This window comes from Pleurodeles waltl, chromosome 10 (assembly GCF_031143425.1).
Source record: "Pleurodeles waltl isolate 20211129_DDA chromosome 10, aPleWal1.hap1.20221129, whole genome shotgun sequence".
Classification (NCBI taxonomy): Eukaryota; Metazoa; Chordata; class Amphibia; order Caudata; family Salamandridae; genus Pleurodeles; species Pleurodeles waltl.
In genome coordinates, this window is record NC_090449.1 from 50,612,712 (window position 1) to 50,684,800 (window position 72,089).

Sequence of the window (72,089 nt, forward strand, 5' to 3'; positions counted from 1 at the left end):
CGGAGAGCTGGAAACACGCTGAGATCAACGCCATCCTCAAAAAACCCATGGTGGACCCAAAGGACCTCAAGAACTTCCGGCCTATCTCCCTGCTCCCCTTCCTGGCAAAAGTCATAGAGAAGAATGTCAACAGACAACTAACCCTCTTCCTCGAGGAGAACGGCACCCTGGACCCTTCCCAATGTGAATTGCGCAGGAACTACAGCACCGAAACCGTCCTCATTGCCGCCACAGGCGACATCAGAACCATACTGGATAGCAGCAAAACCGCAGCCCTCATCCTCCTGGTCCTCTCGGCTGTGTTCGACACCGTCTGCCACCACACCATATGCTCACACCTCAGCAATGCTGGAATCCGCGACAGAGCCCTGGACAGGGTCACCTAATTCCTCACTGGCAGAACCCAGAGAGTCCGCCTCCCCCATTCCACTCGGAGTCCACCGAAATCATCTGCAGCGTACCACAGGGTTCGTCCCTCTGCCCGACACTCTTCAACGTCTTCATGGCCCTGCTCGCTAACATCGCCCGATCCCACAGCCTCAATATTATCACAAACGCCGACAAAACCCAGCTGATCCTCTCCCTCACCAAGGACTCCACCAAGACCTATTTCCATGAAGGAATGAAGGCCATTGCCGAATGGATGAAGAGCGGCGGCCTCAAACTAAATTCGGACAAGACAGAAGTCCTCATCTTCTACTCCACCCACTCTGCATTGGATGATTCCAGGTGGCCTACCACTCTCGGAACCACCACGTCTCCCACCGACCACGCACGCAACCTAGGATTCATCTTGGACTCCTTACCATCCATGACCCAGTAAGTCAACGCCATCTCTTCCTCCTGCTTCAACCTCCTCCTCATGCTCCGAAAGATCTACAAATGGATACCCACTGAAACCAGAAGAATAGTCACCAAAGCCCTTGAAAGCAGCGATCTGGACTACGGCAATGCCCTCTACGCAGGAACCATGGCCAAACTCCAGAAGAGGCTGCAATGTATCCAGAACGCCTATGCAAGCTTCATCCTGGACATCCCCGCCACTGCCACATCACAGACCACCTGAAAAACCTACACTGGCTTGGAGTCACCAAGAGAATCACCTTCAAACTCCTCACCCACGCTCACAAAGCACTGCACAACACCGGACCAGAATACCTCAACAGACGACTCTCCTTCTACACCCCAACCCGGCATCTCGCTCCGCCGACCTAACCCTCGCAACCATCCCACAGGTCCGCAGAACTACAAGTGGCAGTAGATCATCCTCGAACCTCACCACCAAAATATGGAACACTCTTCCCACCCAACTGCGCCAGACCAAAGACCTCCTTACCTTCAGGAAACTTCTCAAGGCCTGGCTGTTTGAGCAGTAGCAGCACCTCCTCCCCCCCTTCTCCTCCATCCCCTGCTCTGCACCTTGAGACCCTCACGAGTGAGTAGTGCACTTTTCAAATTCCTGATTGATTGATTGATTGATTGGTTTTCTCTATTTCTATGTCATACTTTTCTGCCTGGTCTGCTAGCTTCCGATGCACATTGCTCACTTCCCTTGTGATCTTCGGGCAATCTCAACTCTGTTTATGTGTAGGATCCTAACCTGTTCACACCCATTGTTCCCTCAATAATCTCACCGCTTCCATGCTTAGCCTAACGTAATTCAAATACTCCTCTCCCTTAGGGGCACTCTGTGGGGTATTCAGCTTGTCTAACCATTCAGTCAATTGCTGAGCAGTCAAACCTTGCAACAAGATGTTCCTAGCCTGGACAGGTGGTACCTGCTGTGCAACTACATCCGGGGTCTGCGGTGTCAGCAATTTCAAGCTCTGGCTAACGTTTGACCCTATTGTAGTATCTGGGAGTGCTCCAAATGGACTAAGGTCTAGCAATGATCTCGATCCGTCAAAAGTCTGGCCCACAGTTGAGACTACTCTAGTGTTTTCTTTATGTCACCCCCATTACATTATGTGTCCTGACACTCTGTTCACATACACTGGGCTTCTTCTGTGCAAATAATGGTACGGCCGGCCCAAAAGTAATAGGTAAATATATAGCATCTGGGGTTGGTCTGGTACTTATGTTCTGTGGAGAGTAATTCCCATGTTCCGATTCATCATCGAAGATATATCTGACTGTGTCCCTGTTACCGGAGTGAATCTCAGCATGACTTGTGGCTGTACTTGGGGCAACAAAAGTGGAGTTTGTTCTGTCTGAACCAACATTGGTCTCGGGACATCGGTTCTGTAGGCACCATTAAGTTTGTAACTGTTTCCATAATAGGCACATCAGGATAAATTCTCTGGACTTGTGGCGTTTACACCTGATTTTGTACCACTGGAGTATTAGGTGTGTTAAGATTAACCTGCATCGTAGTCTGTGTCAGGCTAAAATTAACCTGCACCAGACTCACTGTCTCATTAACCTGTGTCGGAGCTGAAGGATCAGCACTGGTGCTCAGACCACTCTCATGTGCTGCATATGGTAGTGGATAATTTCTCAATAACTGTAAAATAAATTCATCATCATCTGATTCTTCTTCCATAGTTGAAGTCTTTCTGGCCTCCCTACTTTTGAATAGGCTTCGATTTATCTTTCTAGTAGCTTTCTTTCCTTCCTTCTCATTGTTCTGCATAATTGACGGAAACAACTTAATTACGTGCAAAGTCTAATTTCTCCAAATTCTCTGAACAATGTCCCACCTAGCCTCTGTTAATGTCTTTTCTGCCTTTCTCATTCTCCTCTCGAATTTCTGTTTCTGTTGCTGTCTGGCTACTAGCTCCCAGCTTTCTAATGCCTCAAACTGTGCTTGTCTCAGAGGGGGTTTCAGATCATACAGTACCCTCCTCAAATGCTCTAAAACCATCAAGTTAAATGTTCCATTTGCAGGAAACGCTAAGCTTCCATCCTTCTCTGTCACTTTGCACCATTTCTTTAGCCAAAGACATGGCGCAACACCCTTCTCTTCCATCACAATGTAAGCTAGTGTACCTTCTTGCGGTCTAGCCTCGCCTATACTCGTTGTAATGTACGTATCTCCCCTTAAAGCACTCCTTAAAGCCTTGAAAAACGTCATAATTTCGACCCTTTTTGTTATTCAAAATCAAATCAGGAAGTGACTTTTAATCCCAGAATTCTCTTCACTCTCCTTCTCAACCAATTGTGCTTCACCGACGGCAGCCAATCCGTGCGCGACCCTTCTCACTAACTGACCTATCCCAGCGCAGCTCTAATGACATAACACTCACACGTATTGCGGCTGACAATGTCTTGGGGCTTGTCCACCCAAACTCTGATTCACACAATACTAATGCAAAAATTGCAAGCACTTTCCCCAAAATCAAAAAACAAATCTTCTGGTTTACTACAGGAAAGGTAACACAATCTCTTCAGAAACGTTACGGATTTTTCATTGATGGCCCTTCCCGCACTTACAGCTACTCCTTCTTTCCCAGTCTCCCAGATTCTTTCGCCTGCAAATTTTACTCTCAACTGATCTGTGGGGTTGTCCTGGTGCACATAGGACTTGCCAGACCTCAGTCAAAATTCTCTTTCATTCACTTTTGACTCACTCTCTGACTTGTGGACTAGGCCCAATCGACCTACTAAACCAGACAAATTACAACATAAAACCAAGTGTCTCATACACCTTTCAATATACTCCAGAGTCTTAAACCACGCAGGGTCCGGTTATCAACAACTACATGGACAATTTTTTAGCACAAATCCCCGCACACATGTGAAGTTCGACGACTTCCCTACTCTCACACTGCGGTGCACACACACTCCTTCTACAACTTCATTTGGAGAACGCAAACTCCCTAAACCCTCACAAACCTCACAATTCACTTGCGATTTGCATAAGCTGTGTAAGCGCAAAACCCTACTTCATTCACTCTATCACTAAAACTCTGAGAACATCCTCAAACATCCATTGGTAGGCTCCAAGATTCTGGGAAAGTACTTTTAGGACTTAGGGAAACATTTTCTCTCCAATTTGTATCATTGAAAAATAAATCCAAACCTCAGTAATAATGAACTCCCAAAAGACCAAATCATCAAGCTACTACCATCTCCGTTAATCTTTATGTCTTCCTGCTACCGGCTGTGTGAGCATTTATGGTGATTTATTAAGGAGACAGACCATCAAGCTGTTACTATCTCTGTGAATCTCTTAAGGAGACAAACCTTCAATCCTACTACTATCTCTGTCAATACTACCTATACTGAACATCTATGGTGGACTCCTAAGGAGACAAACCTGTACCAGACATCTATGATGGGCTCTTAAAGAGACGAACCATCAGTCTCTGCTACCATCTCTGTCAGCACGTCTGACCTTAATAAGTAAACTTGCGAGGGGACGCAAATAGGTTGATGAACCTTTTGACGCAATAAAGATGTTCCCACCATAACTCCAGGACATGCAGATCAATATTTAATAATTAATCAATAACACCAATGATCAATGATAATCAGTAGCATTAGTAATCAATGGAGTCAATAATTATCACACACCATGATATTTCAGTTATGAATAACTACACCTTCAGTAAAAGTTAGAATATTTATTTCCCTATATTAACAATGCTGACGTCATGTAAAATAATCTGAATTCAAAGGATAAGCATTCGGAAAAATCACTGGTTGTCCAATGCAGCGAAAGAAGCTTAATCTAATCAAGATTGAGCCACTTCACACTCTAAAGTTACAGTGCACTTTGATTAACAGGAACTTTTGCACAAACAATATCACATACATTTATATTTCAGCAAAGAAAAGACATCAAACGTTTCTCCATATAGTGAACTACATTAGTGAGTAATCCTTCTCTTACACCAGATTAGCATCAGCATGTTGGGCTTCATGCAAAATAATTTAGGAAACACAAATTTGGAAAACATCTAACTATGGCTCTATGAAAATAGTGCGGTTGGATCAGCAAGCTAAGATAATCTTTGTCATCAGGACATCATTTCGGTCATCAAGGCATCACGATTCAGCATCAAAGTTCAGAAAATGCAAAGTCTTTGAGCAGTAAATTTAAGCATGTCTCTTGTCAAGATGTTCAAGAAAGTAACAACCTTTCGGACAAACAGAAAATGAGCAAATGGTCTATCTTTCATCAGTGCAGTCAGGCTAAGTTAGATTTTCTAAAACTACTTCCCAAGTGCCTATTGGCCAAGGGATCTCATGTTCACACTTTGTCCAATAAAACTAAAAGATCAAACCTATACGTTCTGCTAGGACTCGGTTCACATTTCGCTGATTGGCTCCTGTTGTAATGTCCTCATTATCCGGCTCGTCAGGTAACAATATTGCTACAGCTTATACTCCAGTCAGTGTCTCCATTGTTCTTTTCCTGAGAAAGTCAGTCTTACACTCATTACACCCATAATATTTCATTAAGCAAGAACAGCATCTTCTAGCAATCGGTTCTCATGAGAACAGACTTTTAGCTACGAGCACACTTTATCAGCACAGTGAAAACTCACAATTTAATTCTCTAAGCAAACATTTTATTAATCGGTTTAGAAATACAGCTTGACATGAGGCCATGCAACTAGGCCAAGACCTCCGCTAAGTTAAGGCCTACAATCAATAAAGCTAATACATAATACATGACCCTAAATATGATGTACATAAGTCAAACATAAGCTCCATATTTCATATTAATAAGCCATTAATAAGTGTATTTCATGAACACTGGCAGCCACTCACAAGGACACATTGTCAAATGCATGCAATATTTTTCTCTATATTATTACATTTTCTACGCAAATCCATTACTCTGAATACCTGAATACTCATTATAATTTTTATTAAAACACCAGCTTCAGCAATTTTCACCCACGCTCTAGTCTCACCCTCCAATCATTAAGAACAACGCAATAACATTTCTGCATGCTGCAATGCAGCACACATAGAAATTGAAAATAATAAGGAGAAACAAAGATATTTCTTCTTGTTATGCCTAGGTCAGGGAGGCAAAGCATTTTGGCACAATTCCAGGTTTATTGACCTTAGTAAATTTGGGATTGTGTCAAATTCCATAGGTGGATGTATGAGAACACCCATGTTCCACACATCAAACGCCTAGTTTAAGGAAATGTAATGCAATGCAGGGCAAGCGGCAGCATTGCTTTACAGTTCTTTACAAAGGCAAGAAATTCCACTCAAATCAGGCCTTGCATGACTTAGTAAATCTCAAATAAGCCTTTGTGTTGCCCTGCATCACCATGTGTGACACAAGACCGACACACAAACTTAGTAAATCTGGGCCTTCATGTCAGATAGAGATACCTATTTAGTGACTGAACTTGATTCCTTGCTGACCAAATTGTGTCATCCTAAACACACAGTTTGTGGCATGTTCACATGTTATTATTTTGTAGAATATTTATGTTGTAATTTTATATGAGCCAATCTGCTGGCTAAGTCCTGAATAGAAGTGGTAGAAAATAGCTGTTCATTGTCTAGGCCCTTTACCTATTTTACTAAATAAACAGAGATATTTCATTGTGTTAATTGACCCTATTTCACAGTAGGTAGAAGTATAGTGTGTTTGAACCTACAACTAACAGTGTCATAGAATTTTCAAAGATGATTTTTTGCAGAAAAAGGTGTCCTGTGGGAAGTTTTCACAGACAATGATGTACAATTTAAATCTGAGGTCACAACATATTTTCTTGATAAGAGTAGGAATAAAAACTTTTACACACCATTCTAATTTTTTGCAATTTTATATAGCACAAACTCAGTCCAAAGGCATTGGAGCACTTTACACGAGCACCACTTACATTTCATAAGGACACATTCTTTTCTTAGGTATGGGTAAATTAATTGATTTGCCCAGAATCACAGGATGGTGAGCCGATGCTGAGACTCAAATCTGGTTCTCCAGTTGAAGTACTGGGTTTTTCAGAACCCAGTGGTGCCAGGGAACACACCCTAAGACTTCGAGTCTTTCCTGTTTCAGACTACAGAAACACAGAGTCTTCTTGGTGAAGTCAAAGATCTTGTTTATTCGCTGCAGCCAGTAACAGGTTTCCTAGAAGTACAACACAGTGTATATTCTCAGGAGACTGCTCCTCTTGCAAAGCTAACCTCCTCTTTTATACAAAATATTATGCTTTGGGCAAACATTCCTTATTTTACAGTTGACCATTCACATATTTTCACTACAAAGAAATAGCAGGGTTATGATGACAAGCCCATATTTCAGTTTGTCCAGCCCTCAATCAATTACCCGGCAAGGCTCAGTACTTTCATCAGATATCAACGGCCCCCCAATATAAACAGGCACCTCCTCCTTGTAAAGCAAGTCATAAAGAAAGAAACAGGGACAGGTGTGTGTAAGATTAGGCATGGTTTGTGTGTGATGAAAGGTTTTATGATGTGTTGACCCTTGATACTAATCTCATTCGGCCACTGGGAAAGAAACTGGCCGAACAGGTGTGGCTTCAGGCAGTGGAGTCAGCTTGCCCAGGTCACAGAGGAGTCAGCAAAGATGTACGTGTCCTTCAGACTTGTTTTCAGCATTAGACATTGGCCTATGTGAGGGCAATCACAAAATGGCCGTCGTTTAAATGGAACACGAGGGTTCAGGACGGAAACTCTGATATTCGGGTGATTTTGTTACCCGAATATGAATACAATGCTTGTGCATACTATTCTAATCATTCTCGGTCTGCTGATACCAAAATCGTTGTGATACGACGATGTTTATAACACGGGTCCAGAATTTTCAGTACCACAGACCCTCCTTTTGCCCTTACATAGGCAATAACCTATACTCACGCTAATCTGAGTCTATGTCTATATTCATAAAGTCGTTGAGATGGTGCTGTAGCATCATCCTATTACCTAGCTCGTCCCTTGATACAGGTTTCCTTACACACGATGTAGCACAGAGGGCACATATTGCAGGAGCACACTGTACACACAGACAGAACAGGAAAAGAATGGCTAAGATCATCCCAATGACTACCAGAGTCTTCCATCCCCAGGCGGATATCAGCTCCCAGAACCACCCCATCAATGACCAATCTCCTTTATCCACGTGAATAGACTCAGAGATCTTATGCAGTTTGGAAATGGCCTGGTAGACTGTCAGAGCGTTATCTGGGATGAAAACACAGCAACTTGATTGGATCACTTTACATACCCCACCCCGGTCTGCAAGTATGACGTCTAATGCGACCCTGTTCTGAAGAGTCATAAGGCGATCCGACTGGAGCTCAGCAGTCAAATTACCAAGGGCACCGGCGGTTTCAACTACCGTGGATTCAACCACCTTTGTCAATTGCCTTATGTTCCTGCTGTTAACCATAGGACCCCAAAACGGCAGAAAACCCTTTACGAAATCTCCAAATTCTTGACCTGTAGTGTCTTCTTTACTTATGACACCTCTAACTATCCTTGTCTTATGGTAATCTGCCGCGGCCGTGTAGGTGGGAGGTAACAGGAACGAAACAAAACATGTGCCTGAGAAGTCAGGGGGCAACCATGTATAGGCTCTATTATGGCAGATGAAATAGGTACCCTTAGCTGCTAAGAACGAAGGAGAAGTCTGAGACGCAAAAACATATGTTTCAGTGCAGATACTTTTCCCTAACTGAGCTCTGGGATTCTTGCCATTACCTTGCAGACATAGGTGACCCTGATGGGGTACAATCCAAATCGGGGAGGATCTCTTTGCTTGCTGGTTTCCACTCAGAGTAACTCCATATCCTGTTATGTTCCATCCAATATATGCTAGTGTCTCATCTCTCGGGATAGTCTCATAGGAAATATCTTCCCTAATCATATCTACTATACCCTTAGCTAGAGCACTATTCTTAGGATTATCTTTCACAGAACGTAGGGGGTTGGCTTCATACGTGCATATGAACACCGTTCTATATGCCCACACAGAACCATTATGGCTGAAAGGCAGGACCAGATAAGGGATACCTTTATCAGTAGTATGAGGCATAAGACCACACACCCAACAGTTAGTTGTGTTCACTACTAATTGGTGTTGGTGTAGAAGCTGAATGAATGAATTGTTGACAAATTCTAATCTTCTGGCAGACTCGTGTTCAGGCAGGGGGTGAAAAGAATGCGAGGAAACAGAAGAAGGAGGTATGGGCTGTATAATGGGTGCAAATGTCACTTGAAAAGAGAATAAAACATATCCTATTAAAAACGTCATTACACTAAGCAACATGAAAATACATAGAATCAAAAATTGTTTCTTTGTCATTATTATACACAATCTGGCTTTAAAGTCCATCTGTCTGGCAGGTCTCTCATTCTTGAAAAACTCCATCCTCTCTAATTGCTGCTCGTGGTGGTAGGGTGTTCTATGCTAGGGAATGCTTCTGTCAGTCCAGGGCAACTCCCTTAGACCGACCAGAACTGTCGACCTAACGTCTTCAGCTGCACTCCAAAGACTTGGGCAACCACGACCCTACAGCTGAACCCGGATGGCGGTTCGAAAAGGAAAAAAAACAAAAATAAGAAAGTTTTTTAGATGAGAGAGCCGCACTTTAAAAAAAAATAGCAAATGAACGGGAAAAAAATTATTTGTCCCTAGTTCTTGGTCTCAAATTATAACGGCTTTTTCCAGGTACTGTCTGGTTCTGGAACAAGAGTTCAGGCTCTGTAGTGTTCAATCGAATTGACGGTGGCACAGCTTCTTGCAAATTATTGTCACTTTCTCATTCGGAAATTGTTCCTTTTACACGTGCATCGCTGAATGGCAAAAAACGAGGCACAGTCTCAGTCTCAGAGTCAGCGATCCCCTCCTGGTCCCACCGGTCGAACGGTAGAGGAAAAGGGACCCTCTTGCAGTGTACGCCGTGGATCCAGTTCTTTTTCCCTTCCACTCGAACAGCTGATCTTGTTGAGAGAAGAACGAGGTGGGGGCCGGTCCAACGGGGCTGGTCATTCTTTGTCCGCTGGAAGTTCTTGACCAGCACCCCTGATCCAGGATCGATAAGATGTCCTGGAGCTTCACAGACCTGAGGCAGAGTATTGTGAACATGTTGGTGTAGAACACGCAATTTAGCCGTCAATTCATACAAATAATCAAGCAGTACAGGGTGTTCGATCTCACTGAATTTTGTTGGTCTTGGCACTCCCCATATGTTGGCCGGGCGGCCGAACACAATTTCATAGGGACTAAGTCCCACTCGCGAATGCACAGTCATTCTTGTTGATAGGAGTGCTAAAGGCAGAGCGTCAGGCCATTTAAAACCAGAGCTCGCTTGTATCTTTGCCAAATTCAGTTTTAGCGTGCCATTATAGCACTCTACTAGTCCAGCTGATTGGGGGTGATTTGCAGCATGGAATTTTTGCTGGATACCTAGCCCCTCACATACTTTTTTCATCACTCGACCCACAAATTCTCTCCCATTATCACTCCAGACCATTCTCGTCATTCCAAACCTAGGGAAGAATTCTTTGGCAAGGGCTTTAGCTGTGGATAAGGCAGTGTTGTCTTTTAAGGGATATGCTTCTACCCATCTTGAAAAGGCACAAACAACAACGAGTACGTATTTCAGATTGTTGCACCTTTCCATGTGGATGAAATCTAGTTGCAAAACCTCGAACGGATACGTTGGAGGCGCAAAATGACCAGCTGGAGTTGGAGTTCCCCTACCAGGATTGTATTTCAGACACACCATGCAATTCTTGACCACATTCTCTGCACATTTAGGAATTCCAGCATTTTGCCATAGTGGAGCCAACAACTTACAAATCCCTTTCACACTGATATGGGCCATTCCATGAGCCATAGTCACCACTGCAAGCACATACGCATCGGGTAACAACCATCGCTGATGTTCTGACAAGTCAACCCAACAACCATTTTCATCCAATTTACCCGTACTTTCTTTCCACACACTCAACTCTTTCTCTGAAGCTTCAGCTTGAAGAGACTTCACACCCTCTATCGTATCTTCACATATTCCAACGTCACCAACCCATCTTGCGGGGCCTGCAACATACATTCGATTCATCACATCTTTTGCTGTTTCTTTTGCGATTTCGTCAGCAAATGCATTGCCACGACCAACATCATCAGTAACCTTCTTGTGTGCACTGCATTTCACAATCGCAACTTGTAATGGCAAGGTCAGTGACTCAAGAAGCTCATTCACCAACTGACCATGCTGAATTTTAGCTCCATGCGAAGTCAGGAACCCACGTTCTTTCCACAATCGTCCAAAACTATGGGCCACACCAAACGCATACTGGCTGTCGGTATATATGGTCACTTTCATTCCTTTCGATAACACACACGCTCTCGTAGGTGCAATCAGCTCTGCTGCTTGAGCTGAATTATGTGGTATACGTGCAGCTTCAACAATCGTATGCAAAGTTGTGACAGCATATGCTGCAGTCGTATCATCATTCGGAAGCTTGAAGCATGAACCATCCACCCATAAGGTACCATCACACTTTACAAGAGGAGTATCTTTAAGATCTACTCTCCCTTTCGTTTCTTCTTCTGTCCTAAGAAAACAATCATGTTGTTCAACATCATCTGTCTCTACTGAAATCGGCAATAACGTGTCTTGATTCAACGTATTGCACCTCTTTATGTGCACATGACTCGCTAACAGTGTCAACTCGTAACCTGACAATCGAGCACTAGTTAAATGCTGTGTCTTGGTCCTGTTTAACAACGTGTCCACTGCATGTGGAACCATCACAATCAACATATTATTCATCACTAACCCAGCAGACTGTCGAATAGAAACAGCTGCGGCCGCTGTGGCTCCCAAGCAACTCGGCAATGCTTTAGCTACCGGATCCAAAGTTGACGAAAAATATGCGCATGGGCGCTGCTTGTCTCCAAAAGACTGTGTCAGCACTGACAATGCACAACCCTCTTTCTCATGGACATACAGTGTAAAGGGCTTACTGTAGTCGGGGGTACCCAATACAGGAGCCGAACACAATGCATTACGCAATTCGGAAAAACTTTTCTGACAATCTTCAGACCACGGAACGGGGTTCGGTGTATCTTTATAGGTCAATGATACCAAAGGTTTGGCCAGCAAAGAAAAATTTGGTATCCATTGTCTGCAGTATGATGTAATGCCCAAGAAAGCACGTACTTCTCTCTGTGTCCTTGGCACACTCAATTTTGCAATTGCCTGAATTCTTTCTGAGGTCAGTTTCCTTCCCTCCTTCGATAAGAGATGACCTAAGTAGGTCACTTCTTGTCGACAATATTGCAGTTTTGAAAGGGACACTTTGTGATGTAAATCAGATAAATGACGCAACAACGACAAGGTGGCTTCTTTACAAATCTCATCAGTATCTGTAGCGACTAGCAAATCATCGACGTACTGAATAAGGGTAGCGCCGTCAGGTAAAACAATAGCATCAAGCTGTGTTTTTAAAGCCTGACTATGGGGGTCATTCTGACCCTTGGCGGCCGGTGACCGCCAGGGTCACCGACCACGGGAGCACCGCCAACAGGCTGGCGGTGCTCCCAAGGGCATTCTGACCGCAGCGGTTCAGCCGCTGCCAGAAAGGGTAAACCGGCGGTCTTCCGCCGGTTTACCACTGCCCTACAGAATCCTCCATGGCGGCGGTATTCTGACACCCCCTACCGCCATCCTGTTCCTGGCGGGTCTCCTGCCAGGAACAAGATGGCGGTAGGTGGTGCCGCAGGGGCCCCCGTAAGAGGGCCCCACAAAGTATTTCAGTGTCTGCAAAGCAGACACTGAAATACGCTACGGGTGCAACTGCACCCGTCGCACCTTCCCACTACGCCGGCTCAATTCTGAGCCGGCGTCCTCGTGGGAAAGTAGATTTGCCCTGGGCTGGCGGGCGGCCTTTTGGCGGCCGCCCGCCAGCCCAGGGCAAATCTCAAAATACCCTCAGCGGTCTTGCGACCGCGGAGCAGTATTTTGACGGGGGAACATTGGCGGGCGGCCTCCGCCGCCCGCCAATGTTAGAATCACCCCCTATATATTGATGAACTTTCACAGTAGCCTTGTGGAGCGCGTTTGAAACGGAAACTTCGGCCTCCTAAACTGAAGCCAAAAATATCCCTGCTCTCCTCTGCAATCGGGATGCTGAAGAAAGCATTCTTTAAGTCAATCACCGAGAACCAGGTGGCGGAAGCTGGAATCATAGTCAATAGGGCAGTGATATTAGGAACAACTGAAAACTGTGGCACAACTATTTTATTTACCTCTCTAAGATCAATCACGAGCCTGTAAACAGGTGGCTTAGAGGGGTCAGTACGTTTCAAAACAGGCAAAACACGACTATTACAAACGTTGCCTCTTGTCTCTTCAATTACATCTTTTTCAATTAAGTCATAAATGATCGCTAGCAACGCCTTTTCACCTTCACTAGAGATCTTGTATTGTTGAATGCGTGGTAATTTAAAGTTGGCTTTCAATGTCACAACATAAGGCGGTATTTCCAAAAGACCCACGTCATTAGGACCAGTAGCCCAAATGGTATCAGGAAGAAACGACAATTCGGTCGGAAGTTTATCCTTCGACAAATACATTGGAGAGACCAATTTCCTACCCAGTGTAGGTTGTACTCCCGAAGGAGAACAATATAATGTTGCATACAATCTTTTCAACAAATCCAATCCTAACAAGTTTTCACCACAACCTGTCGTCAGAATAATGGGTGCTTCCAATTCACAAGGTCCAACAGAAAGGTACATAGGACTAGAAATCGGGTTCCTAACCGGGGCGCCCGAAAAACCTACTGAAACATTCATCTCGCCAGACAAAGGTGCGCCAGGGAGTTTTGAGTGCATAATAGAACTCTTTGTAGCACCAGTATCCAACAGAAAAGGCTCCGACACACCTGATGTAATCACCTTAACATAAGGTCCATTCTGATCCACTGGAACTAAAAAAACTCCCTCTCTTCGTCTATGGCTGTCCTAGCAATTATTACCTTCCAAATTCTCATCTTCTGCATAGTAGTCGTCAGCATAGTACTGAGCCGTCCTACCAGACGTGTTATGTTGCTGGTCAAAACTATTCATTGAGTTTTGAGACGGAAAGGAACGCGTGTTCTGGGGAAAACTTCCACGTCCTCTACCTCTAGGAGCTTGTTGAACACCTCGACCTCTTGCGCCAGAAGCACCATTCGTACGCTGTAACAAAATAGGGCAACTATACTTGAAATGACCCTCTTCTTTACAATATGAACACTGATTGGGACCTACAGGAACACGTGGTTGAGAAAACTCGAACCTTTGCGAGTTTCTCTGGAACTGTTGAGGTTGCTGATAGTTACTCTGACCACCACGTGGCAGATACGCCTGTTGTAAAAGAACCTTCGTCTTTAATTCTTTAGTTTTCTTGTCTGCTCTATCCTTCTCATCTTTATCCCTATTTTCGTAGTACTGTGCAGTAGCCAATATTTGTGCTGAAGAGGAAACGGCCCAAGAACTCTCTGAATCCTTCAATTTCTTACACAGCTCGGCAAGCAAATTGTGCACAAATTTGTCGACGAACAACCGTTGACCACCTTTTGTACTCATATCTTGACCACTGTGGTCGATAAATGTTTCCCCAAACCTGGTGAAGAAATCAGACACTGTTTCATCTTTCTTCTGCTTACACGCAGACAATTTATCCCAATTCACACGCATCGCAGGCATTAAAGTCTTCATGCAAGTAATGATCCTAGCAGGCAGTTCTGCTACCAAAGGCTCAGGCTTGGCACCTCCAACTTGTCTATCATTTGCAGCACTAATATTAGCCCATGAGTCACCTAACTCTTGCGCATGATCTGTATGGCGAATCAATCCCCACAAAGGCTGTGGAACAACATTCCCAAATAACATGTCTATGTCGGCTAAATTCATAATGCATGAGTCTGCAGTCTGTGATAATTCCTTATAATACCCTGCAGGGTTTTTACGGGGATCAGGCAAAGTCTGCTTAAGGCCTAAAACTTCAGCTCGCTTCCACAGAACATGTACCCAAACACGCTGAAAATGAGCTGGGACAGCATCAATTTGATTAGCAACATCAGCCACAACGGCGTCCTTCCATACCGAAGGGACTTCTCTCATTGGGTACTGTCGCACTTTTTTTTTAACAGAGGAGTCATGTTGAAACAATGACTGAGAAGGATCCTTATTCCTAAAAGACAACAACGTCGCAACTGCTTTCTCAACATCGGGACCCACAATCGTGCCTTTTTCAAACTCAAACCATACACGGCACAAATCAGGCGGATTGTTTCCAAATCATTATCCTCCAATTCCTCACAAAGGAAAGCACACATTTTCTCAAAAACGTATCTTTGTTTCGGTGCTTCCCATTGATGGAAGACATCCATAACAGACTCTACATCGTATCTTAAAGGGTAAACAACCCATTTACACGCCATACGGTCAAACATTTCTCTCTCTCGAGAATTAGGCAGTTGACTACGCGACTGCTTACGCTCCGAATCTGGGGTCACACCAGACGACCCAAAGAGAGGAAATATAAGGCTGGCAACAGTATCTGTCATTCTCTGTCGGACAGAAGGAGAAGTTGATGAAAGAACAGGAGGAAAAACAGAGGGAGGCAAGGCAGACGCAGAGGCAGACACAGAGGCAGTATCAGGAAGAACACCAGAAGAGGCAGTCGATGTAGTACATAAAGTCGCAGGAGGTACAGATGAAGCAGGTAGCGAAGTCGGCGGCCCTTGAAGGGGCTGCTCCATAGTAGTAGGAGCCAACTGAAGAGGAGCTGGCGGCTGTGGAAGAACCTGAGGCACAATAACCGGAGGTTGCACAGCTAAAGGTTGCGGAGGTGCTGTAGCATTCTGCGCTTAAGGGGGTGGCAAACTCAACAAGTTTGATATTAAAGGATCTTTCTCAAGTTCTTTTGCTGCATCTTGCTGAAGAAGCGGAAAAACTGGATAACATTTATCGGTCACAAATTTACGTTGCCTGTGCAACTGCTCATTCATCTGTTCTTCTTCATCATCTTTAAACTGCATGGCAGCTTGCATTATCGAGATACCCTCTTCCCTCTTATTTCTCTTTGCTAATTTAATTTCCTTCTGTTTGGCTTCCTTACGCCATAGGCGGAAAGAGTCAAACATCGCCGGCCGGGCTTTCTTCTTGAAAAGTTTAACCTCCAGATTATTCAGAATCTCTGTGTCAAAACTACCATATTGGGGCCATTTTAAAACACCATCTTTCCTGGTGTATCGGATCCATACTTCATTATATGTGAGGGGGCCTATGCCATGTTTCACATATAGTTCATAGGTTGGAGTTCCAATCAGAGGAACTGGACACAAGTCCTCCAATCGGGAATCCCTATTATAACCAAGACAAAACAAATTTCCATGTCTGCTAAGACCAGGCATCTTCGCTCTCTAGTCTAGCTTCAAACTTCAAAGGATTATCGAATACGATAGTCTCGTGAATACACGAATCCCTCAGCTTTGGTACTTGCAAGTTCCAAATCAAAGATCCCAAGGGGATACCAAACTAAGAACCAAACTAAGGACTGGGAGACGCTCCACTTATACTTAACTGAGGTATCGATGACATCACCAGAAGACTCGTTTATCGTTTCGCTCTACCAAATCATCAAGGGTCCAAAACAGGGCGATAGTCAGGGCAGCAGTCCTTCGTAGCCGTCGGGAAGCGGGGAACCTAGCAGCAAAGACTTTCGGACCACGTCGACATACAGGGGTCGATGAAGTGGCGGCCTCCCTCCAGAATTTTCACACGAAGCTCCTCACGAACCTCTGGCTTGGACTGGTACCGCTGAAATCGCCCCACGTTGGGCGCCAACTGAAGTACTGGGTTTTTCAGAACCCAGTGGTGCCAGGGAACACACCCTAAGACTTCCAGTCCTTCCTGTTTCAGACTACAGAAACACAGAGTCTTCTTGGTGAAGTCAAAGATCTTGTTTATTGGCTGCAGCCAGTAACAGGTATCCTAGAAGTACAACACAGTGTATATTCTCAGGAGACTGCTCCTCTTGCAAAGCTAACCTTCTCTTTTATACAAAATATTATGCTTTGGGCAAACATTCCTTATTTTACAGTTGACCATTCACATATTTTCACTACAAAGAAATAGCAGGGTTATGATGACAAGCCCATATTTCAGTTTGTCCAGCCCTCAATCAATTACCCGGCAAGGCTCAGTACTTTCATCAGATATCAACGGCCCCCCAATATAAACAGGCACCTCCTCCTTGTAAAGCAAGTCATAAAGAAAGAAACAGGGACAGGTGTGTGTAAGATTAGGCATGGTTTGTGTGTGATGAAAGGTTTTATGATGTGTTGACCCTTGATATTAATCTCATTCGGCCACTGGGAAAGAAACTGGCTGAACAGGTTTGGCTTCAGGCAGTGGAGTCAGCTTGCCCAGGTCACAGAGGAGTCAGCAAAGATGTACGTGTCCTTCAGACTCGTTTTCAGCATTAGACATTGGCCTATGTGACGGCAATCACAAAATGGCTGTCATTTAAATGGAACACGAGGGTTCAGGACGGAAACTCTGATATTCAGGTGATTTTGTTACCCGAATATGAATACAATGCTTGTGCATACTATTCTAATCATTCTCGGTCTGCTGATGCCAAAATCGTTGTGATACGACGATGTTTATAACACGGGTTCAGAATTTTCAGTACCACACAGTTCCACCGTCAGCAGCTCTGACCACTACGCTTATTCGTCTCCCCTGTCTATTGCCAACAATTCAATGGCAAAGTGGAAGGATACAATCAAGAATTAGTGGAATTTACCCTGAGTGCTCCTAAGTCAAGAACAGATTGCACTGAGGCTGTTAAGGAATTGTTGTAGGCGTACAGAACAACTCCACATTCAACCATGGGACAAATTCCTTTTGAATTGTTGAGAGGAAGAAAGGTGGTTTCTAATCTTTCACCACTTTGGATGGTGGATGTTAGAGATCACAAGTATGATGTTCAGGAGTCTAGCAGCAGCATTAAACTAGCCAGTGAAACTGCAAATGTAGCACATTTGTCCTTGTTGCGACCCTGGCGGTCGGAGATAAAGTGGCGGTAATACCGCCAACAGGCCTGCGGTAAAAAAAATGGAATTAGGACCATGGCGGAAACAACCAACACAGACATCCACTTTAACACACCTACCGCCATGGCGGTAGCAATAAGCACTGCGGCGGTAACTGCCAACAGCCAGGTGGAAGACAAGGTTCCACCCACTGCAATATGAGACATCAATCCGCCACCTTTTCCGGGGCGGTACCAACGTCATCAAAAGCACTGCAGAAACAGTACACAGAAGGCAAAGGACTCACCTCTGAGACTCAGGGAAGAAGCATGACGCCATGGAGCCCGAACTGCAGGTGTTCCCCATGCTGGTCTACCTCCTCGTACACCAGGAATACCAACACCGGCGACGACGACCACGGTGAGTACTGCCGCCTAGCACACAGTGGAGGGGGGAGGAAAAAGAGAGTGACACACACACACAACATGCAACACCCCTCCCCAACAACATACACACAAGCAGATGCAATAATATCACATATTCACCCCCACCCCTCAGGAATAATGCAAGGACAAAATGATTTGAAGAAAGTGAGTGTAATAATATAAAATACTAGAAATAAGTCCACAAAAATCACAAGAGTATTTACAGATATACAAATGAAGGGACACTGCCCAGTCCATAACGTCCGTGGGGCACAGGGCCATATCACATAGGCCAAGGCCCCAGTTGGCTCCTGCCTCAATACAGAGAGAACACTGCTGGGGCATCAGGTCAAAAATACACAGGCACCTCAGGGGGAAGGGAAAGGTGAGGCACCTCAGCTGGAAGATGGTACAACGCTACTGCTCCTGGAGGGGGCTGTATGCCCTCTGCTTGGTCCTGGGGAGTGCAAAGCCACAGTCTCTCAAGTGGGTGGTTTGCCCACTGCGTGGTCCTGGGGAGTGCAAGGCCACAGTCTCTCAAGTGGGTGGTATGCCCACTGCTTGGTCCTGGGGAGTGCAAGGCCACAGTCTAACTAGTGGGTGGTTTGCCCACTGCTTGGTCCTGGGGAATGCAAGGCCACAGTCTCTCTAGTGGGTGGTTTGCCCACTGCTTGGTCCTGGGGAGTGCAAGGCCACAGTCTGTCTAGTGGGTGGTTTGCCCACTTCTTGGTCCTGGGGAGTGCAAGGCCACAGTCTCTCTAGTGGGTGGCTTCTTCCACTGGTTCTGGAGGGGGCCTCGTGCCCAGTGTGCTTCATCCTGGCAAGGATGGGGTGAGTGGATGCCTTCTTCCACTGGTTCCGGAGGGGGTTTTGTGCCCAGTATGCTTCATCCTGGAAAGGAGGGGGGTGAGTGGATGCCTTCTTCCACTGGTTCTGGAGGGGGTCTTGTCCCCAGTGTGCTTCATCCTGGCAAGGAGGGGGTGAGTGGATGCCTTCTTCTGCTGGTTCTGGAGGGGGCTTTGTGCCCAGTGTGATTCATCCTGGCAAAGAGGGGATGAGTAGATGCCTTCTTCCACTGGTTCTGGAGGGGTCCTTGTGCCCAGTGTGATTCATCCTGACAAGGAGGGGGTGAGTGGATGCCTTCTTCCACTTGTTCTGGAGGGGGCCTTGTGTCCAGTGTGCTTCATCCTGGCAAGGAGGGGGTGAGTGGATGCCTTCTTCCACTGGTTCTGGAGGGGGCTTTGTCCCCAGTGTGCTTCATCCTGGCAAGGAGGGGGTGAGTGGATGCCTTCTTCCACTGGTTCTGGAGGGGTCCTTGTGCCCAGTGTGATTCATCCTGGCAAGGAGGGGGTGAGTGGATACCTTCTTCCACTGGTTCTGGAGGGGGCCTCGTGCCCAGTGTGCTTCATCCTGGCAAGGATGGGGTGAGTGGATGCCTTCTTCCACTGGTTCCGGAGGGGGTTTTGTGCCCAGTATGCTTCATCCTGGAAAGGAGGGGGGTGAGTGGATGCCTTCTTCCACTGGTTCTGGATGGGGTCTTGTCCCCAGTGTGCTTCATCCTGGCAAGGAGGGGGTGAGTGGATGCCTTCTTCTATTGGTTCTGGAGGGGGCTTTGTGCCCAGTGTGATTCATCCTGGCAAAGAGGGGATGAGTAGATGCCTTCTTCCACTGGTTCTGGAGGGGTCCTTGTGCCCAGTGTGATTCATCCTGGCAAGGAGGGGGTGAGTGGATGCCTTCTTCCACTGGTTCTGGAGGGGGCCTTGTGTCCAGTGTGCTTCATCCTGGCAAGGAGGGGGTGAGTGGATGCCTTCTTCCACTGGTTCTGGAGGGGGCTTTGTGCCCAGTGTGCTTCATCCTGGCAAGGAGGGGGGTGAGTGGATGCCCCCTTCCACTGGTCTTGGAGGGGGCCTTGTGCCCCGTGATACAGCACATGGGGAGTGCAAGCTCACAGTCTCTCACCTAGGTGTCAGATCCATGAGATTTGTGTGGGCAGGATGCAATACACACCATGGAGGCAGGCGGAGACGGCTGTACAGTAGTGACAGTGCTGGTGTTGGTGTCAGTGCTGCCAGTGGTGGGGTGAGGCTCCAGCCCTTCCCCTGCAGCCTCGGATGGCTGCCCACTGGGGCTGCTGCCAGTGGTGCTGGTGGCGGTGCCGGTGGGGGTGCTGATGGCGGTGCTGGCGGTGGTGCTGGTGGCGGTGCTGCCAGTGTCGGGGAAGGCTCCAGCCCTTCCCCCTCAGCCTCGGACGGCTGCCCACTGGGGCTGCTGCTGCTGCCAGTAGTGCTGGTGGCTGTGGCGGTACTGCTGGCGGTGCTGGTGGTGATGCTGCCAGTGGTGGGGAGAGGCTCCAGCCCTTCCCCTGCAGCCTCGGACAGCTGATGCCAGTGATGCTAGTGGCGGTGTTGGTGGCGGTGCTGCTGGCGGAGCTGGCGGTGGTGCTGGTGGCGGTGCTGGCAGTGGTGGGGGGAGGCTCCAGCCCTTCCCCTGCAGCCTTGGGCGGCTGAAGCGGCATGGTTGGTGGTGGGGGCTCAGAACCTGTCACAGCGCCAGGCCTCCTGTCCCTCCTGCCTGCAGGGGCAGGCCCTTTGCCCTTGTCCTTGGCAGCTAGTGGTTCCTCCTTGCCCTTGGCAGCTGGTGGTGCATCCTTGGCAGCTGGTGGTCCCTTCTTACCCTTGGCAGCTGGTGGTTGTTCCTTGGCAGCTAGTGGTCCATTCTTGCCCTTGGCAGCTGGTGGTTGTTCCTTGGCCTTGCCCTTGGCAGCTGGTGAAGGCACACTGCCAGTGCTGATGGGTATCTCCTTGGAGCCACTCACACCTGCAGTAGCTGCTGAAACTACAGTGGCCGTAGACTGGGTGGCTGAGGTGCTGTCCTGGGTTCTACCCACCCTGGCCCGAAGTGAAGGACGGGGGGAGGGGAGGGAAGAGGTCAAGGGTGGAGAGGAAAAGCTTCTTAGGGACACTGGTGCAGGAAGAGGGTGAAGGTGTGGGAGTGGAGGAAGAGGGAGTGGTTGTAGGGGGTGTCTGTTTGCTGTGTTTGGGTGCAGCTGCATGGGCTGGATGCTGTTGTGATATGGATGGCTGTTGGTGTATGAGTGCTTGCCTTTGTGTACTTTGGGAGGGGGGACAGACAGTGGGAGGGGACACAGGGGACGTGTGCATGGATGTGGGGTGGTGACTGTCAGTGAGGAGTGTGTAGTGATAGGCGTGCTGGTGATGGAGGTAGTGGATGAGGATGTAGTGCATGCAGGTGTGAGTGGAGATGCTACTGGGAGAGAGGTGGACGAGGAGGAGGCAGGGGACACAGCTGAGGCAGTGGATGTTGGTGTGTTTTCTTCTGGATGGTGTTTGTGTGAGTGCCTGTGGGATGATGTGTGGTGCTTGTGTTTGCCTGAGTCACTTCTGTGTGTTGTCTTGGGTGCATGCTGGTCTGATTGTGTGCTTGGGATAGGTTGGGGTAGAGGGGCATGGGACTGGGTAGAGGAAGTTGGAGGGGGGAGGCTAGAGACAGGGGCAATGGATGCTCTCAGGGAGGAGGCCAGAGCCTGTAATGATCTATGTTGGGCCACCACTCCAGTGTGAATGCCCTCCAGGAATGCATTTGTATGTTGCAATTGCCCTGCCTGCCCCTGGATGGCATTCACTATGGTTGACTGCCCAACAGAGATGGATCGCAGGAGATAAATAGCCTCCTCACTCAGGGCAGCAAGGCTAACTGGGGCAGGGCCTGAGGTGCCTGGGGCAAAGGAGATGCCCTCCCTCCTGGGTGAGCGGTCATGGGAAACTCACTGAGGGGCTGCTGGAAGGGCAGTGCTGGTCCGGGGGAGGTTTTTTATGTCCATAGACGTCAGATCAGGAGAACAGTCAGCTGGCAATGAGTTCACTCAGGGTTCTGGCATGGAGAGATGCAGGTCCAGTCCTTCTCAATACCCCATACGAGGGCAGCAGGCCAGAACAACAAAGCAGGAGTCCAGCACAGTAGCAATTCAGCAGAATGCAGAACAGCAGCTCTTCTTCCTGGCAGAATATCCACAGGTCCAGAGGTGTACTAAATTGGTGGGATCTGAGGTCAAGTTCTTATACCACGTTGTGCCTTTGAAGTGGGAGACATCAAAAATTAGATTTGACGTGCACAGAGGTCCACCCTTCCTGGCCTGTGTCCAGAGTCACTACAGTGGGATATGCAACCTTTTGTGTGGGGACAGGACACAGCCTATTCAGGTGTAATTGCTAGGCTGTGTCCAGCTCCTCCCTCCCACCCTGCCAGGATGGCCCATTAAGGTCCTTCAAGTAGCACCTAAGCTTCCATTGTGTTTGGCTGTTTAGGGGGAATACACAAACCTCAGCTGTCGCCCACCCCAGACATGTGACCAGAGACAGGCAGCAGGCACCAAATGACTGAAGCAAGTAAATACCAACTTTCTAAAAGTGACATTTTCAGAATTGCAATTTAAAATCCGACTTCACCATAAACTGTGATTTTAAATTGTGATTTCAGAGACACCACAGTCAAAAAGTTTATCTCTTCCAGATTTTGAATTAAACTTATAAAATGTATCAAGGTGACTCCAATGTTAATCTTTGGGAGAGATAGGCCTTGCAGTAGTGAACAACAAATTTAAGATGTTTTTACTACCAGGACATTTAAAATGTAAAACTACATGTCCAACTTTTTAAATACACTAAACAATGCCCACAGAGCTGTCTAGGACCTACCTTAGGGGGTGATATATGTTTTAAAAAGGAAGTTTTGTACTATGTCAACCTTTTTTTGCCAGGTTGACATAGTCGTTTACACTGCACTCACAGACTCTGCAATGGCAGGCCTGAGACATGTTTTAAGGGCTTCTTAAGTGGGTGGCACAATCAATGCTGCAGGCCCACTAACAGCAGTTAATTTATTGGTCCTGGGTACATGTAGATCACCTTACTAGGACCCTATATGTACATTAATAATGCCAACTCAGTTTGTGCAAAACAACCCATGTTTTAGGCAGAGAGCACAAGCACTTTAGCACTGGCTAGCAGTGGTAAAGTACATGAGTCCTAAGTCCAACATAGCCAAATTTAGCATAATCGGAGGCAAGAAGGCAAAATGTCTCGGGAAGACCAACCTAAGGCTGACAGGTCCAATAAGAGGGATGACTTCTAACACTTGCTTCAGCAAACTATGAGGTAAAAGGTCCCAGGGCCAACCCTATCCAAATTTTAACTACATGTCAGCGGAAATGCGTGATGGCAAAAGTCTTTAGCCACTTGGGCTCTGAGGTTAAAGGTGTGATTGAGGAGTGTTCTATGGTAAACCTAGTGACTTCTTGCATCTAACACCAAAATACAGTTTGAAGCAGGCACTGTGCCCACAGCAATCAGAGAGACAGAAGTCTGGAAGGACAAAGGCAGAGTCCTTTAGCAACCAAACAGAGGATCCACAATAATTATCTTGGCATCCTGTACACTTCCCTTCAAATACATCCCTAGTGTTGCATGTGACACAGCAGACCTGTCAAGTAGGATTTGAGACCATGCTGTGAAAAGGATGCCCACAGCCCCAACAGTGCATATTTTGTTGAACTTAGAGGAGTCATCTCTGTCAATTCTGGCAAGTCTATGGTATGCTAATGGGGGTCCTTTTACACCTATTCAGTGCTAATCACTGGGTAGGAGAAGCTGGATAAATAAAAACGAGTCCACAGAAACTTCAGGTAAGAAAAAGGAGAAGTTTTGAAAGTTACTTTTCCCTAATATTTATTGAAATCCAACTTCACCATTGATTTGGATTTGTAATAACTATTATAAATAGTTGTTTAATTATTTTTCTAGCTGATCTCATTCCAGAGATACAGTATTAATATTTAATATCACTTCCCAGTGTTTTTTTATGCGCCAACCAGCTTTTCTATGGTAAAGACATCTTTTGGGTGCTAGTCCTGCTTTTTAAATACTATCCTCCATACCTTGTTGGCTATTAGTCTAACATAGGATGACAATAATAATTAAAAGGGAGGGTTTTACCTGTCAAATGGGTTATGTGAGCAGGTTGCACTGCACGTTTAAATTGTAGCAGTCAGGCTACACAGGGTAGAACTGAATCTATGTTTGTACTGCCACTACAGTAGATGGCATAATTGGTTCTTCAGTCCTCTCGTGGCATTTAAATTTAAGAACTTGGGAGCACCTTCAACATCACATTCTAGAGACTTACAGTCAAGTTAAATATGTCAATCAGGAGTTACCCAATTTAACCTTGTATCAAGGGGTAGCATAGGCACTTGGCAACGGTTACCACAGATGCACAGAGTTCTAAAGTAAGCAAAAATGTAGGCTCCAGCTAAAGGTGAAACATCCAAAGTGACTACACAAAAAACGTGAATTTCCTAGAGTAATGTACATCATTTTTATTAAATCAAAAGGTTTTGGCTAACACCAGACCTAAAATGTGTGCAGTATTGAAGTAAAAGTTTTGCAAATATCAGAAATGTTGCAATAGGAAATTTGCAAGATTTTGTTTGCATTCTCCCTGGGGCATTACTATATAGGCCACCTAGCACTTCCTGTCTCAATTTCAAATTTCCATACACTTTTTCTTTCCATTGTCCTCCCTTTGTTACTGTTTTTTTCCATCCTTTTCGTCTTCCTCCATTATTGCTTTTGTGCCTATTTTTCTCTTGCTCTGGGTCGATATCTGATGATGAAAATGAAGTCCCCGAAAATAATTACCAGTGTACACTGCCTACAACCACCAATACAAACTAAACACTGGTTCACACGACTAGTTGGACACAGGTGTTAATTGCGAGGAAAGAAACAAATTGCTGCTTCTAATTTGCTGCTGGTCTGCAGGTATTGTTTGTCTCCATGTTATATCTATGCATAAAAATTTGTTTAAAGTTCATAAGTGGTACTTGTGCTCATTATATTCTCTTCAATATCTCATGTTAGTACCTTTTTATAAGCAAGTGGATTATCGATTGAGAGGGGTGGAAGCCTTACTCAGGCAACAATCACAATCCATGTCAGAGAAAACCCGAAAGGTCACTAAAGGAACCTATGCTTAGCTTTCTGTTAAATTACCACAAAAACAGTCAGGTGTGACTTAGAGGCACTGTGTTAAGTATATATGCAGCATACAAATGGTAATAAGGTAAAAACACAACACAAAAAGAACTCCACACAAATTTAGAATAAAGTAAAGTAAAAATTAATAAATAAAATCACACAAAAACTAATTAAATCAAACAGTAGAATCAGAGTTATGTATGTATAACGTTTGAGAGAAAATAGGACCTAAAACATCAAAGCCCCAACCGTGGGCATCTAGAGCATTAGGAAGGATCATAGTTAAACATCATGGCCAACCGCAATAGAGTTACCACAAAATCAGGCAGCCCAGTGATGCACTTCTGGTGGGTTCGCGAGCAGGTGGATACCGATCTCCTGCAAGTTGGTGGAGTCACTCCTGTAGTCTTGGGAGAAATCAGTAGGGCAGTCCTCTTGAGAACAAGGCAGTTCTTCTCTGGGACCTCTGCAGATTCCTAGGGTACTGAAGAGTTGGTCTAAGGATCCAATATTTATACCTGGTCCCAGCCTTCGAATTGCGGGAAACATCAAGGCCACCCACACATCTGGTTCTTGAAATTGAATTCCTTCCAGCCCAGGATTCATGTGGTCTAGGCTTACCATTTGCTGGTGTCAAGTTCCTTTCTGAGTGTCCTGGAGGCAGTGCTTTGAAATGTAAGTGGGGAAGGGAATAGGTCTGCCCCACATATTCTGGCAGGATGGCCCATCCTGCCAACTAGTAGTTCCCATTTATTTAATTGTTTAAGAGGAATACACAAAGGCCAACAGCCAACTATTCACAGTCATGTGACACAGAACAAAGACTGCTGACTCCAAATGATTAAGACAAGAAAATGCCAACTTCCTGTGTTGCTTCACTGTTTAGAATACCAGAACTATACACTTCATGATAGTTTAGGACACAATGTGAAACAATCACTCTCATACACCTTAGTAATTAGAATAATCTGTTTATTTTTGGGGCAAGTTCTTACATAACAAAACTTACCACACTAGCATATCATGAAAAATAACATGAAAATAACTGCAAGAATATAAACACTCTGATATCATGAAAAATAACATGAAAATAACTGCAAGAATATAAACACTCTGTGATATCATGAAAAATAACTATGTGCATATTACACACACACACACACACAATATGCTTAAATGCTTATAAATTGAAAGGCTTCACCGAAAAGAGATTCTGCATCCCTCCGGCGCACACTAAGCCGGGGAACCCAAATCGACTGGCACAGGGAGTCTCGTTCGGGACAATTAGTCCTCCTGGCCTTGCATCCAACCCAGAAGAGAGTTCCTAAACCAGTCCATCAGGCCTCCTGACCTTTATAGTATTTACTAACGCCCAGGAGTCTTTTCTAGAAAAAGACCCCCTCCTTTACAAATTGTGCAATCGGCGGTACCTTGTTCACTCTTCGAGACGTCTCCTCGAACCGGGCCAGGTTCCCAGAAGAGGGCTCCAAGGTGAAGCTTGCATTCCTCCTTGAGTACAGGCGCATCCTCCTGTTGTTCTTACTGATAGCTTGTGGAATGTAAATAGCGCCCTCCGTACCAGGCAGATGGAGCGACATTGAGCAGAAAAACACCCCACCCTGCAACACAGATCAGTGCTTTACGCACAGAACCAGACTCGACAAAATGGAGTCGTGAGCCAATGTAAAATGGAAGCAGAGGCCAATGGTCCATAGTATATTTCATTGCCCTTACCCTGCACCATTTTTCACTTTGCACGTAGTGCATGTAGCAATGCACTTCCTAAAACTGACTTTTACAGAACTGCACATAAAATTCAACTATACTATTATGGAGCATTTCAAATAACAATTCTTTTAAAGACCAAATTTGGCATGTTCACCCATTTTCATTTAAAAGCATGCAGTTATTAAACGTAGCAATGTAACCCAATATTATCGTATGGAGGAGAAAGGCATAAGGAGCTGTCAAAAGTTTACTTAGAAGATATTCACTATCAGTGTATGTAAAACCTAAAAAGGATTGTTTAGCTCTCTCAAAGGGTTTATTTTGCCAGACCGAATTGACAGTTGTACACAGCATGCAATGGCCGGCTTGAAACGTGTTTTAAAGTGCACCTTTTTTAAAATTATTATTATTATTTTTTTTTATTTACTGTTGCACAGCAGTACACAAAATGTCACCATAATAAATGGGCGTCATAGTTCATACAAGAATCACCACAATCAGATATTGCCATCTATAGCATACACAGAAAAAGTGCAAAAATTCATTTTTTAACTAGACCGTTCTCTGAGCCATGAAGCCATAGGGTCAGAGCTTCCCAAGTTTTAAAACCTTTTTTTCTCGCTGCGGTGCCTTTTAATTCATATAAACTGCATTCCAGATGGTATATTGATGGGAGATGCGAAACCCATTGACTGTGCAGTGGTGGATCTGATTCCCGCCAATCAGATGCTACACATCCGCGTAATACAGACATTGCAACAAACAAAAAGTATCTGCCTCGATTATTACAAACTGAGTGGTCAACCCCCAGCAAAACCAATTGAGTTAAGTTGACGACCTGTCTCATAATTTTCTTCAAAAATTCAGATGTTTCATGGATCAGTCTTGATAATTTCACACAATCAAAAAACATATGGCAAAGGTCTGCCTTTGAGCTTCCGTATCACGGGCAGGTAGTACCAACAGTCTTGCCCCAGCTAGCAATCTTAGCCGGTGTGTAGTATAAATTACACAAAACCATGTAATGCTGAGCTTGTGGTCCGGCCGACAATAAAGGATTCTGAGCCATTTCTATAGAATCACAAACTTCAAGCTCTTTAGCACCTACCCGCACTTCCCATTTCTTGAGGAGTAGTGCCATGTCATCCTGTACTGAATTTAGAAGAAGCGGGTACAAGTTCTTAATAGCACAGCCGGCGGGTTGACCCACAACCTCAATCAACTTAATTTTGCCAACACAAGAGCCTTGTTTAAAAAAGGTTGATAAAAAATTCCTAATCTGTAAGAATTTGAAGAAGTCTCTTTTATCTAGGGCAAATTCTGCACTTAAATCTTCAAATTACTTAAGATAACCACCCGAAAGGAAAAGGTCCCCAACTTTCTGAATACCGTGGCTGGCCCATCTCATACAATAATAATCTTTAAATATTGATGGAAACATTAGTGTATAATAACAAACCCGCCCCATCCTTATCTTGCCCTTAACCTGCGTCCAAACCTTAAAGGCGGAACTTAACCTTCTTGTAATAGCTTGGTTCCAAGATCCGTAAAAAGACTGCATCTGCCTCTTTACCCAAAAGTAATGTGTAGGTTGAGGGGAGGGTGTCTTGTGTAGATCTATCAATAACATAAAGTGTCTGTGCATAGTGCAATGCGGCCGCTAGATAATATAGTTTGAAGTTGGGGAGTGCCCACCCCCCTTTCTCTCTTGGAAGCGTCAAGAAACGAAAGGCCCGACATGGTTTTGTGTAGGACTATATAACTACTAGTCAGCTCTTCCATTAATTTAAACCATTCCTTTCCAATTTCTAATGGTATAGTTCTAAAAAAATAGAGCATCTTAGGTAAAAAAAGTCATTTTAATCACATTGCACCGTCTCATGAGCGATTAATGCAGATTATTAATACGGTAGAGGTCTTTTCTAGTCTTAGTTACGACCGGGGCCAGATTTATTTCTACTAACTCATTGAGTTTTGCTGTCAACTTAACTCCTAGATACTGAACCTGGGTCTTTATACGCTCATATTCAAAAACTGCCCAGTCATTAACTAATATTTGACACTTAGTTTTATTCAGTAGATAGCCAGACATTTTTCCAAACTGCGCAGCCTCCTGCTCTATTTCAGGCACAGTAGTCATAGGATCTGTTGTAAGAACAGCTATATCGTCTGCATATGCTAGAATCTTTGTGCTGCTCCTCCCAATATTACTGGGCTAATCTGGTTATTGTTGAGCAGTTTTCTTATCAAAGGATCAATATATAGGGCAAACAACAGTGGTGAACATGGACAGCCCTGCCGTGTACCTCTCTGAATAATAATTGGAGCTGATTTTAGCCCAGCTATTTGCATAGTGGCAACAGGCTTATGATAGAGCTGCTGAATCTCCTTATCAAATCCAGGGCCAATATTATTCTTACGCAAGACTGTCCATAAAAAGGGCCAATGGACCTGATCAAACGCTTTTTCTGTATCGAGCAGTATGACTGCCATTGGAGGCTTAAACATGGCCCTAGCATCCAGCAAAGTGATGACCCGCCTTATCTGATCAGGAGTACTTTTCCCTGGAATAAAGCCATGCTGCCACGTAGATACCAAACTAGAAATCACTGAGCTTAATCGACTGGCCAATATTTTAGCATAGATTTTGGCATCACTATTGATCAGAGAGATTGAGCGATAGGAGCCAGGAAGATGTGGTTCCTTATCCTTTTTTAAGAAAACTATAATCTTGGCCTCTTCCCAAGAAGTCGGTTGGGGAGACCCTGACTGTATTTCACTAAATAAGCTAAATAGCTCCTTACGTACTTCCAGGAAAAAAACCTTTTAGAACTCAAGTGGAATCTGATCGCCCCCAGTTGCCTTAGCACTTGCCAAAGCACGGATTGCTATACCAAGTTCGTTAAGTGTCAAAGGAGTTTCCAATTCCTCCTGATCTTCCTCCTGTAATTGACACAGTGACACATCACCCATATTACAGAACACTTCCTCCTCCTGAGATTGCCCTTCGTGTGTGTATAATTTTTGATAAAATCATCTGAATACTTCTATAATTTCTGGACCACTATGGACTGTCTGCCCCTTCTCATTCCCCAGGCTGTTAATACTACCATATGCCTGCTTCTGTCTTATTTTTACTGTTGCGCGGCAGAGGTGAGGGAGCCGCCGTGACCGCTGTGCTCGCACGGGCTATGTTGGAGGGCTGAGCCGAATCAGCCGGAACAGCTGGCCGCCATCTTAGATTCCCAACAACAAAGAGTTCTCCTGTCCAAGTGCTTCTTTAGTAAGTGGCATAATATGTGTTGAAGGCTCAAGAGTAGCATTTCAATTACAGACCCTGGGTACATGTAGCACCACTTTACTAGGGATTATGAGTAAATTAAATGTACCAGTTGGGTGTACACCAAGTTTACCATGCTTAAAGGAGAGAGCACTTTAGATAAACTGGTGTAAAGAGGACAAAGAAATCCAAAGGGAGGGCAATTTGTGTTCATTTCTTGAAATGTGATCCTGGCAATGTGGTTGTGAATACCCTTTGTGCTTGCTATATTATGTTATGTTATTATTATATTATGATATTTTTAACTTACAACGTTCTATGTCAAAGTGATGGTGGCATAGTGAGACGACAGCTGAAAATGTTAGCTATATACTTCTATGCTTGGGTGAATAACCAATTTTTCAACAATTTTCCAAATTTAAGATAGCAAATGGTAGATCTTCTTTCTGGGGGGAAATAATTCCACAGTCTAGGGGCAAGAACTGAGAATCTAGCTCCTCCAGTCCTCTTCTTGTTGAATTTGGGGACCGACAGGAGATTAGCATGAAAGGAACACAAGATGCAAGTGGTGGTATATTTCAGAATATTTGACAAAATAAATGCTGGGTATTTACTCCATATGGTTTTATAGGTAATGTAGCATCTCTTATAAATTGTTCTTTGTGCTTCTGGTATCCAGTGAAGTTCCCTCCTCAAAGAGGTGATGTGGCACCGATAGGGAAGTCTGTGTATCAGACGGGCTGCCTGGTTCTGGACCAGTTGTAGCCCCTCATGAGGCCTCTTGATATGCCAACATATAAGGAGTTGGCATAATCTATCCTGGAAATTACCAGGGCCAACACATCCTAAATAAGGGCTCAGATGTTAAATATTTGTCTATTTTTCTGATATGCCAAAGCATATAACAGAACTTGCCACCACTGTTCCAATATGAGTTTTCATTGAAAGACTATCGTGAATGGTTACACAGAGGCATTTAACTGACTTTTTGCAGGAAGGAGGAGATCCCATCTCAGTAGGCCAAAATGTTGCAGTCTAATAATCAACCTTTCCTTTGGTGATAACAATTTCAGTCTCATCTGAGTTCAATTTGAGGTGGTTGTAATTCATCCATTCCCAAAAAAATATCATGATAGATTATAAAAAAATCTTTAGACTCTGAGGAGTTATCAATTTTGAATAAAAGCTGCATGTCATCCGCATAATTTTAAATCATGCACTTCCTTTCATTAAGAAGATGAATAAGAGGATGAATATATAGATTCAAATGATGTGGGGACAAAGATGATCCCTGAGGGACACCACAATACAACTGGACCTCAGCCAATCTATAAGGTGAAAACGGACAGATTGAGTCTCATTAGTGAGAAAGGAGGAAATCCACTCCAATGCTGAACCTTGTAGTCCTGCGGCTTCGACATGATCCAGTAGAAGCTTGAGATCAACTGTGTCAAAGGCTGAAGAGAGATCTAAAAGAACCAAGGCCAAGGAGAAATCTTTATTACTTTCTTCATGAAGACCATCTACCACTGATAAGATGACCATTTCAGTGGAATGAGGTAGACGAAAGCCTGCTTGATGAGGATCTCGATATCCAGTATCCTCTAAGAAGGTGCATAAACTTTTAGCTATGTGAGCTTTTAAAATGTTAGCCAAAAATTGCAACAAAGATATAGAACGGTAATTTTTCAACATTAACTGGTCTTCCATAAGGGTACCATGATTTCTTATTTAAAAGTGCTTGGTACTGACCAGGTATGGATAGAGTGATTGAGTAGGGATCGGGCCGTGTCTGAGAACACTCATCACTGGGAGAGTCTGATTTTGCTTTGGATAGAAGTTCCTCAAACAATCCTTGCTAATGAGGGGAAGCGAGGATAAAGTATTAGGGTTTCTGTCTGTAGACAATTAACTGAGTTCATGAGGGCAGTTCGGGATGCTATCTTTAATTATTTTTATTTTTTCAATGAAATATTTGTTCAAGGAGTCACATAAAGTTTGGGAAGGTGTGACTGGAAGGGTGCCTCTGTCGGCATTAGACAGATCAGAGACTACTTCAAAAATGTCTTTAGATTTATTTTTAACCATAAAAATGTTGTCAGTGAAATAAGTGGCCTTTGCCTGAATAATGAGTATTTCATATTCTTTCAAGCATTTAGAAAATAATTCCTTGGCTTCTGGATTGTATTCTCTTCACCCTTTTTGTTCAGAGCGTCTTAGTTCAAGCTTTGCTCTTTCCAGTTCATCAGTAAACCATTTTGAAGCATCATGGCATCTAACCTGTTTGGAAAGGAGGGGAGCATGAGTATCACTATCTATGATGAGCCAGTCACAAATCGCTTTAGTCCGTATGTTGATGTTATTACTCGACATTGACAAAGTAGTGGCTAAATCATCACAAAACTGGTTCATGTCGACCTTTGACCAGCACCTGATTAGTGTGTTCAAGAGGGATAGATCTTTTTTGGCAACCTGACTGTTAATGAGAAACAAATAAAGCTGTGATCAGACCAAAGACAGGGGGCTACTGTTAATTGAATATCAGGTGTTGATTCTTCAGTTAGCCATGTTTCTGTGAGTAATAGTGGATCTGGGGATTCAGAAACAGACAAATTGTAGAATTCTAATTAATGTTCCACCCTGGATCGAGTATTCAGATGAATAACTGCTAAATGATTAGATTTGAGGCTATGGGTGCAGGAGCTTACATCAGATGCTGTATTTCCTGAACTCGAGGCAAGATGATTACTTACTATGAGAATGGAGGTCAGGGCCTTGTGTTTTCTATGCCTTGATGGTCGATTTCCTGTAAAAGGGAGGGAGCTAATTCATAATCAGTCGAATATAGTTTTCTTGTCTCCGATGAGGAGTGGGTTAAAGATTGAGATTCCCGAACATAATGTCTGGCCCCTGTCCTCCGCCTGGTGCGGACGGATGCAGACTGGCTTGCATTGGCGCACCTTCGGTCTGCTGTTGGTGGGCCCGCTGTGCGCGTCTGCTGCACATCCATGCTACTTCAAACATTTATTGCTGAAGCTGTTATATATATGCTTAGTTTTACAATATGCTTTCTGTGCTGCATAACTCCTTAACCGCTTGTGGTATTGACGAATATGTGATTATGAGCTGTTAACCACTAAACGGTGACTGTTTTTTCTAACCCCAGGTTCATCTCCATGCAGTCAACACCTGATACACACCAAGTGCTGCATTTTGGTATGCTTCTGACACACCTGATGATGCTGCCACTTTTGTGGCCAGACACTTTAACTGCTGGAGGCAAACATTCGCAACCTCACTGCTGGATGTCCACACAAAGCACAGATATGCATTCTAAGGAGGGAGATGTGATATTCGGGATTCTAGCTGCTGTTCACCAGGTTACTATCTATCCTCTGACCAAATTCAATGAGCCCCCTCCTCCGAGAAGCTGTGAAAGGTAACTACACACCTATGTAGGGTCTTCTTCATTCCTAAGAACGTGAATGTTATGTCCAACATTAAAGAACACTACTACCATCCAAAGCTCTATTGGCACAACAGTCATGGGATAGGAGAAGAGTGGGAAATAGAAAGAAAAAAGGTGACTAGTGTGGTACGTAGGTAATAAAGTTTTATAGACACTTGTGCAGAAAACCTATACAGAGTTACAAAATTCATTGGCATAGCAATATTCAATTCAGGTTTTAAATATAAAATTTCTCAGAGATCATAAATATGTCCCAATCTAAATTTAACATCTTGATTTTGCATATTAATAAAATACCACTAGCAATATATTGCATAATGACCCCATATTTTTAACAACAAACAGTAAAAAATGTATTATGCCTGTTTAAAAAAAGAGGGCAGTCAATTAAAATATGGACAGTGGTACACTTCATCTTTAAAGGGCATATAAAAAAGCCTCCCCTCTCTTTAATTCTTCTAGCCAGACATGGGACCTCCATTAAAAGGAGGTTATCTCCTAATTTATATTTTCTATCGGTCAGTAAAAATGCTTCATTTGATCATTTAAAAACAATCATAAAATCTTTACATACTTCACTGTCACTAACAATTAAGAAACTTAAAGTAATTTAAAAATCAGAACCGTAAAAAGGGAAATATCAGACAGTCAAAGAATTTTGTTTATGTACAGCTGAATTCAGAAAATTCCAGAATTAAAACAAATCATAGGGGTTTGAGAGCATACAAAGGAAATAAAAAGCAGGCTTATATTGGCAAAAAATAAAGTTTAAGAACTGGTTTTAAAAACGTTTTAGTTTGTAATTCAAAATATTTACAAAAGAAAACAAAATGATCTGGGGTTTGTTCATCTCATCACACAAACTGAAATGTAGTTTTTTTTTCTCCATATTGGCCCAAGGGAAAGCAGAGCAGAGATCTAATAGTTCACAGATACTATTTGGTTAATAGTGCACTTTCCCAAGGAATCAAGACCCAAGTCAAATATGTACTGCATGATCACTAGTAGCATTCATTTACAGGTCCTGGGTGCATGTAGCACCACTTTACTAGGGGCTTGTCAGTAAATTGAATGTACCAATTGGGTATACACTAAATTTACCATGTTTAAAGGAGAGAGCACTTTAGCACTTGTTACCAGTGGTAAAGTGCACAGAGTCCTAATGCCAACAAAAGCAAAACTCTGAAACCAGGAGAGGTGAAGGCGAAACCATTGGGGATGACGCAACAGAGAGAGACAAGTCCAATGCTCTTGAACAGAGGTATGCAGAGGTTACTCCCATTACAGAGAAACTGATGTAAAGTGGCAGTGTGATGTTTGTACAATGACAAAAACATGCACTAAAGATATCCTCAGTTCCTCTTGCTCCCTAGATGTCACCTTATGTCACTTAAGGTCACCCTTTAGCTTGTAAAGTGCTTCTGAACTTTGTGCTTATCCGTTTTGGTCAAAGAACTGGGAGATGTAAACAGTTCATTCCAGTCTATGGCTCTAGATGAAAATTGCATAACATTTAGCCAGGGGACAGAAATGTCCTTCTCAAAGTTCAAGCAGTCTAAGATAATCTCCTGATTGAGAGTTATATGTTTATTAGACCAAACGGAGACCCAAAGCAATAATGGTGCAACCTTAATTGAATCAGATGCATAGTCCAAGCCTAATTTCTTGTGAAAGAAAAAGTGCGATGTCGGTGGAAGGAGGCCAGTCAGACACCGGCAAAACCAATTCACCTCTGCCTGTACCTTGGTAGCATCCAGATAGTCCTGTATTCCTGCATAATGTGTTAAAACGGTTAAACACTTCTGCATATAAACTTCCATGAGAGGCTTGATTGGCTTGTTGCCTACTCTATTAGCAAAATCAGACAGAGCCCCCACAAAGTGGTTAAAGCACACTCAGCACTTCACTACACAAGATAACCACAAACATTTAGACTCAAACATAATTCCAGGATAGGGAAAGCTGGTGACCTGCACAATACGCTTACCCGTGATCCAGAAAGAACCCTCTTTAACCGCTCTACATATCATATATTTAGCTTTGGAGATGCTAGTTTCCAAATCTAAATTTCCCATGAAGGCGACAAAGCTGTTTATTAAGGTCCTCAGGCCATTTAGGGTATGAGACATTAGAACAGCATCATCTGAACAAAGCAAAGATGGTACTGAAGTGGAGCCGATCTTGGGCAGGTCCTTCCCTAGGGCTTGCAAGCTGTCATTTAATCCGTTTATGGATAGTAATAACAAAATGGGTGCCTGGACACAGCCTAGACAAACCCTATGTTGTAAATAAAAAAAAATCTGTACATTCTCCTACAGGCCGTACTTTACCATAGCATTCACCACACTATGCAGAGTCCACAGAAAGGCGACCAAATCATCATCAAGCCCAAGTTCAGAGAGAATCATTCATACTGCAATTGACTCTGTCAAAGGAGCTGCTTAGCTCTATGAAGGAGAGAAGCAGCATCTCCCTTTAGCAGTCATATATGCACTGATGGTCAAGTAAAGGATGAGGCATTGTTCAACTGTATCAAGTCCCTCTCTAAATCTGTATTGCATGGGAGCTATCACATGGTTTAGGCCAGCCCAGTTCTCGATCCTGTTAAGGACAACACACCCAATGATTTTTACTATAGAATTTAACTAGGAAATGAGTCTATAACACAGGGGATCTTGCCTACAGCCTTTTTCTGTAATCAGGAATTATCACGGTGGTATGTAAAAAACTGGGGAGCCCACTTGTACCAGCATTGTTAACCACATTAGTAAAAACAGGTACCCAAAATTTGATGTTCCCCTTGTCGAGATCCATCGGAATTCCATCAGGCATGAGTGCCTTCCTCGCTGGACTAGAACTTATTGCCTCATACATCTCTGTAAAATCAAATCTGACATTCCAGGGAAAAGAGGTAGGTGGCTCTACATGAGAACAAGCTATGTTGTCCAGGTAAGAATAGATATCTTTAAAATACTTAATCCAACATTCAGCACTGAATTTGGTCTCCGATCCATCAGTCAAAGATCCTGAGATGTTAGGCTGATTAATAAGTTTCAAGAAAACGCAGGCAATGACTGAGACAAGCTTGTTCCACATTTGACCCCTCACTTTCTAGCATGAATGGCTTTTTACATGCAAATCAGCAAGCAGCAAATGGAGCCTATCCCTAGGGGTAGCTGGACATTATAAGGTATATTTATGCTAACATTGAGAGAACAGACTGCTGAAAATATGCAATTGCTGGGCTTAACAGTGGCAAGAGATAATCCCATAAAAGAGAGAAATGTGATTTAATCACAGTGTTATAGAGTTTGGAGAAACCAGAATCTTCCCACCTAATCCTTAACCCATGATCGTGTGGAGTAATGACGGTAGCTCTGGTTTATAGAAGAGAGTGAGCAGTCAGTGGGAGAGTAAGGGAAAACTCAATAGGGTTATGGTCGTTGTAAGCATTAACAGGAATAGCAATTCAGTGACCTAACCTACCCATAGAAGGGAAGACAAATATGAAATCAATAACAGTACACCAGCCTCTAGTGGTGAAGGTGGGAGTAACAAGATCAATGGCTCCCAACAGTTCTATTGAGTTCACCAACCCCAGTTCAAGAATATACTCATAGAACCTTTCACCCCTACGATCGGTAACCTCGGACACAGCATCCTTCTGATAGACTTGGAATGGGTGGAGCACAGTTTGATTTGACCCCAATTCAGCAGTAAAGCCCCACCCAATTTTTATATTTAATTATTAAACAATAGAAAGGACCTTCTTCAAATGCAACTGTACAATAAAAAACAAATCATCAATATTACAAGTAGTGGGAGAAAAGCCTACAGCATTGTAAAAATTACCAACACAGAAATTGAAATTATTACAGTGTATTAACCAAATAATTTGACTCCCTGCATGTTTTACTGGCACAGGGAGGATCATGAAACAACATGTAGTACTCTTCCACTATTGGCTATATGGGTGGGGAATCAAAAACACTGATAACTGTCCCATGTAAAATGTACCGTACACCAGGTTTCATGAAACATAATCATTTTAACATAATTAAGCCAGTCCTCATTGCCCAACTTGGACATCAACCATGACACGTTTAAACAAATCAATTCTGTCAAAGTGTCTAGGGAACCTTGTCCAAAACAACGCTATCAGATTCAGGTTGTCTATATACATGAGCACAAATCAGATCACCAGGATGCTGGTGGCCTCAATCCATTTTATTGAGGTCTGACAAAGGTGAAAAGTGGTTACTACATGGGATGCAAACACCTTCAGGTTGAATAAAACTTTGAACCCCAGGTGCGGACATCGGATACTGGTGTTTTTACAGGTCTCTGTAAAAAACAAACAAATGGCAAAACATTCAAATTTCAATCCATAGCCATGGCCTGCCAGTGTAGATATAAAACACACCTTGCAAGGGTCGAATATCTAAAATTTATGATAACAGTCACCCTGGAATAGCTTTGCGGTAGGCCCCACCAATTCCACTCGTCGGACCATCAAGAAATTTATGTAGTCCCAAACCTTACAGCAAGAATTACTAGCAACCCAATGACACACTTTGTTTCTGAGCTGGACAGTAAACTCTGCATTGGGATCCACCAATTGCAGAACATTGGCCAAAACTACAAAATAGGGACAGCTTCAAGGGGATGAAGGTTGATTCGAGGCAGAGCATTTTATAGGGTATGGATAGGGGCCAAATCTTATACATAAGAGGGGAGGTTTAGGTGCACAGAATCCAGAGTTGCTGGCAGGGTGTGGAGGGAGAGACTACTGAAGGGTAATTGAGCAATACTATTGACAGGGTTAGGTTTGACCCCAGACCAGGAGGACTTGGAGTTGGGCGTGGCACAGCAGCTGGGACAAAATAACGTTGACATAGCCTAGAAACTCTGTCAACTTTGGCATCAAGTTTATCCAATTTTTCCTTTCGAGAGGCGAGACAATCATTAAAAATAGCTATAAATTTGTTGAAAAAGAGAGCTCATGCAGTGTCATCGTAATCACACGGGTGGTTCAAGGCTGGGGCAGAAGAAATACCAGTGGTATTTTTATGTGTGGCAGCGACTCCAGAGCTTACATGCTTGTACTTCCACTTCTGCTTTGCAGATGGTGTACAGTTATGCGCCAACTGCTGAGTTAGCACATTTCTGAGGGAGGTCAGGGTCTATAGCATCAAACAATATGTCCTCATTATCCAAAATGATCACTGGTTCCCTCAGTGCATCAGTGCGAGAATCAGTAGGCATAAAAGTGCTCTCTGATCCTGCAAGGTTCAAGGACAAACGTCTTTCAGTCAGGTCAATTTCCTTGGTGATAACACTGGCAGCTCTGGCCAATCAAAATGCCTGTTGGGGCCCAAAGTAGATTTGGTGTTGCGAGCCTTCCTTTTCCCCATGTCTTAAATACAAGATATCCACAGTGGAAGGCCACAGTCCAAAATGAAAGAAAAAAAGGAGGAAAAAAAATCCAAACACCGTACTTCCTTAGGATTGTAGACAAGCAGTATACCAAGTACACCCCCTGTAGAGACACCAAGTGGGTAAGCCCAGCTGAGCCTCTAAGGCTTTAGGTGGGCACAGACAGACCAGCTCATGGCTCGGTCTTCATCCTGGCACATGCTGCATGCTTCAGCACCACTTGGCATGGCAATTACCATATAGGCTGAAAAGAATGAGGGACAAAACATACAGTTGCTGCAGTCCATTACCTCTATATATATCTTTTCAGTAAGATGACCAAAATTGTGAGTTTAAACTTGGAATCCGATTCGACATATGCAGTGCTTGGATTACAGTCAGTAATCCCCTTGGCTTTTAGTAGCCCACACACAACTATTTAATTCTCTAAAACATCTTTTTACTAAAGAGTCTGCAAAAAAAGTTAAAAAGAAGTGCAACGCAAGGTGGTTCAATGCTGCATGCAGGGAAGCACAGCACAAACTATTGAGAGCTTTAAGAGGAGGTCCGTCAGACCATATAAGGGAAGCCAGGAAAGACTACAAACAGGAACTAAGTAGAGCCCGTAGGAGATGGGATGAATCTAGATGGGTTTCCCTCTTGGAGTCTGCTAAAATAAATGACACCTCAAAATTTTGGAAACTGGTGGCTGATGCCAGTGAAGAACCTAATCGTTCGCCTGGTGCCTCAATACTCCCCGTAGAGCGGACAGATCACTTTTCCCGACTATATTCTGGGATCACTGGTGTTACTACCAGGGAATTGAATCATATCATGATCTCTGAGACCCCCAAAATTGAATTTACCCTGGCAGAAACCAAGGCTGCGATCGCTTCACTGAAATGGGGAAAGGCCCCTGGCCTTGATAAAATCCCAGGCGATTTATACAAGACAAGCCCAGATATATGGGCCCCATATCTGAACCTGATTTCCAATGCGGTAGCTGCAGGAGCACCTGTCTCGAGCTCCTGGGTGGGAGCGGAGATAGTTCCCATCTTTAAGAAAGGCAGCCCCTCTAACCCTGTCAACTACCGCCCAATCTCCTTACTCGACAACTTCCAAAAACTTTTTGCAAAGCAAATTTTGTCCCGTCTAGAAGAATGGATTCTGGAAACCAATGCCATTTCCGACCTGCAAGCAGGGTTTAGGCCAGCAGTTAGTACCATAGATCAGGTGCTAAGATTTTTAACAATCAAATGGAAGACTGTAGAAGTAGGAGGGGGCAACCTCTTTGTAGTTTTTATTGATCTTAGAGCCGCGTTTGATCTGGTCCCCAGAAACCAGCTATGGCTGACATTAGCCAACATGGGTATCCACATGGTCTCTTGAAACTTATCACCCGATTACACGAGAATACCTATGCACAAATCAGGAGCGGTAAGGATGGTGACTTAACAGAACCAGTGGCTATTGAGAGAGGAGTCAGACAGGGGTGTGTTTTGGCCCCTACCCTTTTTCTTCTATACATAAATAATTGTATTAAGTATTTAGCAAATTGCACTAATGACTCCCCAAAGTTGGCCGGGATTAAAGTTCCATGTCTACTCTATGCAGATGACACTATCCTGTCTAAATCATCCATGGGAATCCAGAATCTGGTCAACCAGTTCTGTGCATTCTGCAGAGATTACGGGTTAGATATAAATGTTAAGAAAACCAAACTCATGATATACAGCGCCCCGAACAAGAAGCTCAGAGCAAATATAAAGATGGATTCAATTCACCTGGAGAGGGTAATGGAATACGATTACCTGGGCATTAGACTATCTGATAAGGGCAGCTGGGACGCAGCTATAAGGAAAGGGGCACTTACCATCAGCCAAAGATGTGGAGTGATAGGACGTAAGGCTAGCACTGCAACAAGCCCCCCTCTGACTCTTATTTCTGAAATTTACAAAGCCCAAATCCGTGCCGCTGCCCTATATGGAGCGGAACTTTGGGGATCTCATAGACAACTGGACACTCTTCAAACCAAAGAAAATAATTTCCTTAGAAACATATCCAGACTAGGGAAGGGTACGCCGATGCTCCCCCTAAGACTGGACCTGGGTTTAAACAGTATTAAAGATACAGCATACTTAAGGCCACTTCTGTACTGGGTTAGACTATGGAAAACGGAAGAACTTGAACCCTTTAGGACAGCAGTTAAAGAACTATTGTCACCTTGCTATGGATGGGAAAAAGTACGTTGGTTAAGGGAGATGAAAGCAGCTTGGGTCAAATTGGATTTATCCCATTATTGGGAGAATCCGAGATGATTCCTGGTAACGCTAGACTCCTGATCAAAGACCGATATTGGGGAAAAATCCATGAGAAATCTCTCGGCTCAAATGGGTTAGGTCGGCTGACAGCAGAGTTTCTACTGGTCAAGCATGAACCTTTGCCTGAAAGCTTCCTGGATCTCCCTATACCAGCCCGTGCCCGTTCTTTACCACTTCAGTTAAGATACGGAACACTGGCAGTCAACAGCTTCACGGCTCGCTGATCGTCCAATAGTCCTTTGTCTGACAAATGTATAAACTGTCATCTATGCAAGGAAACTTCTGAGCATGTCCTATTTTTCTGTCCTTTGTACAAATGCCCTTGAGGGAAGTGGATTATCCCTCTGTGCAAAACACTGTTAACACAAAACCGAAACAGTGTATATAGAATATGTAAATTTGACACTTCCATGCTGATAGTGAGCTATGTTTCTAAATATTTGGCAGCAGCATGGACAATCCGCAGCAGGATCATTACAGATCTTAATCCACTGGTTGAAGAACGGTCTAGAAGCTAGCGGATTAGCACCCTGTTACAATAGTCTAGGATTTTAAATATAATTATTAGTGTGATCTATTGAGGATATTAGACTGTATCTCTGAGCATGTTGTCTAGTGGGTTACCCCAATTGAAGTGATTTATAGTTCCCTAGCATATATTATTTTATAAATGGCAAGATGCAATTTATTTGATCAATTTACTTAAGAGAACTGACCAACTTAGGGCACCCTTTTCCACTGGTTGACTCCTAACTTTTGCAAATAGGAGCTATTGTATGTAGTTTTTATGACTTATTTTATGTATAAATCTGTTTTAGAGTAGTTTATATGTTTTTAACAAATTAATTCGCATTATCTTAGCATTTAGCGTCTTGCATAGGGTAAGATTTAGACACTATTTTAAAAGTCTTGTCTTAATTATTTATGAAACTTTTTTATGTAGCACTATGAACCATTTTGATAAGCAGTGCACTAACTGCTAATGTTTCTTTTCTATGCGATGGTTTATGATTTTTATCTTTCTGTATGTATGATTATTTTTAATTTTTCAAATGGTCTAAACTTGGACCGAATAAACTATTGATTGATTGACCCCTTGGTATCTTCCAGGATAACAGTTTATTCCATACACTCCCACAATCTACCTTGTCAAATGTAGTGCAAAAGTCCACAAAACTACAGCACCATCTCTGATTCATTTTAATGGAGTTTTTATAATTGCCCACGGGGCAAAGCAGTGATCGATAGTGATATGTTAGAATAGCTCTGTGTTCTTGGGGCAAAAGATTATTTTCTATAGCCCATTCCTCATGTTGGAGAGCAGAATTTTAGAAAATATCTTTGCCGTAACATCTAAACGGCTGATTAGCCTATAGTTTACAAGTGTTCTTCCATCACCTTTCTTCTATAATAGATTATTTGCAGAAACCCTCCAGGATTCAGGGATATTACCCGTTTCTGCTAGCCACTGAAATAAAAAATTAAGGTTCACTGCAATCCAATCAATAATATTTGTTATAGTAGTTACTGGAACATTGTTGGGTCCAGAGCCCCTGCTCAGTTTAAAAGCTGTCATTATTGCATTTATTTATTTTATTGACAATAAAGCAATTATATATTTTAGAGTATGCCTAATTTTGTACATGTAATGTTGGAAAATCAATTGTGTACACATGAAATCCAGTATTCTTCTGCTGTCATGTGGGATGGTACTGCTGCATGTACATCAAATATGTGCTTTAGCCATCCCAAAACATTTTTTTCTGGAGCAACAACGGTGTTACTTTGCTGGACTTAGCCCTCTGCAGGGTCACCCCTAAACTTTTTGCCTTCACCACTCCTATTTTCTGAATTAGGTTTTCTTGGTTTCTGGCCTCTGTGCACTTTATCACTGCTAACCAGTGCTAAATTGTTTGTGGTGGCCTACAGTTATGTGGCACATTTCATTTAATTGGAAGTCCTTAGTATAAGGTACTACATGTTACCAGTGTCACGTCAAGAGAACCTCTGGAAGAGTACCTTCCAAAGCCCACCTTCCATCAGCTTGGAGTCTACTTGTAATTTCTACAGAGTATCAGAGTGGCTAGACCATGGGAAGGGAAATTAGGAAGGGCACTGCAGGGAATGAGACATCCAAAAAAGGAGTTACACAAATTACATCACCAGTGCAATAACTGGCCTCTTTCTGAAAACATTCATGTCAGTGGAACACACATATGGTACTGCTAATAATACGATTCATTCACTGAACCATTGCCCTGAACAGTTATCAATACAAGCAATACACAACACACTAATTTCTCAACAAGACTATTGACAAATGCCAAAGAATAACTAACATGATACAGTTTTGAAATCGAACCACACTATTTGTGTTACATCACAAAAGATGTTCTCTTACTGTTCAATAAAGTTCCTCCAGATTTTCCAAATTGAGTAAAAGTTTCCAGTATTTGTGGGCTCCAGGTTCTCAAGTCAGTGGATTACTTCACCCCTTTAGAACAGTTACTGAGAAAATATTCAACTGCAAATGAGTCCGTTTTTCAAACTAACAAGGTATCCTAATACAAGCTCCCTGAAAGGGGTGTTCAAAATGTCCCACCAGCAGAGGAAAATATTAGATCCTACTAGCTCTAGCACATTCTTCTGAAGAGGTGGTGTCATTGCTCAGCTGATTGATGTCCTGATTCTCCTGTTTTCAGCAAGCCCTCCACTAGCAAAACTCTCTGTGGATTCACTCGCCTTGCCACAATCAGCGAAAGGTGCCGTCAATTAGAGTTCAAAGATGGCAGCCTTCTTTGACTAGTCTTCCGAATGGTGGCTGTCCTTGACTAGCCATTAGGATGGCATGCCTAGTCAATTGAATGGTCATTCAGTGCGCGGACATCCTTGATGGCCTTGATTTTATACTCTAGGGATCCATTCACCAAGACCAGAGGAAGGCATTGATGAGCACTGTCTGAAGCTGGTTAAAGAAGGGATGTATGAAATAAATGGTCCTACAAACCTTGGGTGGATCTAATTCTGTTGCTTAAATTGAAAGTTCTTTGTAGACAACTACATCTTATCTCATACTTTATATTCGGGTCCCTGATGTCGGTGTTTATCCATGAACATCTTACACTTTTGCTTTTGTGAAGCACATATTTCCTGGTTTGATATATGACATGTGTCAGCTTTTGTGGCCATAGTAAAGGTAGGTGCTGGTAGGTGGGTGAATGGCGACATCTGGGTTGAAGCAGGTGGTTACACATTGTACACAAATTCTGCAAGCCACATTAGGGTTTTTCAGGACTTGGCAGGGACTTGCCGCACTGCATCATTTCAGAAATGCAGGGATGCACCATATTTACTACAATACAGCGCACCCCTGTGTTTTCCCAGCGCTAGCACTAAAACAGATCAAGCTTGGTGTAAACTTTGGCCAAGCACACTTGCTCCAATAGAAGTGAGAGGAACGGGAGAGGGTATAGATTCTCACTATTGACCTGGGGGTTTAAAAAATAAAGTTGAAGTTGCTTGCGAGTTAAATGGCCTGGCAAAACCATTTTTTATGTATTTATCTAGATATTCTAGCAAATTGAGAATTTCTTCTTCCGTAAGGGCATAGATAAAACTGCATGGAATTTTGGCACCGGAGACCAAATAAATTTGACAGTCGTAGGATGGAGGAGTTTCAGCTTTTGGCTCACTGAACACATCAGCAAATTTTTTATAATATGATGGTAACTCATTATCTTTCTCAGCAGTGGTTGCCACTGTATGATGTAAAATGAGAGCCGAATGAAAAAAATTCAATCAGTAGAACCAGAGCTATGGATTTTAAAAAGTTTAAAGTGAAAAATATTGCCAAAAAGAAAAAAAGCACCAACTGAGGGTCCATTATTTGTTCCTGGTACCAGCCTTTGAAGTGGGAAAAACATATAGGTCATCCTGCTATTTGGTTATAGAAATGTCATTTGAATTTGTTTTAAATTTGGTGTACCAGCTAAGAAAGTGGCCTCAAAATCCCAAGGGCTCATTGAGAGTGTGTCTATTCCCACTATGGTCAACCATATCAAAAGCCACCAGAAAGTTGAAGATGACAAGAATCATGGAGCATGTCTGTTGGTGATGGTCCTTCTTAGTGGATTTCCCTGACAATTTTTGTTTTTTCCTCCCATTCTGCTGCTGACTCTCCTTGCGTAGCCTTAGGACTCTGGGCACTTTCTCACTGTACTGCAATGGGAAAGTGCTTATGTGCTGCCTACACATGTTAGGAGAGGGTGCTAGTGTGATTGGTTCAGGTGCTGTACCCTGGAGGGCCCTGTAAAAACAGTACACCACACACCTGGGGTGGGTACACTGCTGGCTACTAGTGGGACATTGCACTGAGTGCCACCCACTAGAATAGCCTGTGAAGCATGTATCAGACCTGACAATACAGGCCTGTGGAGGCTTAGGTTGGAACCACTAACATTGCAGTCAATCATGAGGGGACCCTCTGCTACCTCCTAGAACACCCCTTGAAGGGAAAGGCAGGTGGTAGACAGGAGGCTGGGCATGTACACATGGGTGTCCTATGCCCAGAGGGAAGAACCCCCACATGGTTACTCCCTAACTAGGGGGTCAGCTCTTCCCATAGGTTTTTGCTGATTTCCTGCCTGGTGGCCTTAGGGCCCTGGGCCTTTCCCCCTGTCAATACAGGGTGGAAGTGGGTGCAATTTCCTACATATACGGGGAAATGGCGCTGGCCAGTGTAGACACATGCTCACTGCCACTCACAACATGTGCTGGGCCTGTCACGGCAGGCCTGGGTGCGTGCTTGCCGCTATGACATTTAAAAAAATTTACCCAGCCTGTCCTAAAAGGCCTGGGTGTGTGCACTAGCACCTAGAGTGCTTTAACCTGTATCCAGCCTGTCACAGCAAACCTGTGAATGCCCACTAGCACCTAGAGGTTCTTAAGTATATATCCAGCCTGTGATAGCAGGCCTGGATGTGCGCACTAGCACCTATGGTGTTTTAAACATGTAACTCACATGACTTAGCAGGCCTATGTATGCACTTGCACTTTTGGTGCTTTTAAATATGTGTCCAGCCTGACAATGTAGGCATGTATGTGCGCAGGGGCATTTATGCCCAAAGAGGGAAGAATGCCCATATGTGTTTTCACTGCATATGAGAACTGCTCTGCCCATAGGTTAACATGGGAGGAGTGTTACAATTATTACAAGCTGTAACAGTGTATTGCAGCAGAGTAGCCCCATGTTGTTCACTATCATTGTATGCGTCTGGACAAACCCAGTTCTATGGTAAAGGTGGTTTTGCCAATAACTATGGAGAATGCTGCTTCTAGAAAGTGGAACATTTGCTGCCCTATAACACTTTGTGTGCTTTAATTTGACTCTGGTCCATACTGGGAAATGGAAAACACATCTGTGCATTCTCCAGTGACGGCTATAATACTTGGGCACACAACTGGAGAGAAGACCTCTGCCATTTGTGGGCCTGGCTGGATAGATTGGATGGAGAGGTTCCAACACTTGGCCTCTCGGAGCCAGATCCTGGTCCCACTAAAGATCTTCGTTCCGCAGCTCCATGGCAGACAGGGCTTAAATGTAGGGGTGACATCTGTGATTCAAAGAGAAAACCCTGTGAACTTCCCCTAACTTCAAAGGCACACTACAGTCTAACTCCCGGTGCCCCACTGTAGCAAATTAGAGTTATACTAGCATGAACGTGGTGTACACTGGCAGAAGAACCTGTTGTGCACAAAGAGTAATTACTGCCCTACGAAGGGACCGCACACTCTTCCTGCATCGTGGCTGGCCTATGCAAACTGGTTGCTGCTGTTTAACACTCTGAAGTGTGGTCTCCAAGGGCTTGTTGGCTTGCCCCCTGTTCTGTGTGGAGGTCTGTCAGAGTACCTTGATTTGATTCCCTCAGGAGCAGAAGATAAATCCTTAGTCCCAACCCAGACTACTTGCAATGAAATAAAATCTCCATATTGAAAAGGGGAAAGGGGAATGGGAGACTGCCTCAGAAATGATGTTTCATCAAATACCTAGTCTGCCACCTCATGTCTCGTTTGACTGGATATCGGCACCTGAAAAATCACATTCACAATTACTAGGGACACCCTACTATATGTTACTATACTTTCATATTAACTAACAATTCATTTTCTCCGACATCCAATGTTATATTTACTCACCCTGAGCTCCCTGAGGATTTGTCTCTCTCTGTTTGAGTAAATGTTTATTATTGATATGATAATGAACTTCTTGAAATAGTTCTCAAATTAACACGAAGAGTTGTCTGATTCTTGACTCTTGGGATGAGATTTTCAATTCTGAATACGTTTCTTTACACGTTCTTAATTATTCAGCAGGGTTGCTATATGTATGTATATATATATATATATATTTATATATATATATATATATATACATACATATATATATAGTTAATAATTATTTATGGTTTCATTAGATGTATTAAAGATTTCCTCTTCACTGTCTTTTACTTACTTTTTCTATCAAGAAAAACTTGTGTGCCTATTTAAAAAAATGCGCATTGAACTTCCTGTTGTGGTTTTTTACATTTTGTTGTTTGAATATTGTTGACTAGATTATTTGGTTTGTTGTTAGAATATCTTAATATTCTTTGAATGTTCTTAATAGTCAATTCTAGCCGAAAACTCTTTAGAGCACTCAAAAAAACTTTCTGTATCCATAAGACTTTTACTCCAAAAATTATTATTATCTGCAGTTAACTCTTTATCTGTAAAAATACATGCAGAGTCTAGTTTTCCTAACAAAACATGTTTAGCTCAAAAGACGCGCTCTCTCTGTACATCTGTACATCTGGATTCCTGTCAGATCACAGTCGAAGTGCGAAGCTCTCAAGCGGCTCGCCTGTATCCTAGCAACTAAACTGAAAGCAACACTAGAACTACAATCTTACCTTCCGGCTTCTCGACGGCCATCTTGGATTCCTTTCTTTGGCATTTTCTTTGTAACAAACGCAGCATGACTCGGCAAACCTTCTTCCAACTAGGACATCGCTGTCTCCACTGTGGATACTTCTTGGCCTGCATACTGACTGCTTTTCTTGGACTTTTCACCATTACTGCATGGCAGGTTTGAAGGGTCTTGACAGTACTCCCCCTCAAGGAACAGTTCTCCAATTTAGGTTTGTTTGGATAGGTTCTGTGGAAGTTATTTAGTAATCTTGAGGCATGTACGTAGTTATGAGGTTCCCAAGATCATTCTTCTGGACCATAACCTTCCCAATCAATAAGATAGTATAACTTGCCTGTTCTTATTTTCTAATCTAAAATTTGATTGACCTCATACTCTTCTGCAGAGCTAATCTGAATAGGACTCGGAGGAGTGTTTAGACACAAATTTGGAGGACTGTTGTTTAGCAAGGAAACATAAAAAGCTGGATGTATTTTTAGATGTGATGGCAACTGTAATTTAACTGTCACTGGATTGATTATCTTGTCTACTTTAAATGGACCTATGAATTGAGGCTGACATTTTCGGTTTCCTTTGAGATATAAATGACGAGTAGATAACCAAACTCTGTCGCCTCTTGTAAAAGTTGGACTTTCTCTTCTTTTCTTATGAGTCTTTTGCTCAAGTGATGTTTTTTTCTAGCGCTAACTAAGGTGGTCTGTAATCTCTTTATCATTTCTTCTACTGCAGGCACTGTGTCATCTTCTTAACCTAAAATTATATTAGGATGCCTACCTTGATTTAGATAAAAGGGGGTGAACCCAATGGTGGAATGCACAGGATTATTATAAGCAAATTCAGCTGCCTAAATCAACTCTGGCCATTAATTCTCTTGCTCAAACAGATAGAGTCTTAGATATTGTTCTAATTCCTGTTTCTCTCTCTCTATTTGCCCATCTGTTTCTGGATGATAACTGGTAGAGAAACTTAGCTCAATTCCCAATCGCTTAGTAAAAGCCTTCTAAAAGTGAGAAACGAATTGGGACCCCCTGTCAGAAACAAGAGTTTTTGGAATCCCATTAGCACGTTGTAGGAAAGTACCATCTTGCCTGGCATGTTACCCCCATATTTCACTGTATATATGTTGTTTTAGTTGTATGTGTCACTGGGACCCTGCCAGCCAGGGCCCCAGTGCTCATAAATGTGCCCTGTATGTGTTACCTGTGTTATGACTAACTGTCTCACTGAGGCTCTGCTATCCAGAACCTCAGTGGTTATGCTCTCTCATTCTCTTTCCAAATTGTCACTAACAGGCTAGTGACCAATTTCACCAATTTACATTGGCATACTGGAACACCCTTATAATTCCCTAGTATATGGTACTGAGGTACCCAGGGTATTGGGGGTCCAGGAGATCCCTATGGGCTGCAGCATTTCTTCTGCCACCCATAGGGAGATCTGACAATTCTTACACAGGCCTGCCAGTGCAGCCTGAGTGAAATAACGTCCACGTTATTTCACAGCCATTTACCACTGCACTTAAGTAACTTATAAGTCACCTATATGTCTAACCTTTACCTGGTAAAGGTTGGGTGCTAAGTTACTTAGTGTGTGGGCACCCTGGCACTAGCCAAGGTGCTCCCACATTGTTCAGGGCAAATTTCCCGGACTTTGTGAGTGCGGGGACACCATTACACGCGTGCACTATACATATGTCACAACATATGTATAGCGTCACAATGGTAACTCCGAACATGGCCATGTAACATGTCTAGGATCATGGAATTGTCACCCCAATGCCATTCTGGCATTGGGGAGACAATTCCATGATCCCCCGAGTCTCTAGCTCAGACCCGGGTACTGCCAAACTACCTTTCCTAGGGTTTCACTGCAGCTGCTGCTGCTGACAACCCCTCAGACAGGTTTCTGCCCTCCTGGGGTCCAGCCAGGCTTGGCCCAGGAAGGCAGAACAAAAGACTTCCTCAGAGAGAAGGTGTTACACCCTCTCCCTTTGGAAAAAGGTGTCAGGGCTGGGGAGGAGCAGCCTCCCCCAGCCTCTGGAAATGCATTGATGGGCACAGATGGTGCCCATCTCTGCATAAGCCAGTCTGCACCGGTTCAGGGATCCCTCAGCCCTGCTCTGGCGCGAAACTGGACAAAGGAAAGGGGAGTGACCACTCCCCTGACCTGCACCTCCCCTGGGAGGTGCCCAGAGCTCCTCCAGTGTGCTCCAGACCTCTGCCATCTTGGAAACAGAGGTGCTGCTGGCACACTGGACTGCTCTGAGTGGCCAGTGCCAGCAGGTGACGTCAGAGACTCCTTCTGATAGGCTCCTTCAGGTGTTGCTAGCCTATCCTCTCTCCTAAGTAGCCAATCCCTCTTTTCTGGCTATTTAGGGTCTCTGCTTTGGGGAATTCCTTAGATAACGAATGCAAGAGCTCATCAGAGTTCCTCTGCATCTCTCTCTTCACCTTCTGCCAAGGAATTGACTGCTGACTGCGCTGGAAGCCTGCAATACTGCAATAAAGTAGCAAAGACGACTACTGCGACCTTGTAACGCTGATCCTGCCGCCTTCTCGACTGTTTTCCTGGTGGTGCATGATGTGGGGGTAGTCTGCCTCCTCTCTGCACTAGAAGCTCCGAAGAAATCTCCCGTGGGTCGACGGAATCTTCCCCCTGCAACCGCAGGCACCAAAGAACTGCATCACCAGTCCTCTGGGTCTCCTCTCAGCACGACGAGCGAGGTCCCTTGAACTCAGCAACTCTGTCCAAGTGACTCCCACAGTCCAGTGACTCTTCAGTCCAAGTTTGGTGGAGGTAAGTCCTTGCCTCCCCACGCCAGACTGCATTGCTGAGAACCACGTCTTTTGCAGCTACTCCGGCTCCTGTGCACTTTTCCAGGATTTCCTTTGTGCACAGCCAAGCCTGGGTCCACGGCACTCTATCCTGCATTGCACGACCTCCTGAGTTGTCCTCCGGCGGCGTGGGACTCTCTTGTGCAACTTCGGGTGAGCACCATTTCACTCCACTTTGTAGTGCCTGTTCTGGCACTTCTGCGGGTGCTGCTTGCTTCTGAGAGGGCTCCTTGTCTTGCTGGGCGCCCCTTCTGTCCCCTCACGCAATTGGCGACATCCTGGTCCCTCCTGGGCCACTCCCGACTTGATCGTGACTTTTGGACTTGGTCCCCTTGTTCCACAGGTACTCTCGTCTGGAAATCCATTGTTGGTGCATTGCTGGTGTTGGTCTTTCCTGCAGAATTCCCCTATCACGACTTCTGTGCTCTTTGGGGAACTTCAGTGCACTTTGCACTCACTTTTCAGGGTCTTGGGGTGGGCTATTTTTCTAACCCTCACTGTTTTCTTACAGTCCCAGCGACCCTCTACAGGTTCACATAGGTTTGGGGTCCATTTGTGGTTCGCATTCCACTTCTAGAGTATATGGTTTGTGTTGCCCCTATCCCTATGTGCCCCCATTGCATTCTATTGTGACTATACATTGTTTGTACTGTTTTCTATTGCTATTACTGCATATTTTGGTATTGTGTACATATATCTTGTGTATATCTGCTATCCTCGTACTGAGGGTACTCACTGAGATACTTTGGCATATTGTCATAAAAATAAAGTACCTTTATTTTTAGTATATCTGTGTATTGTGTTTTCTTATAATATTGTGCATATGACACTAGTGGTACTGTAGGAGCTTCACTCGTCTCCTAGTTCAGCCTAAGCTGCTCTGCTAAGCTACCTTTTCTATCAGCCTAAGCTGCTAGACACCCCTCTACACTAATAAGGGATACCTGGGTCTTGTGCAAGGTGTAAGTACCCCTTGGTACTCACTACAAGCCAGTCCAGCCTCCTACACACGTACTATATGTTATGTAAACAACTGGGCAACTTGTGGGGCTCGAGGAATTTCTTTTAAAGGAATGAAATGTGCCATTTTAGTGAAAGTGTCCACAAAAACTAAGATAGTGTTAAAACCTTGACTACTAGGAAGGACTAAAGTGAGGTCCATTGTAACAGTATGCCAGGGATGGGGTGCTGTGGGTATTGATCTTAAAAGACCTTTTGGAGCTGTTCTGTTGGATTTCCCTCTTTGACATTTTTCACAAGTTGACACATAGAGGGTAATTTTGACCCTGGCGGGCGGCGGGAGCCGCCCGCCTGGCGGGAACCGCCAAATGGCCGCTCCGCGGTCAGAAGACTGCGGATGCCATTCTGGCTTTCCCGCTGGGCCGGCGGGCGACGGCCAAAAGAGCGCCCGCCGGCCCAGCGGGAAAGGCCCTGCAACAAGGAAGCCGGCTCCGAATGGAGCCGGCGGAGTTGCAGGGGTGCGACGGGTGCAGTTGCACCCGTCGCGATTTTCACTGTCTGCTAAGCAGACAGTGAACATCCTTATGGGGCCCTGTTACGGGGCCCCTGCACTGCCCATGCCAGTGGCATGGGTAGTGCAGGGGCCCCCAGGGGCCCCACGACACCCGTTCCCGCCATCCTGTTTCTGGCGGTGAAAACCGCCAGAAACAGGCTGGCGGGAAGGGGGTCGGAATCCCCATGGCGGCGCTGCAAGCAGCGCCACCATGGAGGATTCCCCCAGCCGGGGGAAATCCGGCGGAAAACCGACGGACCCGGCTGGGCGACCGCGGCTTCACAGCCGCAGTCGGAATTCAAAATGAAGCACCGCCAGCCTGTTGGCGGTGCTTCAGCCGGCCTCCACCCTGGCGGTCATAGACCGCCAGGGTCAGAATGAGGCCCATATTGTCTTATCTGAGTTTTCATTTGTGGCCACCAAAAATTTTGCTGTATCAAATTTTGAGTCATTTGAATTCCTTTATGTCCAGCCAACTGATGATCATGACACGCCTGAAGAACCTTTTCTTGTAATTTTAAAGTCGGTATATACAATGCATCTTTATAATATGGCAAGCCGTCCTTCATCACTCTTTTGTGGGCTTCTTTGGACCACTTCAGCATCTTTTCAAGTGTTACATTTTCTTGGATTTCTGTGGCCAAATCTGCATAATGAATGGTTAATATAAACTTATCTTGTGGAATGATCGGATCTTTTTCTGGAAGTTCTTTAGATGTACCAATATCAATTTGAGACAGAGCATCTGCCTTGTCATTAGCTTTTCCAGGTCGAAAGGTGATGACAAAATCGAAGTCTGCAAAATAAAGAGACAAACGCAGTTGTCTTGCTGTTAATGTACGTGCTGATTTTAAAAACTGTAGATTTCGGTGGTCAGTGTAGACAGTTAATTTATGTTTAGCTCCAAATATATAATGTCTCTACTCATGAAAGATTTCTTTGACCGCCAAAAGCTCCTTATCAGCAATTGAATAGTTTATCTCTTGGGGATTAAAATTTTGTGAGGAAAAAGGCAACAGGATGCAATTGACCTGTATCTTTATGACGCTGGGAAAGAATACCTCCTATAGTGACGTCTGATGCATCTGCTTCCACATAATAAGGCTCATCTGGATTGGGGTGTAGCAATGTTGGAGCTGTGGTGAAGGAGTTTTTCCAAAAATTAAAAGCTTCATCTGCTTCTTTTGTCCACTCAAACTTCACTCCTTTTTTTAACAAACGAGTGATGGGAGTGACTATTCGAGAAAAATTGCATATGAATCTTCGATAAAAATTGGCGAATCACAAGAAACTCTGAATTTCTCTGATATTACAAGCAGAAGGTCAATTTTGAACTGTCTTTATCTAAGCTGGGTCCATGCTAACTCTTTCTGGTGACAACATGAATCCTAGGAACTCTACCCGTTCTACATGGAAAGCACACTTTTCCAGTGTCACATAAAGATTGTGCTCTTTCAGTCTTGTGAGGATGGATCGAACATGTGTAACATGTGCCTGCAGATTGTCGGAAAAAATAAAAATATCATCTATATATACCACAGCAAATCTGTCAAGAAAGTCTCGTAATATATCATTGAAAAATTCTGAAAAGTTGTAGGAGCGCTGCATAATCCATATGGCATCATTTGATAATCAAATAATCCATATTGAGTTTGAAAGGCTGTTTTCCATTCATCTCCAGATGCCACTCGTATTAAATGATATGCCCTTCGCAGATCTAATTTGGTGTACATTTTAAATTTTTTTACTTGATCTAGAAGAACTGACACCAAAGGCAGCGAGTATCGATTCTTGATGGGGACCTGATCAAGGGCTCACTAATCTATGCAAGCCCGAAGTCTTCAATCATTCTTGGGTATGAAAAACAGCAAGGAGGAAACAGGCGATTGAGAGGGGCGAATAAACCTATTAGCGAGATATTGATCTAAAGACTCCTTCAAATGTTGGTTCTCCACTTCGGTCAATGCATATATTCGACTACATGGCAATATTGCTCCCGGCTCCTGTTCAATTTTGCAGTCATATGGTCGATGTGCCAATTTCTCATCCTCCTTCTTGTCAAAGACTGTAACAAAATCTTCATATCCCCTTGGAATTTTTGTTGTTTCAAGTGCACAAATCATTGGAGAATGTGATGATAAACAGGCCGCCTGGGACTTTGTGAACATTCCTACTTCACCATGAAAGCAATTCTCTTCACAATAGGAGGAGCTCATTTCTTTTGTTCTTTTACTCCAATCAATTTGAGGATTATGCTCAGTAAGCCAGGGCAGACCCAAAATTAATTGAAATTGCGGAGCATCTATTAAATTAAATTTATCTGTTTCTGATATCCACCGAGCCTTGTAATTGAATCGGTTCGGTCTCATGAGTAATTGGACCTGAAGAGAGACTGGTAACATCTACTGCTCTTACTACTTCCAGAGTTGATTTCTTGAACAAATTATGCTAAAGTGGCATTAGAATGCCGCTAGGGGCTCTTAAATATGCCCCTATATTTTATGTGGCTTGCTGAGTGGATTAGTAAATCCAGCCTTTACAAGTGCAAATTTGCCGGGTTGTAGTGAGGGAAACCGAGGAGGTCATGGGATGGGGGTGCCACAATAAACTGTCATACAGGGTGCCACTAGTCCTAAAGCCAGCCCTGGTTGGAGTGCTTGATGTTTCTTTAGGATCATCAATTAGGGAACTCCACTCATCTATTAGATTAATTTCTGATAACTACTTTTCAAATATATTTGTGTGTCATCAATGCATTCTTTGATTTTGGTCCTTTGTTTGAAATGAAAATTCAAGGAGAGGGTAAATTCTGAGGTGCTCCAAAAGACACAAGTATTCTGAGTCAGACGAATAGCAGTCATCTGTCTGAAATGATGCTAATTGAAGCTATAAAGTGGACAGTGAAGTACAAAATACAACATTTACTAAAAGGATAGTTTCTAGGGCTTGATGGTCAACCAGTTGGAGCTCTTTAAAGAGGTTGAGCAAGGCCAATGGAATGTATTGCTGTAGTTTTTCATTTCCTTTAACATCGCTGTTTTTTGCTCAGCATTACTTTATTGAATTTTAACAGAGCATACAAATGCTGGCCCAGTAATACAAAGAGCAGGTCGCAGCGTGATAGTGGTTCAGTTGAAAAGCTTTGCATCTACAAAATACCTTTAACCACAGTGTGAGCATCGAAAACCACAGGTTAACTGGTAGTACAACAGTGGAGCAGTAACAAAGTTATGACTATGACAACAAGCAATGACTCCCACAAACCAAAAAGAAAAGAAGGGGGGCAGTACTGCTGCAAGTGGTAGGTTAGGGGCAGGAAGCGAGGGAATGGCTAAAGTGTCAGGGGTGGCCCCATTAGTATGAAAGCTCTAAAAGGGAAAAGGGAAAAGGTGGCAATATGGAAAAGCTCATCAAACAAGTGAAGGGGACATAGTCTGGGCGTCTGGAAACAGAGGTGTTGCATCTTTGACATGTAATCCAGAAGAGGCTGCTAGAGCCAATTGAATTTCTTGGCCAAACAGGAAAATTTGTGGACAGGTTTTCCATGGCTACGGTATGCCACAACCTTGTAAAGCAAGATGTGACAGGGGATGGGGGTCAGCTGTGGAATTCCAGGCCAGGAATATGAGATGTTTGTCGCATCTGTCATATGCCAGACTAGGTACCAGTATTCATGCATCAGTGCCTTGAGCATGGCTGGACGATTGCCCAGAATGATTGTGCAATAGACTCCCTGGATCAGGAATCCCCAAAGTGTTTTTGATATATCCCAAAAGACAGTGGGGTGAGGGCAAGACCACCGGATGTGCTGGAAATCTTGAAACATTACTTTAGCCACTGTTCAAATTAGAATGAAGGCTTGTTAATAATATGACATCCATGACATTTCAAAAGTAAAAATTGTGTATATGCTGTGAATTACTATTGAATTCACTCATAATATTTTATAATTTATTTCTATGTCCAGGATCCATGCATTATTCTACCAAAGCATCCTTGCCATGAAGTTTGCCATCAGTGAAATCAATAGCAGTCCTACACTTCTGCCTAACACCACCTTGGGATTTCAGATTCATGATTCTTGTCACTCTGAAGTGGGCGCTGTTGATGGGACCTTGCAGCAGCTCTCTAAAGGAAAGGAGACAATCCCCAACTATAGTTGTCTTTCTTACCCAAAACTGGCTGGCTTCATCGGAGATGGCCCATCTGCAGGAACTCTCTCTATGGCCAATATACTGGGAGTGAGCTGGTTTCCCCAGGTACAAAATATTCAGAGGAAGTACAAAACTATATTTAAAGATGATGGGGTTAGAAATAACCTGGACAAATGCTGAATAAACTAGATGAAATCAGACACATATTTTAATTTAACTTTGTTATTTGTCATTTAATGAGAGATCTGATGATTGGTGGACTTCCTGGAGCTGTGGACATCCAATGGTAATGATTTGGATTGGACAAGGGAACATTTTATACCACTGCCAACTACGAATTACGTTGATCACAGTGATCAGACTTGCTTTGAATGAAGGAAAATGTTGTTTTTTTCCAGTTACAATTCTTCAGTTTGAATGAACCAAGTCTACTTGTGAAATATGTTTAGCAGGAAAAATTGGGGTGGAATGAGGGAGCTGGGCGGTGTTGAAAAGTCCCTTATGTGCAGTAACTAGACTGTATTCCACAGTACAAATAGGTAGCTGTGTTATATACTCTTTAGTTTAAATTCAAGTAACATCAGACACAATTACAGGTTACATGTATGTAGCTACAGAATACCCGGTAGGAGTGTGGTACTTCCTACTTCCCTGCTCTGCCTCTGGCCATAACCGGTGTAATTGTTAGAAGCCCACTCCGTGTGACCTAGCAATATTCCATGGAGCATCGTACTCTTTGGGCCTCATTTACAGCAAACTGGTGCATCAACCACGATGCACCAGTTAGCTTGCGCTGACCTTCGCCCCTAACAACACCATGGTAGCCCTGTATTTACAATACAGCTCACCATGGCGCTTGTTAACACAGCTGCATCAGTATTTCTGATGCAGATGTGGCGCTTTGCTGGACCAGCGTCAAAAATGTGCTGCTAGTCCAGCAAAGCTCAGGGAGGCCCATTTAAAACAGCTTAGCTTCACTTTAATGCCTGCTGTTTGAACAGGCATTCAAAAATGACGCTAGAAAGTTGTAGATTTCACTGGGCCATTCCCGTGGGCCTCCTGGTGGGGGAATGCCTCCCTCGCATACATTATCCCTGGAGCATGTATAATGTGGCGCAAGAGTTTAGAAACTGGTGCAATGATCCCATTGAGCCAGTTTGTTAATACAGTGCTGTGTGGGGGACTGTTTGCGCCACCATAGCATAAACAAAATGATGCTACACCCCTCAGGGGCTTGTAAATTAGCCCCTTAGTGTAGTTGATACATGTACAACACAGGAATAGCAAAACGCTACTCTTCATACTCCATTAGAAGCACAACAAACAAGTGACAAGTGTCTAGAGAAAGTAAGATTATGCAAACACGTTTACATGACTTTTTGGACCAAACCAGAGCAGATAAAAGCATACTATTAAGTTGAGAACTAAGAGGGAGGCACAGAATTATGCCAACAGAACAACACCTTTATCAAGTACACTTTCACACACAACCAATCACTCAACCAGGCTAACAGCCAGCCAGTCAACAGAAACAGGGATACGAGTATCAGTCAAACGTCACTCAGACCAGAGGAGGTCACCTTGTTAATAATTAAATGGGGCCAAGTTTTACTAAGAATTTGTAACTTTTTAGACGTATGCTGACACAAAATGTGTTCTGGGATTTACTAAGCCAGCAAAGCCTCATATGTGGCTTTGTAAAACGAAAACTAACACAAAGCAGCGCATAACTCTGCCTAGGTTCACTTTGCATAAGGGATGTGTTCCATTGGTTGAGCATCAATGATCCATCGATTTTTACAGAAACCCAAATTTACTAAAGTCAGTAAACCTGGGTTTGCGCCAAAATAGTGCACCTAACCGACAGAGGTGTTATGAGGAGAAATATCTTTATTTTTCATCATTACTTCATGGGTGCTACATTCGGCAGCACAAACTGAAAGAGGAATATGGGCTTAATCTAGGGTTTGGTGGATGTGATACTCCACCACAAAAGTGACGGATATCCCATTCGCCATATTGCGATTTCAATAGGATAAACTGAAATCGTAATATGGCAAGCGGGATATCTGTCACGTTTGTGATGGAGTAATCCCATCCCCAAAACCTTAAATCAGGCCCAAAGCTTCTAAGGGGTGTTATTGTGCAGGAAAGCATCTCTATCTGTACAAAACAATCATGCCCATGGTGCAGACACTCTTGCACCAAGGCACAAGGGTGTCCGTGTTGACGTTAGTCTGCCTGAAGTGCACCAACACTATGAGAGAGTTGAAGTGTGCCATATCCCAGTAGACATAGCACATTTTGTGCTGTCTACCTTTCACATAACGCAGTGCAGCAAGTTGCCTAGATATACTGCACTGCACAAAAGGTTATTACATTTGCTGATAGGTGTCTACGAACACTCACTCATCCCAGCATGCACAAGAGTTGTTATAAATGGAGTTGTTGTTTTAGTGGGGTGTCAGGCATAGCTTAAGTTAACCTTTGTTCAGCTACTGGTAGCTCAGCATTGAGCAGTCAGGCTTACCTTAGAGGCACTGTGTAAAGTATTTGTGCAGCACTTCAAACAGTAAAACAATGAAAACACTACACAAAATTAATCCACCCCAGTTTAGAAAGTAGAGTACGATTTATTAAAAAACGCAACAAAAATTAAATAAGTAGAACTTGAGTTGTGAATTTTCAAAGGATAAACTGTAAAATAGTGCTTAGAAGCAATAAGCGCCAACTGGAGTCTCACCGACTTGGACAAAGTCAATGCGAGGACTGGTGTCAAGGGTGTGTTGTGCAGCTGAGGTGATGCATTGGTTCTGATGATGGTATAGGCTGTGATGTGGAGGTCTGATGTAATTGTTCACGCTTCCATCAATTGGGATGCAAGGACCTTGCACAAGGTAAAGCGCCACAGTGGCGATTCTTAAAGCAATGCATCAGTTTTGTTCCACGCAACAGCAGCAATACATCGATTTGGCACCCACAGCGTGGGATACATCATTCCATTGGAGCAAACACCTTAGGTCCACTTCCAAGGGGCCAGGAAAGGGGTGGCACCACTTGGCAGAGCAGACTCACAGATGAAAGAGTCCAGGCGCAGAACCAGGGTGGAAGTCTTTTATGTCTCTGAGACTTCAGATCAAGAGGCCAACCAGCTTGCTCTTGGTCTGGGTTAGCGAGATGCAGGTCCAGTCCATCTCACCCAGGCAGGGGAATAGTAGGCTGCTGGGCAGCACAGCAATGCAGGAGTCCATCAAAGCAAAGCAGCATTCCAGCAGAGTGGCAGTCCTTCAGCAGCATAGCATTCCTTCTTCTTGGCAGAGGAGTCACAAGCTCAGTAGTGTACTGAGCTGGTGGGGTCAGAGATCCAGTGCCAGCCCTTCCTAGCCTGGCTCCAGACTAACTAGAGGGGGTCATCAATTCCTTTGTGTGGGGACAGAACACATCATAATCGTTGTGAGTAGGGCTGTGCCCAGCTCCTTCCTCCTACCCTCTCAGCATGACCCATCAAGTCACACCTAAGCCCCCATTGTGTATGGCTGTCTAGGGGGCCTACACAAAGCTCTGGTGTCACCCACAAGTGACCAGAGAAAGGCAGCAGACAACAAATGGCTAAAGTAAGAAAATACCAACTGTGGCATTTTCAGGATTGCAATTTAAAATCTGACTTCAACATAAATTATGATTTTAAATTGTAACTCCAGAAACACCAATCTCAGAAAGGTTATCTCTTCCATATTGTAAATTACACTTATAAGATGTAATAAGGAAATCCCAATGTTGTCTTATGGGAGGGATGGGCCTTGCTGTAATGAAAACTAATGCTGGGATTTTTTCACTACCAGGAGAAGTAAAACTTAACAGTACATGTCCTTCCTTTTAAATACATTGCACCTTCCCAGTTGTCCAGGGCCTATATTAGGGGTGACATCTTTATATAAAGAGAAGGTTTGGGCCAAGTAAAAAGGTTATTTTGCTAGGTCAACATGGCAAAGTAAAGTTGCATGCACAGGCTCTGCGATTGGTAGGCCTGAGACATGACTAATGTGCTCCTTAAGTGGATGGCACAAGCATTTTTGCAGGCCTACATGTAGCATTTAATTTACAGGTCCTGGGGACATGTATTGCCCTTTACTAGGGACTTATAAGTAAATTAAATATGCCAGTTGTAGATAAGCCAATGTTACCATGGTTAGCGGAGAGAACACAAGCAAATTAGCACTGGATAGCAGTGGTAAAGTGCACTGAGTTCCAAGGCCAGCACAACCAAGGCTAGAAAAGTGGAGCAGTTAGGCAAAATGTTGGGGGGAAGACCACCCTAAGGCTGTCAGGTATCTTTAACCCCTTCAGTGCACACCAGGGAATGGTTCAATCATGCGCACTGACATTCGTGTGCGGAAGACTAAACCATTCCGTCCTCATCACACAAGCACCAAATCCCTCTGCTGGGTTTTGTAAAAACAGACTCGGGAGCCGGAAAAGAGCTTTCTGAGCTCTGAGGCTCTCTCGAGGCTGCGTTAGCTTTCCAGTGAAATAACGAGCAACACACATGGCACGCTGATGTAATTTCACTGAAAACATAATTGAAATTAGCCGATTGACTCATTTCACTTTCATTGCCTAGGTGCTCGTGGGGCTATCTCAGCCCCCAGAGCACCTAGACAGAAGCGAGAGGTATCATTGGAAATGGGATAATCTTCCCTTTCCATTGGTACCCTTCCCTTGTTGGATCCCTTCTTGGGGTTCGCCACAGGAGGGGGATCCCCAAACAGGGATCAACCCACTAGACACCTGGGAGGGGGGAACCATCCCTTGGGCAAGGGCTTTTGTTCCTCCATTACTTTTTTGTGCACAATCATTCTTTCTGACCCCCTCAGGGGGCAGATGGGGGCAATATTCCCCAATTTGCACACCCGAGGCGGAGCAGAGAGCTCACCAGACACCAGGGATTATTATTTTTTATTACATTGGGTGCCCCCACGCTCTCCCCCCAAGCACACATTTTAGTCTTTCTGCCCTCCTCGGGTGGCAAATGGGAGTTATCACCCCTGATCGAAAGCCCACTGGACACCAGGGATTTTTTCTCTATAAAAGAGGGGTAAGGGGCTGCCCACAATGGGCATGCCTATACCCCACTCCCCCAGTCACAAATGGGAACAGTCTTTTGCCCCCTCAGGGGGCAGATGTGGCAATTACCTCTAGGGGGTAGAAAGCCCACTGGATACCAGGGGTTACTTTTTAAAAAAAATTGTATGGGTGGGGGCTGCCCAGGAAAATAGAGAAATATTCTTTCAGCCCCGCGGGGAGCAGATGGGGCAATTACCCCCATCTTCCACCAGTGGGGTAGAAAGCCCACTTAACACCAGGGAGGGGGGAGGGACCCCTTGGGCGAGGAAATTTGCTTCCTCCTTACTTCTTTGCACCTAATTAGTCTTTGGGGGGCAGATGGGTGCAATATTCCCCAATCTGCCCCCTCCGGGGAGCACAAAGCCCACTAGGCACCAGGGATTTTTTATTTTTATTAAATTGGGTTGGTGATTGCCCAAAATGGTCATGCCAATGCCCCCACTCCCCAAACACTAATAACAGTCTTTCTGCCTCCCGGGAGTTATTACCCCCGATCAAAAGCCCACTAGACACCAGGGATTATTTTTTTTTATAAAAGAGGGGAAGCGGGTGCCAACAATGTGCATGCCAATGGCCCCACCACTCCAGTAACAAGTGGGAACAGTTTTTCTGCCCCCCTCATGGACAGATGGGGCAGTAACTCCATCTGTCCCCATAGGGGGTAGAAAGCGAAAGCCACTGGACACCGGGGTTACTTTTTTTTATTTGTATTGGTGGAGGCCATTAGCATGCCCAAGAGTGAACTATCTCAAATAGCCCAAAAAAGGCTGAGAATGGGGGGAGGGAGGCCTAGCAGCCAAGGGGTTAAACAGTCACTTTGAGACTAAGTAATGGGTGTCTTTGAACAAGGCATCTAGTGAATTTAGCAACATGTTTCTTTCAAACCTCACTCATCCATGATAACTGTGTATCTTTTTAATTTAGCAGTGGGTTTCTTTCTAACCTCATGCATCCTATTACAAAAAAGCATCTTATGAATCATACATGGAACTGCACCAAAAGAAATTTCCTACACACACTCACAACACATAGTAAAGCACACACATACCAGCGATCCCCGTCATGAAGTTCTGGATCAAGAGAACAGAAAAAAAGTTACCGAACCATTCTTGGCACAGCAGGCCATTAGGAGTTACCAATTAGTTTCTACTTCATAGACTACTCAGTGGCCTTTGTTAAGGTTAACAGACGTACACAAGAGAAAACGAGTATAGGGTATTTCAACTCTTTTACTCCAGGCTCTTATCACGCTATACTTTGATACCTGGGGGCAAATAAAAATTGGGACCAACCAGTGGGTCAGCAAAGATACACATGAATAGAGGCCGTGATGCACTGGGTAGTGCCCAGCAGTAAGCCTGGATTTTTTCATTTTCTGATCAACCGTTCTTTGGATTTTTTACTGTGAGTTAACCTCACTACCTGTGTCTCACCCAGGGTAATCACATGGTAAACTGACTGCGCATGCTTACCGTCAATGTCCACCTTTTAAGACAAGGCTGCTGCAATGCAGCAATGGTAAGGGGCACTTAACTTATTACATGTGAACATGTGTGCACACGTGTGCACATGTCTGCAGGCTGTGCATGGAAGACTACTGTGGTGCACAGCCCTGTAACATTGCATTGGTAACTTGGTGCAATGGGGACTCTGCAGGGTTAGATATTTACCTGGGATAGACCTCATGAGGGTAGTATACACTATTAGGGAAAGTCAGTGTGCTTTACTGTGTTATTGCAGTATACACATAGGGAGGAAACTGCCTTAGAATGTAGTTACACTTTCCCTTGGCCTACAGAGACCATTGAATGGAATGTAACCTGTGTGAGAAAACCAAATTTGTAACTTCCAAAATGATAAATGTACTTCTTGTGTGTCATTCAAAGTTTCCATGTTTTCCTTGTTCTGCTCAGGACTAGAGCCCAGGCCTTCTATCACCCTGCTGCGCCCAGTAATTCCATTTTCTCAAGCTGTAGGAACAAAGGCCGCCTCCACACAAAAGGATCAATTACCATTCCATTTCATAGCTCCTGAGGAGGAAAGGGTTGTGGCAGAATAATCTATATCAATTACCCAACTGTCACACTGTACCAGGGATGGGCCTGCCAAAGCCCAATGAACAAAGGAAAGTGTCCACTGAGGGTCTCCCTAGTGTGAAAGTCCCTGGCAGTGATTTCAGTGAGGGTTGAAGCTGAGACCTCAGGAGTTGAAGTGACCAGTGGCTCCTGGATGATACCATTTTGGATTGTTTCAACATGCTGTGCAGGAAAGGGGTGAGGAGGTGATGTGGCATCCCAGGACTGGCTAGAGGTGTCTGTCTTCTGGAGCCTTCCTCTCCCATTTATGAACTCTTGCACAAGAGAAAGACTCTCTCTTGCCTGCAAATTTCCTACCTGCTTCGCTGCTGGATTCTGGGACTACCATGGAGAACTGGAAAGAGGAATCCTTTGACCCACACTCGGGCCCCAGGACTCTATCCAGCTGACCCGAGTACGAGTAGGTCTCCCAAAGGCCATTGAGAATGGCCCCTTTACTCCCCCTGAGGACCAGTTGGGGAAGCCCTAGACTTTTCTGAGCCCACCAACAAAGCCACAAAGGAGAGCTAGTACCAGGAGCTAGGAGTAACAGCTTTTGGAGGACTGCACCACTTTGGAGTTGAGCAGGGTTGTTGCAACTGCTGCTGGTGAATAGAGTTCACCACCAGGAGTAAAAAAAAAGTCTATGATCGTCTTAATCAGCCCAACAGGCCTGAGTTGTGGTAGTCTAAAGTTTGGTGACCTTTGACCTAATATTCCTCCCACAGAGCAATTGGGGCACTGCTGCCATTTGATCACTTTCCTCTAGGGTGGACCAAGGCCCGGGAGACAGCAGAATTCAGTGGTATCTACCATGTTGGGGGAGAAAGTGTGTGTGTAGAGCCCCCTCCCCATGTTTTATCTCACCAGGGAACCCCAAACCCCGGGGCATATTCATGCTGCAGGGGCATTGTCTCCATCCCCAACCCCACTTCACTTCTTGTTACGGGGGAGTGCTATCATACTTCCCCGGTATTTCAAGAATGGTGGGAACACCATTGTGCTCCATCTGCAGGACGCTGAAAGAGCCCTGGACCCCATTTATGGGACCTGTTATGCCCCTGGGCCCCAAGAGGCAGCCCCAACAACACCCGTCTGCCTGTGTGAGGAGGCAAATACACAAGAGGAATGTCGGCTCCAGCAGCTTCCCGCAGTCATGATGCCAGTGTGGGAAGTCAGCAAAGGCAGTCAGGGAAGGGCACTCGGTTCTACTCTCCAATGATGACAAGCTCTGGGGGCCCAAGTTGGCACTGGGCACCCCGAACAAAACATTGGGAAATGTGGCACAAGGCCAATCGTAAGGAGAAATAACAAGGAAAACATCACTGTGGCTCTCCCGGCACAGCTGGAGAGCCACCGCTAAAATATTTCCCCCCTCCACTGTGACTTTCCCGATAATGCTTTGCGGGGCCCTGTGTTCTACTTACTTTTATGCTCATAACTCAGCCTGTGGTGGTCCTAGGACGATGGGACCACCACCAAATCATTCAGTACAACATGCTCTTGTTCATCAGGCCATCTTCGGGGTCCAAAATCAACACCTTTCCTGCCTTTTCAGCGACTTTTAACCTCTCCCATGGCTGGAGCTTTTGTTCTTGAGCTGGGTGTTCTTTTCTCTCTAGGGACCTTGAGTATGATAACATTTTAGAAGGCCTGGAAGGCCTACAAGTCTGTAATGCACTGTTCTTATGGCTACACTCTCTAGGAGCTGATTGTATGTCTCCATTTAAATGCTGTTTTATTTTGATGCTCTCTAGGTGTTGTTCTGACCATTACAGTTTACTGGCAAGTATATGAAAGGATGCACAAACACAAAATTAATTCCTGATAAATGTTTTATTGGGTTTTCAAAATTGTTTCACGTTTTATTGCTACATCCTCATCACACTTTTGCCAATGATTCATGCCAAATTAATAAAATTGTTACACAATGACAAACTCCCTTGCTATGGTTGGAACACCATTCTAGTAGGGGGGAGGGGGTCACAGGTGATTTCACAATGTCATCTATGGTATGTTCTAACTGCCTATGTATATTTGTAAATTACAGTGTAGTATTTACTAGTGTGTGTGTAATAAATGTACATCTCCTTTTTTGAAAGAAAAAGCACTGACCAGACAATCAGGTACTGAGTGTGATTACTGCGTGCCAGTGATTGGTGACCACTGGCCCACACCATTTCCCTTGAGTAGGCCTTAGACTGCTCCACCTCGCTACTCTGTGAGAGTGAAGTGCTACAACGGGGTGTTTGGTTCCCACTGAGGACAATTGAGGAACTATTACTTGTGCTGGCCACACAACAAATAGCCCAATTTCCCACATGCCTGAAACAGGGCTATGTCCTGGCCCTACTGTTTTAATCTGTATACGGCAGATATTGGTTCATTTCTGGGTACTGCCAGATCATTTCCTCCCAAAATTCATAGCTATCATATTTAACTTCTTCAAAATGTTAATGATTTCATCTTAATGTATTCTTATCGGCACTCAAAGGGCACTTAACAAACTACATGAATTTAATCTGAAAAATGTAAAGTATACAGCAAAATTATTTCAACTCCCGAGTACTACCTGTAGGGCTCAGGTGTGCCTTGAATTCGGCTATCTAAAATGAGATATTGCTTGGAAAGATGACTTCTTAAAATATTGTTATATGGTACACAGGGCAAAAGAAGTGAGTCTGGGGGCAATCATTGGTTTATTCTTTGTTGGGGGGAAAAATGCTCCTGTTACCCCCTGGGCGGGCTATCTATATGAAGCAATAGAACATCTAGATATTACTCACATATGGAACAACAATCTAACAATATTTTCTTTTAAATCTATACTGAATGATCAAGTACTGGCATTGAGCCTAGCAGAAGATGTGGCGTAGCTTACTAAGAATAAGTTTACATAATTACTTTTGTATTCCTACAATACTCTTCTTAGTCCTGGCCCTTTCATATCCCTCTGTAAAAAAATTATTGTACAGAGATTTTCATTTTTGATTTGTATTTTTGCATCATTAGAGAAGTAATTTAGCTTGGGTAGACATTGCTAATCTGGGCCGTTTCTTTATTGACGACATTTTTAAAAATGGCAGATGTGTTGTAATGATGATGAAATATTTCAGGAACCATAACCTATATACTTCATTTTAATGTAAATAAATAGGTTTTAAGAATCAACTTGTCTTATAGAGACAGACAATTAACTCCTCAGAGGACCCTTTCACAATTTTCCAAAATGGCAGCTCTATAATGTTGTGTTTTAGCCATCATGTTGGTGATTTGTTTTAATATAGTTTTTGTTTCAGGTTTTTAGTTGATTCAAATTCGTAAACAGGAGCGAAACAGGTGGTGGCAGAGGATCTTTACCTCCTGAAAGTGTGTTGCTAACTACAAAATCTGAGGACTCTTTCAACAAAGTAAAATGTGTCATATGCCAACCAAATCCCAAAGAAAACCTAACATTAACTGTGGCTGAACAGAAGAGAGTTTGAGATGCTGCAAAAACATGACAAGTCTTAAACTGATGAGAGAAGAAAATCAAATGTTTTATCATTGTAATAACAAGTGGCACAAGACGTATACAATGGAAAAAAGTTGGAAACAAAATGTAAAATAATAGCAGAAAACAGTGAATCACAACAAGAATCTGAGGTGGTCATTACAACCCTGGCGGTCGGTGTTAAAGCGGCAGTAAAACCGCCAACAGGCCGGCGGAAAAAAAATTGAATCATGACCATGGTGGAAACCGCCAACATAGACAGCCACTTTAACACTCCGACCGCCACGGCGAAAGAAACAAACACCGCGGCAGGTAACCACCAACAGACAGGCGGAAGACAATGTACCACCCACAGTATTACAACAGGCCAATCTGCACCTTTTCCGGGGCGGATTCACCACGAACAAAAACACGGCGGAAACAGGACTTGGAAGGGAAAATGCTCACCTCTACACACCCCACGAGGAACCAGGACGCTATGGAGCCGGAACTCCATATTCTCCCTGCCTTTGTCTTCCTGCTCCGCTACCAGGAGCACGAACGCCGGCGGCGAAGACCATGGTGAGTACTGCACCTACAACACAGGGGATGGGGGAGGGAAAAGAGAGTGACACACACACACGCAACACCCCCGCCCCCACCCCCATTCTCACCCACTACAACACACACACTAATACATATTGATACATTACAGTTACACCTCCTAACCCCCCCGGAAGAATGCAAAGACGAAAGGAAATGATTTGAACGTTTGTAATCTATTAAAATCCAGTACACAAAATTATATATAGACTATAAACAAATATATACACCAAGAATACAAGTCCAGGTATTGCACCATTAAAGTCTGTGGATCACTGGGCCAAAAATGCATGGGCGAGGTCCACACTCAATACCCAATCAAAACGGAGAGAACACTGCAGGGGCATCAGACAGAAATACAACTTCAGTGCTTCATCCTGCCAAGGACTGAGGTAGTGGATGAGATTCTCCACTGGTTCTGGAGGGGGCTTCGTGCCCAGAGTGCTTCATCCTGCTCGTGGCGGTCTCAGTAGCTTTGGAGCTTTCGGCGCTCATTGGCCTGCTGTGCTGGTGGCGGCGGTGTCCTTGGCAGTGGTGCTGGTGGCGGTGGTGTCCTTGGCAGCGGTGTCCTAGGCAGCGATGCTGGTGGCGGCAGTGTCCTGTGAAGCGCTGCTGGTGGCGGCGGTGTCCTTGGCAGCGGTGCTGGTGGTGCCGGTGTCCTCTGAAGCGGTGCTGGAGGCGTGGTGTCCTTGGCAGCGGTGCTGGTGGTGGCGGTGTCCTTGGCAGCGTTGCTGGTGGCGGCGGTGTCCTTGGCAGCGGTGCTGGTGGCGGCGGTGTCCTGTAAAGCGGTGCTGGTGGCGGCGGTGTCCTTGGCAGCGGTGCTGGTGGCGGCGGTGTCCTGTGAAGCGGTGCTGGTGGTGGCGGTGTCCTTGGCAGTGGTGCTGGTGGCGGCGGTGTCCTTGGCAGCGGTGCTGGTGGCGGCGGTGTCCTTGGCAGCGGTGGTGGTGGCCGTCTTGTCCGCCGTGCAGGTTTGCAGCAACTTGCCTTTCTTTCTGTGCCCCTTCCCCACCTGTCTTCCCACTCCCAACTGCACTCCTGGGAGGGCCTTTGGTGGCAGGTGTTTTGCCTTTCTCCCTCCGGGCAGTGGCCAACTTTTTATTCTTCTGAGGTGGGGGACTGTCTGTGGTTGGCTCCTTGGCACACTGGTTGCCCTGCTGCTTGGCGCACTCCAGAAGCCAGTTACTGCTGGCACCACTGTTCCAGCTGATGTGGTGGCTGAGGTTCTGGGTTGGGACCTGGAAAGGCGGTCCCTAGGGGACTGAAGGGGTGGGGGAGGTGAGGAGAAGAGGTCAAGGTTGGACAGGAAAAGTTTTTGGGACACACTGGGACAGGTAGATGGAGGGGGTTTGGGAGTGGAGGAAGAGGTAGTGGTTGTATGAGGTGTACGTTTGCCGACTTTGGGTGAAGGTGCATGAGCTGGAGGCTGTCATGAGGTGGATGGCTGTTGGGTGGGTTTGTGGCTGCGTTTGTGTACCTTGGGAGGTGGGCTCACAGACACACTGGGAGAGGACACAGGGGATGTCTAAATGGTAGTGGGGGTGGAGAGTGCAAGTGAGCGGTGTGTGGTGATGGATGTGCTGGTGATGGACGAAGTGGCTGAAGATGTAGTGCATGCAGGTGTGAGTAGAGACGAGACAGGGGGAGGAGGGAGACAAGGAGGAGGAGGACACAGTGGAGGCAGTGGATGTTGGTATGTGTGCATGGGTATGATGCTTGTGTGAGTGCCTGTGGGATGTGTGGTGCTTATGTTTGCCAGAGCTTCCCTTGTGTGTTGAGGTGTGTGCATGCTGGTCTGAGGGTGTGCTTGGGATAGGCTGAGGAACAGGTGTTTCGGTCTGGGTGGAGGAAGTTGGAGGGGGGAGGCTGGACACAGGGACAATGGCTGCCATCAGTGGTGCGGCCAGAGTCTGAAAAGCTCGTTGTTGAGGTGCCTGACCAGAATGAATACCCTCCAGGTAATTCCTGGATGGCATTCACAATGGTAGACTGCCGAACAGTGAGGGATCTGAGGAGGTCAACAGCCTCCTCACTGAGGGCAGCAGGGCTGACAGGGGCAGGGGCTTAGGTACCTGGGGCGAAGGAGATGCCCACCCTCCTGGGTGAGCGGCCACGGGGCACATGCTGAGGGGCTGCTGGGAGGAAGGTGCTGGTGGAGGGGTGCCGGCTGTACCTGTAGGTGCAGGGAGCACAGAGAGGCCCGCCACCGCAAGGGAGCTCCCGTCAGAGGAGGAGTCCGTGTCGCTGGTCTCAGCTCCTGTCCCCGCCATGGAGCTCCCCTCGCCCTCTGTCCCACTAGTGGCTTCAGACTTAGTTGTGTCACCCTCCAGGGCCATGTGGGATGCAGCTCCCTCCTGCTCCGGTGCCGCTGCTCCTCCGCCTGTTGATGCTAATGCACACAAGAACAGGGAGACCACAAAAAGGGGGAGGGGAGACAGATGAAAGACATGTTCAGTGCATGCAATACCGCTACCGTTGGCAGACACTACAGACACAGAAGCCCCCTGCACTATGCTGTGCACCTTGAGTTCCCTAATTAATCAAAGGGGCATGGGTTACAAGGCCTATGCCCGATTGCTGCACATATGGAAGTCACAGGAGCCTGACTAGGTGTAGTTGGCTCTGAACACAGGTGGGGTGGGGTGCCACATGGCCTGCCATACGAAGGGGACTTGCCTACTAAACTCGCCCTGGCCTAGGGGAACCCACAGACCACCTCCCCCACCCAGAATCCTCCAATGCGTGCTGAACAGCTGAATGAGAGTGTACTCACCCCCTTGTGGCTGCTGTGATGCCCTCAAGCGCCCATCCAACTCCGGATACACCACCGCCAGGATCCGGAACATCAGGGGGGTCATGGTGCGAAGGGCACCCCTCCCACATTGGGAGGCCATCCCCAGCTGGGCCTCCGCCGTCTTCTTGCTCAAGCGGCGAATGTCCTCCCATCTTTTACGGCAGTGGGTGCTCTGGCTGTGGTGGACCCCCAGGGTCCGGACTTCCTTGGCGATGGGACGCCAAATATCCTTCTTCTGGTGGGCGCTGACCTACAGGAATAGTACAGGGGAAAAGGAGAAGATATAACCGTCCGCACCATCACAGTAATTGGCCCGCATCCCTACCCATGCCATGACGCACATCCACTCACCGTTGTTTCATGCACCCCTCATTCTCGCCCCCCCATCTTCCATCCACAACACTCCACACAGGCATTGCCCATACAGCATGCTCACAGTGTACTTACTTGTTTGTCTGGAGGACCGTAGAGTAGCGTGTACTGGGGTAGGACCCCATCCACTAGTTTCTCCAACTCCTCCGTGCTGAAGGCAGGGGCCCTTTCCCCAGACACATGAGCCATTGTCTCTTCCAGACGGAGGTCACAGCAGCACTTGCAGTGTAGGTCCTCTCCTGTCGAAGATCAGGTATCAAGTGAGTGAACAGAGAGAAAATGGCGGTCACGTCCACTGTGGTGCATACCGTCACCGCCGGCGTACATCGTCATTGGCTCCTGGGACCCATAGGGTCCAATGTTAACCAATGCAGGATTGCCCCGCGGTCTTCGACTGCCTACTGCAACGGTGTACAACGCCAGCGCAGTTACCTCATATCCCCTTGTCCCACATTACAGGTCGGGCAGCTGTCATTTCAGGGGGCCACATGGCATTAATTTTAAATGCGTCACAC